Genomic DNA, 72,089 nt, shown 5'->3' on the forward strand with positions numbered 1-72,089 from the left:
AAGCAGTCAGTGTAAAATGATATTAGCATTATAAACTGTGTCCTCCTTTCTCCACTCTCTGTTGGGAGGGCAGAGCAATAAAGGACAGAGACAACATTTCATATACAGTAAGCAGTTAGATGGATATTAATCCTGTTCATTTTATAATGATCTTACTGTTGAGGGGGAGGGCATAACAATAAAGGAAGCAGAGACCAACTGTATATAAGAAGTTTCTGTAGAACTGGGGTCTCCAACCCTGTTCCTGGAGAGTTACAGTCCTGTAGGTTTTAACTCCAACCCTGTTCCTGGAGAGTTACCCTCCTGTAGGTTTTCACTCCAACCCTGTTCCTGGAGAGTTACAGTCCTGTAGGTTTTCACTCCAACCCTGTTCCTGGAGAGTTACCCTCCTGTAGGTTCTCACTCCAACACTGTTCCTGGAGAGCCACCCTCCTGAAGGTTAACTCCAACCCCAGTTGTAACTGACCTGGTTCAGCTTATCAACCAGCTAATTATTAGAATTAGGTGTGCTAGATTAGGGTTGGAGGGAAAACCTACAGGAGGGTATCTCTTCAGGAAAAGGGTTAGAGTTAAAACCTACAGGAGGGTAGCTCTCCAGGAACAGGGTTGGAGTTAAAACCTACAGGAAGGTATCTATTCAGGAAAAGGGTTAGAGTTAAAACCTACAGGAGGGTATCTCTTCAGGAAAAGGGTTAGAGTTAAAACCTACAGGAGGGTATCTCTTCAGGAAAAGGGTTAGAGTTAAAACCTACAGGAGGGTAGCTCTCCAGGAACAGGGTTGGAGTTAAAACCTACAGGAAGGTATCTCTCCAGGAACAGGGTTGGAGTTAAAACCTACAGGAAGGTATCTCTTCAGGAAAAGGGTTAGAGTTAAAACCTACAGGAGGGTAGCTCTCCAGGAGCAGGGTTGGAGTTATAACCTACAAGAGGGTAGCTCTTCAGGAACAGGGTTGGAGTTATAACCTACAGGATGGTAGCTCTCCAGGAACAGGGTTGGAGTTAAAACCTACAGGAGGGTGGCTCTCCAGGAGCAAGGTTGGAGGGAAAACCTACAGGAGGGTGGCTCTCCAGGAGCAAGGTTGGAGGGAAAACCTACAGGAGGGTAGCTCTCCAGGAACAGGGTTGGAGTGAGAACCTACAGGAGGGTAACTCTCCAGGAACAGGGTTGGAGTTAAAACCTACAGGATGGTAGCTCTCCAGGAACAGGGTTGGAGTTAAAACCTACAGGAGGGTAGGTCTCCAGGAACAGGGTTGGAGTTAAAACCTACAGGAGGGTGGCTCTCCAGGAACAGGGTTGGAGTTAAAACCTACAGGAGGGTAGCTCTCCAGGAACAGGGTTGGAGTTAAAACCTACAGGATGGTAGCTCTCCAGGAACAGGGTTGGAGTTAAAACCTACAGGATGGTAGCTCTCCAGGAACAGGGTTGGAGTTAAAACCTACAGGATGGTAGCTCTCCAGGAACAGGGTTGGAGTTAAAACCTACAGGATGGTAGCTCTCCAGGAACAGGGTTGGAGTTAAAACCTACAGGATGGTAGCTCTCCAGGAACAGGGTTGGAGTTAAAACCTACAGGAGGGTAACTCTCCAGGAACAGGGTTGGAGTTAAAACCTACAGGAGGGTAGCTCTCCAGGAACAGGGTTGGAGTTAAAACCTACAGGATGGTAGCTCTCCAGGAACAGGGTTGGAGTTAAAACCTACAGGAGGGTAGCTCTCCAGGAACAGGGTTGGAGTTAAAACCTACAGGAGGGTAGCTCTCCAGGAACAGGGTTGGAGTTAAAACCTACAGGATGGTAGCTCTCCAGGAACAGGGTTGGAGTTAAAACCTACAGGATGGTAGCTCTCCAGGAACAGGGTTGGAGTTAAAACCTACAGGATGGTATCTCTCCAGGAACAGGGTTGGAGAGCCCTGTGGTTGAAGGATATTCCAGTAGTACTGTAACAATTGAGAATGAGAAACTGATCTAGATCACAAAATGAGTACTTACCCGATGTTGATGTCCGTTGGTTTTGGTATACTGAAAATACATTTTTGTCAAATAAGAAGATAATCAATATGAACATTATATTGGTGTAAAACTGATTTCAGCCATGGTCCAGTGATGAACTATAGCAATTCATCCCAAATGGCACCCTCTTCCCTTTATAGTGCACTACTTTTGACCACAACCATATGGGCCCTGGTCAACAATAGTGCACCATATCAGGAATAGGGTGCCATTTGGGACACACATTATAATATGTAAAAGGCAACCTACAGCTGGTCGTTGAGGCGGACGTTACTTTTCTTGGTTGGTGTAAGGTCATAAAACTGTTGAATGGTGATGTTCCTGTGAAGACATTAAAGGAGAAGAACCCTCAGTTGCCTCTCAAATGGCACCCTATTCCCTATAGAGTGCACTACTGGTCAAAAGGAGTGCACAGTGTAGGGAATAGGGTGCCATTTGGAACGCATTCCAACAAATACAGCATACCTTTGGTAGGTGAATGTGGACATTTCAAAGGAGAAAAATGGTTAGTACATTTTCAATCAATCCACAATCTCACAATTACTCAAAATCAAGGACTTTGGCTCACACTTGGAATAGTTTAAAAAAATGTTTATATTATTTTGAGAGGGAATTTTCTGAATGCTACTGAATGCTTGATACTCAGAAGGGTTCAAGTAAATCAGAAGTTTCCGTCATTAAAAAGTCAAGGTCCTAATGATAATCTTACTCCGGTGGGACGGATCCTCCGTAGCTTAAGTGGCGATGGCCCTTGATGATGGCAGGGGTGTGTTTACTCTTCTGGGAGGAGGACGCCATCTTGTGGCTGGAGTGCTGGCTCAGTCTACGCTGGGTACGACCCGACGGTAAAACCCTGCTGCTGCTACTGGGAACTCCGGGAAGTGGTGGGACTCTGCTGCTAGGGCCTCTGGGAAGAGGACTGCAAGAGGACATTTAAACCTGTTGCTGAGGAACAAGTCAAGGTCATCCCTAATGTTACCCTATTCCCTATTTGGACAGGTCAAAAGTAGTGCACTGTAAATGGAATAGGATGGCATTTGGGATGTAGCCTCGGGTTCCCAACAACACTCCTGTTCAGATGTGACCCGCTAACATTCCCATGTGACATCATTCATAACATCTCTGACCATCAAGTCTATGACAGACTAAAGGATTTCTTTCCATCAGCTAAGCTACATGTAGTTCCCATAGTGCACCAAGACATGATGTACAACACAGACAGTACATAGTGCACCAAGACATGATGTACATAGTGCACCAAGACATGATGTACATAGTGCACCAAGACATGATGTACATAGTGCACCAAGACATGATGTACATAGTGCACCAAGACATGATGTACATAGTGCACCAAGACATGATGTACAACACAGACAGTACATAGTGCACCAAGACATGATGTACATAGTGAACCAAGACATGATGTACATAGTGCACCAAGACATGATGTACAACACAGACAGTACATAGTGCACCAAGACATGATGTACATAGTGCACCAAGACATGATGTACATAGTGCACCAAGACATGATTTACAACACAGACAGTACATAGTGCACCAAGACATGATGTACAACACAGACAGTACATAGTGCACCAAGACATGATGTACATAGTGAACCAAGACATTATGTACATAGTGCACCAAGACATGATGTACATAGTACACCAAGACATGATGTACATAGTGCACCAAGACATGATGTACAACACAGACAGTACATAGTGCACCAAGACATGATGTACATAGTGCACCAAGACATGATGTACATAGTGCACCAAGACATGATGTACAACACAGACAGTACATAGTGCACCAAGACATGATGTACATAGTGCACCAAGACATGATGTACATAGTACACCAAGACATGATGTACAACACAGACAGTACATAGTGAACCAAGACATGATGTACATAGTGCACCAAGACATGATGTACAACACAGACAGTACATACTGAACCAAGACATGATGTACAACACAGACAGTACATAGTGCACCAAGACATGATGTACATAGTGAACCAAGACATGATGTACATAGTGCACCAAGACATGATGTACATAGTGCACCAAGACATGATGTACATAGTGCACCACGACATGATGTACATAGTGCACCAATACATGATGTACATAGTGCACCAAGACATGATGTACAACACAGACAGTACATAGTGCACCAAGACATGATGTACATAGTGCACCAAGACATGATGTACATAGTGCACCAAGACATGATGTACATAGTGCACCAAGACATGATGTACATAGTGCACCAAGACATGATGTACATAGTGCACCAAGACATGATTTACAACACAGACAGTACATAGTGAACCAAGACATGATGTACAACACAGACAGTACATAGTGCACCAAGACATGATGTACAACACAGACAGTACATAGTGAACCAAGACATGATGTACATAGTGCACCAATACATGATGTACATAGTGCACCAAGACATGATGTACAACACAGACAGTACATAGTGAACCAAGACATGATGTACATAGTGCACCAAGACATGATGTACATAGTGAACCAAGACATGATGTACATAGTGCACCAAGACATGATGTACATAGTGCACCAAGACATGATGTACAACACAGACAGTACATAGTGCACCAAGACATGATGTACAACACAGACAGTACATAGTGAACCAAGACATGATGTACATAGTGCACCAAGACATGATGTACAACACAGACAGTACATAGTGAACCAAGACATGATGTACAACACAGACAGTACATAGTGAACCAAGACATGATGTACATAGTGCACCAAGACATGATGTACAACACAGACAGTACATAGTGAACCAAGACATGATGTACATAGTGAACCAAGACATGATGTACATAGTGCACCAATACATGATGTACAACACAGACAGTACATAGTGAACCAAGACATGATGTACATAGTGCACCAAGACATGATGTACAACACAGACAGTACATAGTGAACCAAGACATGATGTACAACACAGACAGTACATAGTGCACCAAGACATGATGTACAACACAGACAGTACATAGTGAACCAAGACATGATGTACATAGTGCACCAAGACATGATGTACAACACAGACAGTACATAGTGAACCAAGACATGATGTACATAGTGAACCAAGACATGATGTACATAGTGCACCAATACATGATGTACAACACAGACAGTACATAGTGCACCAAGACATGATGTACAACACAGACGGTACATAGTGCACCAATACATGATGTACAACACAGACAGTACATAGTGCACCAAGACATGATGTACAACACAGACGGTACATAGTGCACCAAGACATGATGTACAACACAGACAGTACATAGTGAACCAAGACATGATGTACATAGTGCACCAAGACATGATGTACAACACAGACGGTACATAGTGCACCAAGACATGATGTACAACACAGACAGTACATAGTGCACCAAGACATGATGTACATAGTGCACCAATACATGATGTACATAGTGCACCAAGACATGATGTACAACACAGACAGTACATAGTGCACCAAGACATGATGTACATAGTGCACCAAGACATGATGTACATAGTGCACCAAGACATGATGTACATAGTGCACCAAGACATGATGTACATAGTGAACCAAGACATGATGTACATAGTGCACCAAGACATGATGTACATAGTGCACCAAGACATGATGTACATAGTGCACCAAGACATGATGTACATAGTGAACCAAGACATGATGTACATAGTGCACCAAGACATGATGTACATAGTGCACCAATACATGATGTACATAGTGCACCAAGACATGATGTACATAGTGCACCAAGACATGATGTACATAGTGCACCAAGACATGATGTACAACACAGACGGTACATAGTGCACCAAGACATGATGTACAACACAGACAGTACATAGTGCACCAAGACATGATGTACATAGTGCACCAAGACATGATGTACATAGTGCACCAAGACATGATGTACATAGTGCACCAAGACATGATGTACATAGTGCACCAAGACATGATGTACAACACAGACAGTACATAGTGCACCAAGACATGATGTACAACACAGACAGTACATAGTGCACCAAGACATGATGTACATAGTGCACCAAGACATGATGTACATAGTGCACCAAGACATGATGTACATAGTGCACCAAGACATGATGTACATAGTGCACCAAGACATGATGTACAACACAGACAGTACATAGTGCACCAAGACATGATGTACATAGTGCACCAAGACATGATGTACAACACAGACAGTACATAGTGAACCAAGACATGATGTACAACACAGACAGTACATAGTGCACCAAGACATGATGTACAACACAGACAGTACATAGTGAACCAAGACATGATGTACAACACAGACAGTACATAGTGCACCAAGACATGATGTACAACACAGACAGTACATAGTGAACCAAGACATGATGTACAACACAGACAGTACATAGTGCACCAAGACATGATGTACAACACAGACAGTACATAGTGAACCAAGACATGATGTACAACACAGACAGTACAATAACCAAATATACTGGCAAAGAAAATGGAGTCATGCAGGAGGATAAGACTGTTCTCTTACCTGGCCAGAGGTGGAGAGTGAGGCTGTTGCTTACACCATGGCGTCCTGCTCTGTACCTGTTTCAGATCCTTGTTCTGTTTGTACATGTAAGTCTCCTCTTTCAGTCGCTGGAGGAGGGAGAAGTAGTCACCCAGCGATGGCGGGTCTGTCTGGGGCTCAGCGACAGCATACGGCCCCCCAGCCTGGTGCAGCCGTTTCAGGAGGGGCAGGGAGGAGGAGGACCTCTGTTTGTGAGACAGGAGTAAAGGAGTCCTCCCTATCTGTCTGTGGTCAGTGGGACGTTGCTGGATCCCTAGGCTGGTCATAGTGACGATGGCGTTGTCAACAGCAGTAGGCTAGCGTCCGCAACAGGATCTGGGTTAGTGACACCCTATCCACTGTCTAGGCTGAGCAGCACACAGGCTTCATCTCTGTGTCTGTGCTCTCAGCAGGACCTGTACCATACAGGAAGATACTACTAATATCACAGTGTCACAGCTCAGTGAAGTGTCATGGAGTCTCCCCAGTGATAATATCAGTGTCACAGCTCAGTGAAGTGTCATGGAGTCTCCCCAGTGATAATATCAGTGTCACAGCTCAGTGAAGTGTCATGGAGTCTCCCCAGTGATAATATCACAGCGTCACAGCTCAGTGAAGTGTCATGGAGTCTCCCCAGTGATAATATCACAGCGTCACAGCTCAGTGAATTGTCATGGAGTCTCCCCAGTGATAATATCACAGCGTCACAGCTCAGTGAAGTGTCATGGAATCTCCCCAGTGATAATATCACAGCGTCACAGCTCAGTGAAGTGTCATGGAGTCTCCCCAGTGATAATATCACAGCGTCACAGCTCAGTGTAGCAGCAGAGAGAAGAATGACCAGCCTCACAAAGCCTGAAACCGAAACAGGTTAGCATGAGGCACTGTCTGATGCCAACAGATGGGTTCAATGACAGAGGTGGGCTCTGGTTACTGCATAGTTACTCATGTTCCTCCACGCGCACACACGTGAACTAATCCAGACCTCAGGTCACAGTGTATAGCCTTCATTATCCATGCTTTTATGTATATAGGCCTGCACTCACCTGCATGCGCACATAACATTAGAATGACAGGATAGATACACCGCTAGAATACTACGCATTGAATTCGCTCTATTTATGTTGTTAAACATTCGCACACGACTGACTGCAGTACTTTCTCATTTTATGTTCGTTTCACATGCTGACCTATGTGTTGTTTTTCTCTACAAGACATCAAAGACTGACCCAGAATAAATTGGGTCAACGGGGTAATGTACTTCAGCGCGAAGAGGTCTACCGACCTTATGTTCCCAACGGCAACGCCATTGTTAGGTTTAGATCGGAAAGAACTGTCAAGAGTTGTATGAAGCGAAGGCCTCGCTGTCGCTGAGATGTTCTTTGCGGTCCGTACAGGTTTGAGGCAGTACAATCATGCGTTGTTGATTACGTCAGAGCAGGTCACCTTCTCCTGTGAAATCACAATGGAATCGGGATCAAAGCCTGGATTTCGCGGCGTTGAATATATCCTCTCCTTTAGCTGTCCATGGTGCTGAGTCTATGCGAGGATCGGGTTGTTCCAGAAAACACAAGAACGGCTTTTGTCCAGGAGCAATTGGCCTAGTTTGTGGATCAATTTCTCACAGTATCAAGAATAGAAGTAGGACTTTCTTAGTTTACTAATGTAATAAATTGGTCAATGCTAAGGGTGTTTTATTGATTTGAACCTTGTCAACCTTGTTAAAAACAGGCGCTCTCCCGCTCCATGTTTCAATCCACACTGCGTCTATCAATAAAAACATTGACCCGCCATGAAAAACAACACACCTCTAGGCTACAATGCCCTGCCCTTATTTTAGAATCTAGGCAACCGTTCCATCCCCCGCATCCCTCATAATCAATACAATTTCGGACGTGACGTGGGGGCGTCCAAAATGGCACCCTATAGCCTACATAATGCACGACGGGCCCAGGTCAAAGTAGTACACTACATCGGAAATAGGGTGCCATTTTGGACGTAAACATTGAGTGTTTGCCAAGAAGCCTTAGACATGCCTGGTTTACCAACTGTTTTAAGGAAATATATTCAGCATTAGCTCCTTAATTGGGATTCTCGTGAGACCTTGTCCAAAGTCTCAGCAAAACACAGAGATGTATCACTTCATGCAGCTGACCCAGAACTAAGCTCTCATCCCGAATAGCACCCTATTCTCTATTTAGTGCACTTATTTTGGGCCAATAGGCTCCCATAGGGCTCTGGTCAAAAGTAATGCACTACAGTATATAGGGAATAGGGTTCACTTGCCTTGCGACACTCTGACAAATGGCACCGTATTCCCAATATAGTGCACTACTATCTATGAACTCTGTTCAAAAGTAGTGCACTATAAAAGGGAATAGGTCCCATTTGGGGCATAGACTAAGTCCAGTGACCAATCAGCCTGTTCAGCCTCAACTGAAGAGCTGCTCTGCTCTCTGGATTCCATTTCCTGCTGCTGCATTATACATGTGGAATAGATGCAGAGATTTCTCCAGGCTCTGTTGACTCTGCTTGGTGTTAACACCCAGGATATTATAGAGGTGGTTTGATTAGCTCACTACACACTGGAGGCCACAGAAAACGTTGCCCGCAGGGCTGAACATATACCAGTGTTGTGTTATACAGTAGATGTATCTGTCTGTCTGTCTGTCTGTCTGTCTGTCTGTCTGTCTGTCTGTCTGTCTGTCTGTCTGTCTGTCTGTCATTCAGGCCTCATTAGGCATAGACTAGACAACATAGTCTCGACATACAACTATGCTGTATGGGAAGACATAATTATGCTGAATGGGAAGACATACAACTATGCTGTATGGGAAGACATACAACTATGCTGTATGGGAAGACATAATTATGCTGAATGGGAAGACATACAACTATGCTGTATGGGAAGACATACAACTATGCTGTATGGGAAGACATACAACTATGCTGTATGGGAAGACATACAACTATGCTGTATGGGAAGACATACAACTATGCTGTATGGGAAGACATACAACTATGCTGTATGGGAAGACATACAACTATGCTGTATGGGAAGACATACAACTATGCTGTATGGGAAGACATACAACTATGCTGTATGGGAAGACATACAACTATGCTGTATGGGAAGACATACAACTATGCTGTATGGGAAGACATACAACTATGCTGTATGGGAAGACATACAACTATGCTGTATGGGAAGATATACAACTATGCTGTATGGGAAGACATACAACTATGCTGTATGGGAAGACATACAACTATGCTGTATGGGAAGACATACAACTATGCTGTATGGGAAGATATACAACTATGCTGTATGGGAAGATATACAACTATGCTGTATGGGAAGACATACAACTATGCTGTATGGGAAGACATACAACTATGCTGTATGGGAAGACATAATTATGCTGAATGGGAAGACATACAACTATGCTGTATGGGAAGACATACAACTATGCTGTATGGGAAGACATAATTATGCCGAATGGGAAGACATACAACTATGCTGTATGGGAAGACATAATTATGCTGAATGGGAAGACATACAACTATGCTGTATGGGAAGACATAATTATGCTGAATGGGAAGACATACAACTATGCTGTATGGGAAGAAATACAACTATGCTGTATGGGAAGACATAATTATGCTGAATGGGAAGACATACAACTATGCTGTATGGGAAGACATAATTATGCTGAATGGGAAGACATACAACTATGCTGTATGGGAAGACATACAACTATGCTGTATGGGAAGACATACAACTATGATGTATGGGAAGACATACAACTATGCTGTATGGGAAGACATACAACTATGCTGTATGGGAAGACATACAACTATGCTGTATGGGAAGACATACAACTATGCTGTATGGGAAGACATACAACTATGCTGTATGGGAAGACATACAACTATGCTGAATGGGAAGACATACAACTATGCTGAATGGGAAGATATACAACTATGCTGTATGGGAAGACATACAACTATGCTGTATGGGAAGACATACAACTATGCTGTATGGGAAGACATACAACTATGCTGTATGGGAAGACATACAACTATGCTGTATGGGAAGACATACAACTATGCTGTATGGGAAGACATACAACTATGCTGTATGGGAAGACATACAACTATGCTGTATGGGAAGACATACAACTATGCTGAATGGGAAGATATACAACTATGCTGTATGGGAAGATATACAACTATGCTGTATGGGAAGACATACAACTATGCTGTATGGGAAGACATACAACTATGCTGTATGGGAATTAATATATGAAATGAAATTTGCAGAACATGTGATTGTATGACATTTAAATGAATGAATCAACCGTCATTGTACACAGACTAATGATGAGCGTTTACAATGTTGCAACATGTTGCAACAGCCACCGACCCCCCTGAGACATCATCACACCACTTCACGTCTCCTCTGCTCTGTACCAGATCTCAAAGACAATGAAGAGGGGCGGACTGGAACCAGAAAGGGAATTTCTAACACACCGGCCCATTTATTCCCAACGAGGCCCTCATAACACACATGTTTTTCCAAGATGCCCTCATGATTAGCCAAATAATGATCATTCTGCCAAAACATCCCATTTAGACAGGCCCGCATTGGATAAAGGAAGACGGTAGAGCCCATCTGCCCTATGGCCAGTCCATTTCTGTCTCATGGATAATGGACTGGCAATACAGTTATATGATGGAGACAACACTCCTGGCTTAGTGCTCTCTCATCTGGCTTAGTGCTCTCTCATCTGGCTTAGTGCTCTCTCATCTGGCTTAGTGCTCTCTCATCTGGCTTAGTGCTCTCTCATCTGGCTTAGTGCTCTCTCATCTGGCTTAGTGCTCTCTCATCTGGCTTAGTGCTCTCTCATCTGGCTTAGTGCTCTCTCATCTGGCTTAGTGCTCTCTCATCTGGCTTAGTGCTCTCTCATCTGTGTTGCTGAGAATGATAGGAGCCTGGTGCTCAAAGCAATCCAGCTGGACTAGTCTCCAGTTTCCAGGAGAATAAAGTGAATATTTCAAAGCACATTTCAAAACAAATCAGAACTAATCTATGGAGACCTAGAGGGGAGAATGTGTGTGTGTGTGTGTGTGTGTGTGTGTGTGTGTGTGTGTGTGTGTGTGTGTGTGTGTGTGTGTGTGTGTGTGTGTGTGTGTGTGAGAGACAGATAGAGAGGGAGAGAAATAGACATGTATAGCACAATAAGTAGCTTTCTGACAGCCCTGTTTATGAAGAATGACTACAGATGGAGAGACAAGACTACTGGACTACAGACCTGTTTATTAAGAAGGACTACAGATGGAAAGACAAGACTACTGGACTACAGCCCTGTTTATTAAGAAGGACTACAGATGGAGAGACAAGACTACTGGACTACAGCCCTGTTTATTAAGAAGGACTAGAGATGGAGAGACAAGACCACTGGACTACAGCCCTGTTTATTAAGAAGGACTACAGATGGAGAGACAAGACTACTGGACTACAGCCCTGTTTATTAAGAAGGACTACAGATGGAGAGACAAGACTACTGGACTACAGCCCTGTTTATTAAGAAGGACTAGAGATGGAGAGACAAGACCACTGGACTACAGCCCTGTTTATTAAGAAGGACTACAGATGGAGAGACAAGACTACTGGACTACAGCCCTGTTTATTAAGAAGGACTACAGATGGAGAGACAAGACCACTGGACTACAGCCCTGTTTATTAAGAAGGACTAGAGATGGAGAGACAAGACTACAGCCCTGTTTATTAAGAAGTCAAGTCATGTACACGTGTAGGGCGGTTAAGACAAGAGCTGAATGTATCCCCCTTTCCCATTGCTGGACTCAATGACAAAAGAGATATTAAACATAGAAGGACGCCTGGACAGAGTCGCTGCTTCTGTTTTTCATGGGAAACGAAAATTAAGTTGAAAATGACTGTATAATGAAAACGAGAAATATCCACTTCCTGTCGACTCTGCAGGGAGTGATGTAATTGTAAAATGAGTTCTAGAAAGAAAGAAAATACCAGTGTGTAGATCCAGCTGCTGGTTTTGGCAGGAACATCTATACAGTGTAAAAACGGCACACTAGAAAATACAGAAAGTTATATAGAAATATAAAATAGTAGGTTTGGAGCAAGATTGTGTCCTAGGCCTTTAGTCATCACCGTCATTACTGTTAGTCCTACCACTCAGCCTTTAGTCATCACCATCATTACTGTTAGTCCTACCACTCAGCCTTTAGTCATCACCATCATTACTGTTAGTCCTACCACTCAGCCTTTAGTCATCACCATCATTACTGTTAGTCCTACCACTCAGCCTTTAGTCATCACCATCATTACTGTTAGTCCTACCACTCAGCCTTTAGTCATCATCATCATTACTGTTAGTCCTACCACTCAGCCTTTAGTCATCACCATCATTACTGTTAGTCCTACCACTCAGCCTTTAGTCATCACCATCATTACTGTTAGTCCTACCACTCAGCCTTTAGTCATCACCATCATTACTGTTAGTCCTACCACTCAGCCTTTAGTCATCACCATCATTACTGTTAGTCCTACCACTCAGCCTTTAGTCATCACCATCATTACTGTTAGTCCTACCACTCAGCCTTTAGTCATCACCATCATTACTGTTAGTCCCACCACTCAGCCTTTAGTCATCACCATCATTACTGTTAGTCCTACCACTCAGCCTTTAGTCATCACCATCATTACTGTTAGTCCTACCACTCAGCCTTTAGTCATCACCATCATTACTGTTAGTCCTACCACTCAGCCTTTAGTCATCACCATCATTACTGTTAGTCCCACCACTCAGCCTTTAGTCATCACCATCATTACTGTTAGTCCTACCACTCAGCCTTTAGTCATCACCATCATTACTGTTAGTCCTACCACTCAGCCTTTAGTCATCACCATCATTACTGTTAGTCCTACCACTCAGCCTTTAGTCATCACCATCATTACTGTTAGTCCTACCACTCAGGCTTTAGTCATCACCATCATTACTGTTAGTCCCACCACTCAGCCTTTAGTCATCACCATCATTACTGTTAGTCCTACCACTCAGCCTTTAGTCATCACCATCATTACTGTTAGTCCTACCACTCAGCCTTTAGTCATCACCATCATTACTGTTAGTCCTACCACTCAGCCTTTAGTCATCACCATCATTACTGTTAGTCCTACCACTCAGCCTTTAGTCATCACCATCATCACTGTTAGTCCTACCACTCAGCCTTTAGTCATCACCATCATTACTGTTAGTCCTATCACTCAGCCTTTAGTCATCACCATCATTACTGTTAGTCCTACCACTCAGCCTTTAGTCATCACCATCATTACTGTTAGTCCTACCACTCAGCCTTTAGTCATCACCATCATTACTGTTAGTCCTACTACTCAGCCTTTAGTCATCACCATCATTACTGTTAGTCCTACCACTCAGCCTTTAGTCATCACCATCATTACTGTTAGTCCTACCACTCAGCCTTTAGTCATCACCATCATTACTGTTAGTCCTACCACTCAGCCTTTAGTCATCACCATCATTACTGTTAGTCCTACCACTCAGCCTTTAGTCATCATCATCATCACTGTTAGTCCTACTACTCAGCCTTTAGTCATCACCATCATTACTGTTAGTCCCACCACTCAGCCTTTAGTCATCACCATCATTACTGTTAGTCCCACCACTCAGCCTTTAGTCATCACCATCATTACTGTTAGTCCTACCACTCAGCCTTTAGTCATCACCATCATTACTGTTAGTCCTACCACTCAGCCTTTAGTCATCATCATCATTACTGTTAGTCCCACCACTCAGCCTTTAGTCATCACCATCATTACTGTTAGTCCTACTACTCAGCCTTTAGTCATCACCGTCATTACTCTTGTGAATTGTGCTCCATAAACTTCAAAGTTGGTGTTTCATATCTGAGAGCAGAGGGAGGATTATTTATGTGCTGTACAAAGTGGTAATTGGCTTCTCAAGGTGTGCCGGGCTGGCTAGTGTGTGTCGACAAAGGAGAACTTGGACATTAATATTAATGTTCTCTCTTCTTTTTCTCCCTCTCTATCTCACTCTGTTCTTTTCCACACACACACACACACACACACACACACACACACACACACACACACACACACACACACACACACACACACACACACACACACACACACACACACACACACACACACACACACACACACACACACACACACATAATATATTTGGCTGCAGTCACTCTAAAATGATTCAAAGGGAATGTAATTTAATATTCTCATTCATTTTAAATTGGAGCCCTGTAAAGAGGAGAGCCCGAGTCTGAAATGATACCCTATTCACTCATCATAGGCCCTGGCAAAAAGCAGTGCACTAAATATGGAATAGTGTGCTATTTCAAGTGTCCCTGGCAAATAAAGAAAGAGATCTTCTACTGCTACAGGCACGCGGACAGTGTTTTCCTCCTGATCTGCAGCAAGCGGACAGTGTTATCCTCCTGATCTGCAGCAAGCGGACAGTGTTTTCCTCCTGATCTGCAGCAAGTGGACAGTGTTTTCCTCCTGATCTGCAGCAAGCGGACAGTGTTTTCCTCCTGATCTGCAGCAAGCGGACAGTGTTTTCCTCCTGATCTGCAGCAAGCGGACAGTGTTTTCCTCCTGATCTGCAGCAAGCGGACAGTGTTTTCCTCCTGATCTGCAGCAAGCGGACAGTGTTTTCCTCCTGATCTGCTGCAAGCGGACAGTGTTTTCCTCCTGATCTGCAGCAAGCGGACAGTGTTTTCCTCCTGATCTGCAGCAAGCGGACAGTGTTTTCCTCCTGATCTGCAGCAAGCGGACAGTGTTTTCCTCCTGATCTGCAGCAAGCGGACAGTGTTTTCCTCCTGATCTGCAGCAAGTGGACAGTGTTTTCCTCCTGATCTGCAGCAAGCGGACAGTGTTTTCCTCCTGATCTGCAGCAAGTGGACAGTGTTTTCCTCCTGATCTGCAGCAAGTGGACAGTGTTTTCCTCCTGATCTGCAGCAAGTGGACAGTGTTTTCCTCCTGATCTGCAGCAAGTGGACAGTGTTTTCCTCCTGATCTGCAGCAAGCGGACAGTGTTTTCCTCCTGATCTGCTGCAAGCGGACAGTGCTCCTGATCTGCAGCAAGCGGACAGTGTTTTCCTCCTGATCTGCAGCAAGCGGACAGTGTTTTCCTCCTGATCTGCAGCAAGCGGACAGTGTTTTCCTCCTGATCTGCAGCAAGCGGACAGTGCTCCTGATCTGCATTGTATAAGCTTCAGAACCACCAGGGAATCTGGAGCTGTAGTCTCAGCTGACTGACACACAGCCCCTCAATCTGCTACACTCGGCGTCCTCAATTTAGTCTCAAGAAGTAAACATAATTCATTAATAATTGATTTAATACTCTAGCTGAACATCTTTGCTTGCAGCATTCCATAGAAGAGGACGGAGACGGATTGTTTTAAATGGGCAGCAGAGAGTAAATGAAGAGCTGGAACGGCATCCTCTCTCTCTCTCTCTCTCTCTCTCTCTCTCTCTCTCTCTCTCTCTCTCTCTCTCTCTCTCTCTCTCTCTCTCTCTCTCTCTCTCTCTCTCTCTCTCTCTCTCTCTCTCTCTCTCTCTCTCTCTCTCTCTCTCTCTCTCTCTACAGAAACTGAACAACCGTCTGCTCCAGAGCACCTCATTAATTGACTCGGTATCTCCTGTTATCCTGATATTATTTTGCTTCTTCTTAGGGTCTTTTATTTTTTCCGATGACTACTTTTGACTTCTCTGATGTGGAAGCGTTTTTGGACTGCCACCCGGACCTCTTTGAGGAGTATGTCGTGCGTAAAGGAAAATGCGATACGGTGAGCAGGTGGTTGAAGGACCAACAGCCGTCCAAAGTCTCCCTCGCGGAGGAAAAGCGTGGCGGAGTGCCCAGGGACCCGCTCTGGCCGACCAACCCTGACGGTCTCCGGCGCCGATCCTCCCACATGGAGCTCCGAAGGAACTTTGCCCGGTCCAAAGCCACCACCGCGCACAGAACCTACGACGAGCACGCCAGTCACAGGGAACACGATGATTCCCAGTCCAGCATGAGACGCCGCGCTTTACTGCGCAAAGCTAGTTCTTTGCCGCCAACCACCGGGCACATTCTGAGCGCCCTTCTCGAATCCAGGGTCAATGTGCCCCAGTATGCTTCCAGTGCCATCGACTACAAGTACAGACTGAAGGAGACCAACGAGAGGGAGTTCTTCCTTGAGTTGGTGAAAGATGTCTCCAATGACCTGGACATGACCAACCTGAGTTATAAGATCCTGATCAATGTGTGTATCCTGGTGGATGCGGATAGGTGCTCGCTGTTCCTAGTTGAGGGACCATCTCACAAGAGAACGCTCGTGTCTAAGTTATTCGATGTGCACCTGGGCACCACGGTGCAACCCTCTTCCAGCACTCTGAACTCTAACGAGGTGCAGGTGCCGTGGGGAAAGGGCATTATTGGATACGTGGCAGAGCATGGGGAGACTGTAAACATACCCAACGCATATGAGGTAAACATAATCCATTTGGAAACACCAGGTTTCCTAAATTAGACCTATCGCTGCAAACCACAAATGCAAAGTTGTAATATTTCATTTAGATTCAATGCTATTATTGGGATAAAGAAACTAAATTATTACAATTACATGAACAAACATACTGCCCATCCACCATCATTTCCTCCATAGACAGGGATATGGAAACCAAGGCTGCATCTCTCACCCTCTCCGGAGTCCCATCCACCATCATTTCCTCCATAGACAGGGATATGGAAACCAAGGCTGCATCTCTCACCCTCTCCGGAGTCCCATTCACCATCATTTCCTCCATAGACAGGGATATGGAAACCATGGCTGCATCTCTCACCCTCTCCGGAGTCCCATCCACCATCATTTCCTCCATAGACAGGGATATGGAAACCAAGGCTGCATCTCTCACCCTCTCCGGAGTCCCATCCACCATCATTTCCTCCATAGACAGGGATATGGAAACCAAGGCTGCATCTCTCACTCTCTCCGGAGTCCCATCCACCATCATTTCCTCCATAGACAGGGATATGGAAACCAAGGCTGCATCTCTCACCCTCTCCGGAGTCCCATCCACCATCATTTCCTCCATAGACAGGGATATGGAAACCAAGGCTGCATCTCTCACCCTCTCCGGAGTCCCATCCACCATCATTTCCTCCATAGACAGGGATATGGAAACCAAGGCTGCATCTCTCACCCTCTCCAGAGTCCCATCCACCATCATTTCCTCCATAGACAGGGATATGGAAACCAAGGCTGCATCTCTCACCCTCTCCAGAGTCCCATCCACCATCATTTCCTCCATAGACAGGGATATGGAAACCAAGGCTGCATCTCTCACCCTCTCCAGAGTCCCATCCACCATCATTTCCTCCATAGACAGGGATATGGAAACCAAGGCTGCATCTCTCACCCTCTCCGGAGTCCCATCCACCATCATTTCCTCCATAGACAGGGATATGGAAACCAAGGCTGCATCTCTCACCCTCTCCGGAGTCCCATCCACCATCATTTCCTCCATAGACAGGGATATGGAAACCAAGGCTGCATCTCTCACCCTCTCCGGAGTCCCATCCACCATCATTTCCTCCATAGACAGGGATATGGAAACCAGGCTGCATCTCTCACCCTCTCCCGGAGTCCCATCCACCATCATTTCCTCCATAGACAGGGATATGGAAACCAAGGCTGCATCTCTCACCCTCTCCGGAGTCCCATCCACCATCATTTCCTCCATAGACAGGGATATGGAAACCAAGGCTGCATCTCTCACCTCTCCGGAGTCCCATCCACCATCATTTCCTCCATAGACAGGGATATGGAAACCAAGGCTGCATCTCTCACCCTCTCCGGAGTCCCATCCACCATCATTTCCTCCATAGACAGGGATATGGAAACCAAGGCTGCATCTCTCACCCTCTCCGGAGTCCCATCCACCATCATTTCCTCCATAGACAGGGATATGGAAACCATGGCTGCATCTCTCACCCTCTCCGGAGTCCCATCCACCATCATTTCCTCCATAGACAGGGATATGGAAACCAAGGCTGCATCTCTCACCCTCTCCGGAGTCCCATCCACCATCATTTCCTCCATAGACAGGGATATGGAAACCATGGCTGCATCTCTCACCCTCTCCGGAGTCCCATCCACCATCATTTCCTCCATAGACAGGGATATGGAAACCATGGCTGCATCTCTCACCCTCTCCGGAGTCCCATCCACCATCATTTCCTCCATAGACAGGGATATGGAAACCAAGGCTGCATCTCTCACCCTCTCCGGAGTCCCATCCACCATCATTTCCTCCATAGACAGGGATATGGAAACCAAGGCTGCATCTCTCACCCTCTCCGGAGTCCCATCCACCATCATTTCCTCCATAGACAGGGATATGGAAACCAAGGCTGCATCTCTCACCCTCTCCGGAGTCCCATCCACCATCATTTCCTCCATAGACAGGGATATGGAAACCAAGGCTGCATCTCTCACCCTCTCCAGAGTCCCATCCACCATCATTTCCTCCATAGACAGGGATATGGAAACCAAGGCTGCATCTCTCACCCTCTCCAGAGTCCCATCCACCATCATTTCCTCCATAGACAGGGATATGGAAACCAAGGCTGCATCTCTCACCCTCTCCAGAGTCCCATCCACCATCATTTCCTCCATAGACAGGGATATGGAAACCAAGGCTGCATCTCTCACCCTCTCCGGAGTCCCATCCACCATCATTTCCTCCATAGACAGGGATATGGAAACCAAGGCTGCATCTCTCACCCTCTCCGGAGTCCCATCCACCATCATTTCCTCCATAGACAGGGATATGGAAACCAAGGCTGCATCTCTCACCCTCTCCGGAGTCCCATCCACCATCATTTCCTCCATAGACAGGGATATGGAAACCAAGGCTGCATCTCTCACCCTCTCCGGAGTCCCATCCACCATCATTTCCTCCATAGACAGGGATATGGAAACCAAGGCTGCAGTCTCTCACCCTGACTTTGGAGTCCCATCCACCATCATTTCCTCCATAGACAGGGATATGGAAAAAGGCTGCATCTCTCACCCTCTCCGGAGTCCCATCCACCATCATTTCCTCCATAGACAGGGATATGGAAACCAAGGCTGCATCTCTCACCCTCTCCAGTCCCATCCACCATCATTTCCTCCATAGACAGGGATATGGAAACTGAAATACCTTTATCTCCGGAGTCCCATCCACCATCATTTCCTCCATAGACAGGGATATGGAAACCAAGGCTGCATCTCTCACCCTCTCCGGAGTCCCATCCACCATCATTTCCTCCATAGACAGGGATATGGAAACCAAGGCTGCATCTCTCACCCTCTCCGGAGTCCCATCCACCATCATTTCCTCCATAGACAGGGATATGGAAACCATGGCTGCATCTCTCACCCTCTCCGGAGTCCCATCCACCATCATTTCCTCCATAGACAGGGATATGGAAACCATGGCTGCATCTTTCACCCTCTCCGGAGTCCCATCCACCATCATTTCCTCTATAGACAGGGATATGGAAACCATGGCTGCATCTCTCACCCTCTCCGGAGTCCCATCCACCATCATTTCCTCCATAGACAGGGATATGGAAACCAAGGCTGCATCTCTCACCCTCTCCGGAGTCCCATCCACCATCATTTCCTCCATAGACAGGGATATGGAAACCATGGCTGCATCTCTCACCCTCTCCGGAGTCCCATCCACCATCATTTCCTCCATAGACAGGGATATGGAAACCAAGGCTGCATCTCTCACCCTCTCCGGTTCCAGGTCCCATCCACCATCATTTCCTCCATAGACAGGGATATGGAAACCATGGCTGCATCTCTCACCCTCTCCGGAGTCCCATCCACCATCATTTCCTCCATAGACAGGGATATGGAAACCAAGGCTGCATCTCTCACCCTCTCCGGAGTCCCATCCACCATCATTTCCTCCATAGACAGGGATATGGAAACCAAGGCTGCATCTCTAGTTCCAGTCCCATTCACCATCATTTCCTCCATAGACAGGGATATGGAAACCATGGCTGCATCTCTCACCCTCTCCGGAGTCCCATCCACCATCATTTCCTCCATAGACAGGGATATGGAAACCAAGGCTGCATCTCTCACCCTTCCAGGTAGTCCCATCCACCATCATTTCCTCCATAGACAGGGATACTGGCTTGAGAAACCAAGGCTGCATCTCTCACCCTCTCCAGGAGTCCCATCCACCATTGTTTCCTCCATAGACAGGGATATGGAAACCATGGCTGCATCTCTCACCCTCTCCGGAGTCCCATCCACCATCATTTCCTCCATAGACAGGGATATGGAAACCAAGGCTGCATCTCTCACCCTCTCCAGAGTCCCATCCACCATCATTTCCTCCATAGACAGGGATATGGAAACCATGGCTGCATCTCTCACCCTCTCCGGAGTCCCATCCACCATCATTTCCTCCATAGACAGGGATATGGAAACCAAGGCTGCATCTCTCACCCTCTCCGGAGTCCCATCCACCATCATTTCCTCCATAGACAGGGATATGGAAACCAAGGCTGCATCTCTCACCCTCTCCGGAGTCCCATCCACCAGTCGCGTGCTACACATCATTATATCATGGCCATGGGCGCCTGGCGAGGCAACATGTTGACGCTGGTCCTGCCTCGTGGGAACTGGGCTACTGGCAATAGACAATAGGCTAGCAGGAATAGAGCAGCCTCGTGGGATTTTGAGAGATGTTAAGCCCAGTCCTGGGACCCAGTGGACCAATTTATTTGACATGTGTCGTCCCAAATGGCACCCTATTCCCTCTATAGTGCAGTACATTTGAAAATATAGTGCAGGCCCTGGTTAAAAGTAGTACACTAGTTGGGTAACAGGGTCACATTTGGGAGACACATTTTTATTAGAGCAATAAGGTGTACATGTAACTGCCAAAATAAAGGAAACACTTGAGTAAATGAGAGATACATGTATATAGACACCAGGTGTGGTTGCTGAGTTAATTAAGCAATTCACATCCCATCATGCTTAGGGTCATGTATAAAATGCCCAGTTGCCCATTATTTTGGCTACTATGGCTAGAAGAAGAGTTCTCAGTGACTTTGAAAGAGGGGTCTCAAATGAGCATAGAGGGTTCAAAGAGATTGTGTGTGTGTGTGTGTGTGTGTGTGTGTGTGTGTGGCCAACGCCCTCCAATAGTTCCAGTGGTGTGTGTGTGTGTGTGTGTGTGTGTGTCCAGGTGTGTGTGTGTGTGTGTGTGTGTGTGTGTGTTGTGTGTGTGTGTGTGTGTGTGTGTGCACTATCAAATTATGGAACTCCGAATTATGGAATTTTTGTGGAAGAATAAAAAAACTGAAATAATGTTGTATTGTCACATACCCCTGGATAGGTGAAGTGAAATGTGTTTTTTTTAACCTTTATTTAACTAGGCAAGTCAGTTAAAGACAAATTCTTATTTTCAATGACAGCCTACAAACAGTGGGTTAACTGCCTTGTTCAGGGGCAGAAAAATACCGATTTTTACCTTGACAGCTCTGGGATTCAATCTTCCAACCACTAGGCTACCTGCCGCCCCAGACATATGGCACCTCGGGAGCAAATTAGGGTAAAGTGCCTTGCTCAAGGGCACATCAAAAGATTTTTCACCTTGTTGGCTCGGGTATTGAAACCAGCCACCTTTCAGTTACTTGCCCCACGCCCTCCAATAGTTCCAGGTACTGGCTCGTGGTGGCCAACGCCCTCCAATAGTTCCAGGTACTGGCTTGTGGTGGCCCCACGCCCTCCAATAGTTCCAGGTACTGGCTTGTGGTGGCCAACACCCTATTAAGACACTTTATGTTGGGGTTTTCATTATTTTGGCAGTTACCTGTAGGTCTCTGGTGCACTGCACATAAGAATACAATTTAGCTCTCGCTGTAGGCTACATGAACACAGTGTACTGTAGTGCTGTAGGCTACATTAACACAGTCCACTGCAGTGATGTAGGCTACATTAACACAGTCCACTGCAGTGATGTAGGCTACATTAACACAGTGTACTGCAGTGCTGTAGGCTACATTAACACAGTCCACTGCAGTGATGTAGGCTACATTAACACAGTCCACTGCAGTGATGTAGGCTACATTAACACAGTGTACTACAGTGATGTAGGCTACATTAACACAGTCCACTGTAGTGCTGTAGGCTACATTAACACAGTGTACTGCAGTGATGTAGGCTACATTAACACAGTCCACTGCAGTGCTGTAGGCTACATTAACACAGTGTACTGCAGTGCTGTAGGCTACATTAACACAGTGTACTACAGTGCTGTAGGCTACATTAATACAGTGTACTGCAGTGCTGTAGGCTACATTAATACAGTGTACTGCAGTGCTGTAGGCTACATTAACACAGTGTACTGCAGTGCTGTAGGCTACATTAACACAGTGTACTGCAGTGCTGTAGGCTACATTAACACAGTGTACTGCAGTGCTGTAGGCTACATTAACACAGTGTACTGCAGTGCTGTAGGCTACATTAACACAGTGTACTGCAGTGCTGTAGGCTACATTAACACAGTGTACTGCAGTGCTGTAGGCTACATTAACACAGTGTACTGCAGTGCTGTAGGCTTCATTAACACAGTGTACTGCAGTGCTGTAGGCTACATTAACACAGTGTACTGCAGTGCTGTAGGCTACATTAACACAGTCCACTGCAGTGCTGTAGGCTACATTAACACAGTGTACTGCAGTGCTGTAGGCTACATTAACACAGTGTACTGCAGTGCTGTAGGCTACATTAACACAGTGTACTGCAGTGCTGTAGGCTTCATTAACACAGTGTACTGCAGTGCTGTAGGCTACATTAACACAGTGTACTGCAGTGCTGTAGGCTACATTAACACAGTCCACTGCAGTGCTGTAGGCTACATTATCACAGTGTACTGCAGTGCTGTAGGCTACATTAACACAGTCCACTGCAGTGCTGTAGGCTACATTAACACAGTGTACTGCAGTGCTGTAGGCTTCATTAACACAGTGTACTGCAGTGCTGTAGGCTACATTAACACAGTCCACTGCAGTGCTGTAGGCTACATTAACACAGTCCACTGCAGTGCTGTAGGCTACATTAGCACAGTGTACTGCAGTGCTGTAGGCTACATTAACACAGTGTACTGCAGTGCTGTAGGCTACATTAACACAGTCCACTGCAGTGCTGTAGGCTACATTAACACAGTGTACTGCTAGTGCTGTAGGCTACATTAACACAGTGTACTGCAGTGCTGTAGGCTACATTAACACAGTGTACTGCAGTGCTGTAGGCTACATTAACACAGTTACACTGCAGTGCTGTAGGCTACATTAACACAGTGTACTGCAGTGCTGTAGGCTACATTAACACAGTGTACTACAGTGCTGTAGGCTTCATTCACACAGTGTTTTGACCCATATTAACTAGGCTACAGTCAAATCTATTCTGTTGGTTCAGATTGATTTTAGGCCGTCTCTGACTTCTGAATAATAAAAAGTGTGTGTGTGTGTGTGTGTGTGTGTGTGTGTGTGTGTGTGTGTGTGTGTGTGTGTGTGTGTGTGTGTGTGTGTGTGTGTGTGTGTGTGTGTGTGTGTGTGTGTGTGTGTGTGTGTGTGTGTGTGTGTGTGTGTATTTCTTCTCCTATATGTCTCCTCCTGTAGGACCATCGGTTCAGTGACGAGATAGACAAGCTGACCGGATATAAGACCCAGTCCATCCTGTGTATGACCATCTGTAACAGTGATGGAGAGGTCATCGGGGTTGTGCAGGCCATCAACAAGAACCCAATCGGAACACCTTTTACGGAGGACGACGAGAAGGTCAGTCCACAGCACACCTGAGTTCAGAATACCATTAGAAATCATTTCAAATCCTTTAGCTGGGCTCGATTGAGCTTGTCTGGCTTCATGGACCAATAGAAGAGTGGTAAAACTAACGTTCCTGTACAATGAGAATTCATTATTGTCATTGACAACATCACCATTATCTCCACCAATGGGAGATCAGTGTTACTGTCTCAGAACCAACCTGGTAGATTATTATTTCACATACAGGAATATCCAATAAGAACTAACCCCAATACAGATGTTGCAGCTATAGGACTTTCACTACTAACCCCAATACAGATGTTGCAGCTATAGGACTTTCACTACTAACCCCAATACAGATGTTGTAGCTATAGGACTTTCACTACTAACCCCAATACAGATGTTGTAGCTATAGGGCTTTCACTACTAACCCCAATACAGATGTTGTAGCTATAGGGCTTTCACTACTAACCCCAATACAGATGTTGTAGCTATAGGGCTTTCACTACTAACCCCAATACAGATGTTGTAGCTATAGGGCTTTCACTACTAACCCCAATACAGATGTTGTAGCTATAGGGCTTTCACTACTAACCCCAATACAGATTATGTAGCTATAGGGCTTTCACTACTAACCCCAATACAGATGTTGTAGCTATAGGGCTTTCACTACTAACCCCAATACAGATGTTGTAGCTATAGGGCTTTCACTACTAACCCCAATACAGATGTTGTAGCTATAGGGCTTTCACTACTAACCCCAATACAGATGTTGTAGCTATAGGGCTTTCACTACTAACCCCAATACAGATGTTGTACCATCTGTAACTATAGGGCTTTCACTACTAACCCCAATACAGATGTTGTAGCTATAGGGCTTTGCAGGCCACAACAAACCCCAATACAGATGTTGTAGCTATAACTACTAACCCCAATACAGATTACGGAGTAGCTAGAGGACTTTCACTACTAACCCCAATACAGATGTTGTAGCTATAGGGCTTTCACTACTAACCCAATACAGATGTTGTAGCTATAGGACTTTCACTACTAACCCCAATACAGATGTTGTAGCTATAGGGCTTTCACTACTAACCCCAATAGAAGAGTAAAACTAAGGTTCCTGTACAATACAGATGTTCATTATAGGGCTTTGACAACACTACTAACCCCAATACAGATGTTGTAGCTATAGGGCTTTCACTACTAACCCCAATACAGATGTTGTAGCTATAGGGCTTTCACTACTAACCCCAATACAGAACTAACCCCAATACAGATGTTGTAGCTATAGGGCTTTCACTACTAACCCCAATACAGATGTTGTAGCTATAGGACTTTCACTACTAACCCCAATACAGATGTTGTAGCTATAGGGCTTTCACTACTAACCCCAATACAGATGTTGTAGCTATAGGGCTTTCACTACTAACCCCAATACAGATGTTGTAGCTATAGGACTTTCACTACTAACCCCAATACAGATGTTGTAGCTATAGGGCTTTCACTACTAACCCCAATACAGATGTTGTAGCTATAGGGCTTTCACTACTAACCCCAATACAGATGTTGTAGCTATAGGACTTTCACTACTAACCCCAATACAGATGTTGTAGCTATAGGGCTTTCACTACTAACCCCAATACAGATGTTGTAGCTATAGGACTTTCACTACTAACCCCAATACAGATGTTGTAGCTATAGGGCTTTCACTACTAACCCCAATACAGATGTTGTAGCTATAGGGCTTTCACTACTAACCCCAATACAGATGTTGTAGCTATAGGACTTTCACTACTAACCCCAATACAGATGTTGTAACTATAGGACTTTCACTAATGTACATATTTTTTCACACATTGGTCCTGTTCAACCATTTCCTGTGAAATAGTTTTTGTCTCTTAGTCGCTAGTTGAATTTTGTTTTGATGTCCTGAATGGACCCCTATTCCCTACATGGTGCACTACTTTAGACCAGGACTCTATGGGGCCTACGTTGGGAATGGTGTGAGTAAGGAACAGGGAGCCATTTGGGATTAGCCGCGGAGTTCTCCTTAATGCCCAGCAGGTGGCAGGATTTAGTTAAACAAGACCGTCAACTCCTTTTCAACACTTTATGCATTAGATCTTCAAAAGAGCGATAGACGCAGACTCATTTATATGAAGACGTGCAATTCTTGGCAACCCCTTGTTAAAACAATTTTCACAGATGCATGCTATCTGTGATGCATGCTATCTGTGATGCATACTATCTGTGATGCCTGCTATCTGTGATGCATACTATCTGTGATGCATGCTATCTGTGATGCATACTAACTGTGATGCATGCTATCTGTGATGCATGCTATCTGTGATGCATACTATCTGTGATGCATGCTATCTGTGATGCATGCTATCTGTGATGCATGCTAACTGTGATGCATGCTAACTGTGATGCATGCTATCTGTGATGCATGCTATCTGTGATGCATGCTATCTGTGATGCATGCTAACTGTGATGCATGTTATCTGTGATGCATGCTATCTGTGATGCATGCTATCTGTGATGCATGCTAACTGTGATGCATGCTATCTGTGATGCATGCTATCTGTGATGCATGCTAACTGTGATGCATGCTAACTGTGATGCATACTATCTGTGATGCATGCTATCTGTGATGCATGCTATCTGTGATGCATGCTATCTGTGATGCATGCTAACTGTGATGCATGCTATCTGTGATGCATACTATCTGTGATGCATGCTAACTGTGATGCATACTATTTGCTAATCTAGGTTTGAACCTAGTCTTTGAGAGAAATGGCAGAACATATCAAAGAGTTGGGTTGAGATGTATGTTCAGTCTGTGTTGGTAAATAGGTCTAGGCAGTAACCCCACAGGCTGCTTAACAGAAAACCAATTTAAAAAGACTCAGTCTTACGTAAGTGACTGTTTGTTGTCCAGCACATTCAGAATACCTACTTAATACCTGAGTAATTAATTCACAAAATCAATACTCCATTAAGAGGAAAGCAGCCAGGTGTGTTATTAGACGTTGAAGAAAAGAAGAACGTTATTAATGGTAAACTAGCCACCAACACACACACACACACACACACACACGCGTTTACACAGAGATTGACGGCCCAAAAAAGTTGGTTATATCCCACTGATGGATTTTGTGATTTGGCTGTTTAGAAGGAACACAGTAAAGTTGAGATCAGACTCCAACCACTGAATTATAGATGTTGTTTTTTCTGTTTATCATTTAGCCTCAGAACTAGAACTATTTCTGTCTTCTCCTCTGCTTTCCCTCCATCAGGTGCTGCAGATGTATCTACCGTTCTGCGGAATATCCATCTCCAATGCCAAGTTGTTTTCAGAGTCTCGGAAGGAGTACGAGAGGAGCAGGGTGAGTTGGCTCACACACTCTTCCAAAAAAGGGTTCCAAAGGGTTCTTTGGCTGCCCCCATAGGATAACCCTTTTGGTTCCAGGTAGAACCCTTTTGAGTTCCATGTAGAACTCTCTGTGGAAATGGTTCTACGTGGAACCCAAAAGGATTCTTCAAAGGACTCTCCTATGGGGACAGCCAAAGAACCCTTTTAGGTTCTACATAGCACCTTTTTTTTTCTAAGAGTGCATAGCCTGTCTGTCTCTCACATAGCCTGTCTGTCTCTCACATAGCCTGTCTGTCTCTCACATAGCCTGTCTGTCTCTCACATAGCCTGTCTGTCTCTCACATAGCCTGTCTGTCTCTCACATAGCCTGTCTGTCTCTCACATAGCCTGTCTCTCTCTCACATAGCCTGTCTGTCTCTCACATAGCTTGTCTGTCTCTCACATAGCCTGTCTCTCTCACATAGCCTGTCTGTCTGTCACATAGCCTGTCTGTCTCTCACATAGCCCGTGTGTCTCTCACATAGCCCGTGTGTCTCTCACATAGCCTGTCTGTCTGTCACATAGCCTGTCTGTCTCTCACATAGCCTGTCTCTCTCACATAGCCTGTCTGTCTCTCACATAGCCTGTCTGTCTCTCACATAGCCTGTCTCTCTCACATAGCCTGTCTGTCTCTCACATAGCCTGTCTCTCTCACATAGCCTGTCTGTCTCTCAATTGATGTTGAATTAGACTTCCAACCATAAACAAGATGATTAGTCCTGATTATGTAAGCCATCATTTAGATGTCTATTGCATGTAAAGGGACAAACAGTTTACAGTATACATTGAATCTACTGTTCACAACAACAAATGGGAAAACATGTCTTCCACCAATCACAAGCTAAACTTTATACCCTCTGAGGAGTTGTACACTACACCGTTCTGCAGACTCTCTCTCTCTCCATTTCCTAGACAAGTAGAGAGAGTGGTCAGTGTTGTTGTTGTGCTCCTCCAGGCTCTGCTAGAGGTGGTGAATGACCTGTTTGAGGAACAGACAGACCTGGAGAAGATAGTGAGGAAGATCATGCAGAGAGCTGTGACCCTGCTGCAGTGTGAACGCTGCTCTGTGTTGCTGCTGGAGGATATACACTCACCTGTGAGACTGACCTCTCCTCTCTTCTCCTCTGCTTCCTTCTCCCCGGCTCCTCCCCCTCTTCTGCTCTAATTTCTTCTCCCGGCTCCTCTCCTCCTCCTTCTCTCATTTCTCTCCTCTCCTCTGCTATGAATGTGGCATAAAAATAAACTCACCTGTGAGACCTCAGCTCTTCTCTCCTCCTTTATTTTCTTAATTTCTCTTTCCTTCTGTTTTCCCTCTCCAATACTTCCCTCTCTAATTCTCCCCTCTCTAATTCTCCCCTCTCCAATAATTCACTCTCCAATTCTCCCCTCTCCAATTCTCCCCTCTCCAATTCTCCCCTCTCTAATTCTCCCCTCTCTAATTCTCCCCTCTCTAATTCTCCCCTCTCTAATTCTCCCCTCTCCAATTCTCCCCTCTCCAATTCTCCCTCTCTAATTCTCCCTCTCCAATTCTCCCCTCTCCAATTCTCCCCTCTCTAATTCTCCCCTCTCCAATTCTCCCCTCTCCAATTCTCCCCTCTCCAATTCTCCCCTCTCTAATTCTCCCCTCTCTAATTCTCCCCTCTCCAATTCTCCCCTCTCTAATTCTTCCCTCTCCAATTCTCCCCTCTCCAATACTTTGCTCTCCAAGTCTCCCCTCTCTCCTCTCCCCCTCTCCAATTCTCCCCTCTCCAATTCTCCCCTCTCCAATTCTTCCCTCTCCAATTCTCCCCTCTCCAATTCTCCCCTCTCCAATTCTCCCCTCTCTAATTCTCCCCTCTCTAATTCTCCCCTCTCTAATTCTCCCCTCTCTAATTCTCCCCTCTCCAATTCTCCCCTCTCCAATTCTCCCCTCTCTAATTCTTCCCTCTCTAATTCTCCCTCTCCAATTCTCCCCTCTCCAATACTTTGCTCTCCAAGTCTCCCCTCTCCAATTCTCCCCTCTCCAATTCTCCCCTCTCCAATTCTCCCCTCTCTAATTCTCCCCTCTCCAATTCTCCCCTCTCTAATTCTTCCCTCTCCAATTCTCCCCTCTCCAATACTTTGCTCTCCAAGTCTCCCCTCTCCAATTCTCCCCTCTCCAATACTTTGCTCTCCAAGTCTCCCCTCTCCAATTCTCCCCTCTCCAATACTTTGCTCTCCAAGTCTCCCCTCTCTAATTCTTCCCTCTCCAATTCCTCCCCTCTCCAATACTTTGCTCTCCAAGTCTCCCCTCTCCAATTCTCCCCTCTCCAATACTTTGCTCTCCAAGTCTCCCCTCTCCAATACTTTGCTCTCCAAGTCTCCCCTCTCTAATTCTTCCCTCTCCAATTCTCCCCTCTCCAATATTTTGCTCTCCAAGTCTCCCCTCTCCAAGTCTCCCCTCTCTAATTCTTCCCTCTCCAAATCTCCCCTCTCCAATACTTTGCTCTCCAAGTCTCCCCTCTCCAAGTCTCCCCTCTCCAATTCTCCCTCTCTAATTCTCCCTCTCTAATTCTCCCCTCTCTAATTCTCCCCTCTCTAATTCTCCCTCTCTAATTCTCCCCTCTCCAACTCTCCCTCTCCAACTCTCCCCTCTCCAACTCTCCCTCTCTAATTAGTTCCCTCTCCAATTCTCCCCTCTCCAATACTTTGCTCTCAAGTCTCCCTCTCCCTCTCCAATTCTCCCCTCTCCAATTCTCCCCTCTCCAATTCTCCCCTCTCCAATTCTCCCCTCTCTAATTCTTCCCTCTCCAATTCTCCCCTCTCCAATACTTTGCTCTCCAAGTCTCCCCTCTCCAATTCTCCCCTCTCCAATACTTTGCTCTCCAAGTCTCCCCTCTCCAATTCTCCCCTCTCCAATACTTTGCTCTCCAAGTCTCCCCTCTCTAATTCTTCCCTCTCCAATTCCTCCCCTCTCCAATACTTTGCTCTCCAAGTCTCCCCTCTCCAATTCTCCCCTCTCCAATACTTTGCTCTCCAAGTCTCCCCTCTCCAATACTTTGCTCTCCAAGTCTCCCCTCTCTAATTCTTCCCTCTCCAATTCTCCCCTCTCCAATATTTTGCTCTCCAAATCTCCCCTCTCCAAGTCTCCCCTCTCTAATTCTTCCCTCTCCAATTCTCCCCTCTCCAATACTTTGCTCTCCAAGTCTCCCCTCTCCAATTCTCCCCTCTCTAATTCTCCCCTCTCTAATTCTCCCCTCTCCAACTCTCCCCTCTCCAACTCTCCCCTCTCTAATTATTCCCTCTCCAATTCTCCCCTCTCCAATACTTTGCTCTCCAAGTCTCCCCTCTCCAATTCTCCCCTCTCCAATTCTCCCTCTCTAATTCTCCCCTCTCCAATTCTCCCCTCTCCAATTCTTCCCTCTCCAATTCTCCCCTCTCCAATACTTTGCTCTCCAAGTCTCCCCTCTCCAATTCTCCCCTCTCCAATACTTTGCTCTCCAAGTCTCCCCTCTCCAATTCTCCCCTCTCCAATTCTCCCCTCTCCAATTCTCCCCTCTCCAATTCTCCCCTCTCCAATTCTCCCCTCTCTAATTCTTCCCTCTCCAATTGTGTGTATTTTCTGCAGGTGGTAAAGTTCTCAAAGACCTTTGAGCTCATGTCTCCCCTGTGCAACATGGACCGTGACATCAGGTGAAGTCTCCACTGCTTGGGAGAAGATATTTTAACAGTTATACATAATCATTTATAGGAAGGACTGACATCCTCCTGTATCCCCAATCCATGTATTTTGCATTTCTTGAGAGTGTGTGTCTCTTTGACAAAGTCAGCATGGAGAAGCTGTCCTGCTCTGATTGGCTGATCAATAACAGCATTGCTGAGCTGGTGGCGTCCACAGGACTGCCTGTCAACATCAGCGACGTCTGTCAGGACCCCCGCTTTGATGCTGAGGTGGGGCACCAATCACTCACCATCAACACACGCACGCACGCACGCACGGACGGACGGACGGACGGACGCACGCACACACACACACACACACACACACACACACACACACACACACACACACACACACACACACACACACACACACACACACACACACACACACACACACACACACACACACACACACACACACACACATGCACGTACAGATGTACGATCTTAATTTGAGCCAGTTTGCTACAGCGGGAAAATAATCCTGCAGAAACAGGAAATGTGAATATTATGTGGATTATGATTAATGCAAATGTTTTGTAGGGGGTTGATAAATTTTTTGATCCTGACTATCCTGACATTTCAAAGTGGAAATTACAAACTTTGAAAAGCTTTTTTTAAACCTTGAATTCACTGCAGGTTTGCATTTCCTCCTGTGCAGGAACATTCTCAGCAACAAAAGAGTGATTGAATTAAGATCCTACATCTGTATGCACACACACACACACACACACACACACACACACACACACACACACACACACACACACAGAGTAACATTCCACTCGGTACTCCCCAGGCAGATCAAGCCTCAGGATTCCACATCAGATCAGTACTGTGCGTCCCCATCTGGAATCGGACTCATCAGATAATAGGTGGGTTCACCAGTCTGTTCAGACATCCACTGTCACTTGAAAACCACTCTGTCTTTTTACCTTTCTGCTATTCCACCCGTTCAATAATGACAGATATTGATGTATTTTCTGTACTGTTTTAAGGGGTTGCCCAGATTCTAAATCGCCTGGACAGGAGGACGTTCAATGATGCAGATCAAAGACTGTTTGAGGCGAGCTCCCTCTCCACTGAGGTTCTATCTATATATCTATAATGAGACAGTGGGTTGAGCAGGTTCTATCTATCTATATCTATAATGAGACAGTGGGTTGAGCAGGTTCTATCTATCTATATCTATATATGTATGATGAGACAGTGATTTGAGCAGGTTCTATCAATCTATATCTATATATGTATGATGAGAGTGGATTGAGCAGGTTCTATCAATCTATATCTATGTATGTATGATGAAACAGTGGATTGAGCAGGTTCTATCAATATATCTATAATGAGAAAGTGGGTTGAGCAGGTTCTATCTATCTATATGTATGATGAGACAGTGGGTTGAGCAGGTTCTATCTATCTATATGTATGATGAAACAGTGGATTGAGCAGGTTCTATCAATATATCTATAATGAGAAAGTGGGTTGAGCAGGTTCTATCTATCTATATCTATATATGTATGATGAGACAGTGGATTGAGCAGGTTCTATCAATATATATATAATGAGAAAGTGGGTTGAGCAGGTTCTATCTATCTATATCTATATATGTATGATGAAACAGTGGATTGAGCAGGTTCTATCAATATATCTATAATGAGAAAGTGGGTTGAGCAGGTTCTATCTATCTATATCTATAATGAGACAGTGGGTTGAGCAGGTTCTATCTATCTATATCTATATATGTATGATGAGACAGTGGATTGAGCAGGTTCTATCAATATATCTATAATGAGAAAGTGGGTTGAGCAGGTTCTATCTATCTATATGTATGATGAGACAGTGGGTTGAGCAGGTTCTATCTATCTATATATCTATAATGAGAAAGTGGGTTGAGCAGGTTCTATCAATATATCTATAATGAGAAAGTGGGTTGAGCAGGTTCTATCTATCTATATGTATGATGAGACAGTGGGTTGAGCAGGTTCTATCTATCTATATGTATAATGAGAAAGTGGGTTGAGCAGGTTCTATCTATCTATATCTATAATGAGACAGTGGGTTGAGCAGGTTCTATCTATCTATATGTATGATGAGACAGTGGATTGAGCAGGTTCTATCTATCTATATGTATGATGAGACAGTGGGTTGAGCAGGTTCTATCTATCTATATGTATGATGAGACAGTGGGTTGAGCAGGTTCTATCTATCTATATGTATGATGAGACAGTGGGTTGAGCAGGTTCTATCTATCTATATCTATATATGTATGATGAGACAGTGGGTTGAGCAGGTTCTATCTATCTATATGTATGATGAGACAGTGGGTTGAGCAGGTTCTATCTATCTATATCTATATATGTATAATGAGAAAGTGGGTTGAGCAGGTTCTATCTATCTATATGTATGATGAAACAGTGGATTGAGCAGGTTCTATCAATATATCTATAATGAGAAAGTGGGTTGAGCAGGTTCTATCTATCTATATCTATAATGAGACAGTGGGTTGAGCAGGTTCTATCTATCTATATCTATATATGTATGATGAGACAGTGGGTTGAGCAGGTTCTATCTATCTATATCTATATATGTATAATGAGAAAGTGGGTTGAGCAGGTTCTATCTATCTATATCTATATATGTATAATGAGAAAGTGGGTTGAGCAGGTTCTATCTATCTATATGTATGATGAAACAGTGGATTGAGCAGGTTCTATCAATATATCTATAATGAGAAAGTGGGTTGAGCAGGTTCTATCTATCTATATCTATATATGTATAATGAGAAAGTGGGTTGAGCAGGTTCTATCTATCTATATGTATGATGAAACAGTGGATTGAGCAGGTTCTATCAATATATCTATAATGAGAAAGTGGGTTGAGCAGGTTCTATCTATCTATATCTATAATGAGACAGTGGGTTGAGCAGGTTCTATCTATCTATATCTATATATGTATGATGAGACAGTGGATTGAGCAGGTTCTATCAATATATCTATAATGAGAAAGTGGGTTGAGCAGGTTCTATCTATCTATATGTATGATGAGACAGTGGGTTGAGCAGGTTCTATCTATCTATATATCTATAATGAGAAAGTGGGTTGAGCAGGTTCTATCAATATATCTATAATGAGAAAGTGGGTTGAGCAGGTTCTATCTATCTATATGTATGATGAGACAGTGGGTTGAGCAGGTTCTATCTATCAATATATCTATAATGAGACAGTGGGTTGAGCAGGTTCTATCTATCTATATCTATAATGAGACAGTGGGTTGAGCAGGTTCTATCTATCTATATGTATGATGAGACAGTGGGTTGAGCAGGTTCTATCTATCTATATGTATGATGAGACAGTGGGTTGAGCAGGTTCTATCTATCTATATCTATAATGAGACAGTGGGTTGAGCAGGTTCTATCTATCTATATGTATGATGAGACAGTGGGTTGAGCAGGTTCTATCTATCTATATGTATGATGAGACAGTGGGTTGAGCAGGTTCTATCTATCTATATGTATGATGAGACAGTGGGTTGAGCAGGTTCTATCTATCTATATCTATAATGAGACAGTGGGTTGAGCAGGTTCTATCTATCTATATGTATGATGAGACAGTGGGTTGAGCAGGTTCTATCTATCTATATGTATGATGAGACAGTGGGTTGAGCAGGTTCTATCTATCTATATGTATGATGAGACAGTGGGTTGAGCAGGTTCTATCTATCTATATGTATGATGAGACAGTGGGTTGAGCAGGTTCTATCTATCTATATGTATGATGAGACAGTGGGTTGAGCAGGTTCTATCTATCTATATCTATATATGTATGATGAGACAGTGGATTGAGCAGGTTCTATCTATCTATATCTATATATGTATGATGAGACAGTGGGTTGAGCAGGTTCTATCTATCTATATCTATATATGTATGATGAGACAGTGGGTTGAGCAGGTTCTATCTATCTATATGTATGATGAAACAGTGGATTGAGCAGGTTCTATCAATATATCTATAATGAGACAGTGGGTTGAGCAGGTTCTATCTATCTATATCTATATATGTATGATGAGACAGTGGGTTGAGCAGGTTCTATCTATCTATATCTATATATGTATGATGAGACAGTGGGTTGAGCAGGTTCTATCTATCTATATCTATATATGTATGATGAGACAGTGGGTTGAGCAGGTTCTATCTATCTATATCTATATATGTATGATGAGACAGTGGGTTGAGCAGGTTCTATCTATCTATACGTATGATGAGACAGTGGATTGAGCAGGTTCTATCAATATATCTATAATGAGAAAGTGGGTTGAGCAGGTTCTATCTATCTATATCTATATATGTATAATGAGAAAGTGGGTTGAGCAGGTTCTATCTATCTATATGTATGATGAAACAGTGGATTGAGCAGGTTCTATCAATATATCTATAATGAGAAAGTGGGTTGAGCAGGTTCTATCTATCTATATCTATAATGAGACAGTGGGTTGAGCAGGTTCTATCTATCTATATCTATATATGTATGATGAGACAGTGGATTGAGCAGGTTCTATCAATATATCTATAATGAGAAAGTGGGTTGAGCAGGTTCTATCTATCTATATGTATGATGAGACAGTGGGTTGAGCAGGTTCTATCTATCTATATATCTATAATGAGAAAGTGGGTTGAGCAGGTTCTATCAATATATCTATAATGAGAAAGTGGGTTGAGCAGGTTCTATCTATCTATATGTATGATGAGACAGTGGGTTGAGCAGGTTCTATCTATCTATATCTATAATGAGAAAGTGGGTTGAGCAGGTTCTATCTATCTATATGTATGATGAGACAGTGGGTTGAGCAGGTTCTATCTATCTATATCTATAATGAGACAGTGGGTTGAGCAGGTTCTATCTATCTATATGTATGATGAGACAGTGGGTTGAGCAGGTTCTATCAATATATCTATAATGAGACAGTGGGTTGAGCAGGTTCTATCTATCTATATGTATGATGAGACAGTGGGTTGAGCAGGTTCTATCTATCTATATCTATAATGAGACAGTGGATTGAGCAGGTTCTATCTATCTATATCTATAATGAGACAGTGGGTTGAGCAGGTTCTATCAATATATCTATAATGAGACAGTGGGTTGAGCAGGTTCTATCAATCTATATGTATGATGAGACAGTGGGTTGAGCAGGTTCTATCTATCTATATGTATGATGAGACAGTGGGTTGAGCAGGTTCTATCAATCTATATCTATAATGAGACAGTGGGTTGAGCAGGTTCTATCTATCTATATGTATGATGAGACAGTGGGTTGAGCAGGTTCTATCAATCTATATCTATAATGAGACAGTGGGTTGAGCAGGTTCTATCAATCTATATGTATGATGAGACAGTGGGTTGAGCAGGTTCTATCTATCTATATGTATGATGAAACAGTGGATTGAGCAGGTTCTATCAATATATCTATAATGAGAAAGTGGGTTGAGCAGGTTCTATCTATCTATATGTATGATGAGACAGTGGGTTGAGCAGGTTCTATCTATCTATATCTATATATGTATGATGAGACAGTGGATTGAGCAGGTTCTATCAATATATCTATAATGAGAAAGTGGGTTGAGCAGGTTCTATCTATCTATATGTATGATGAGACAGTGGGTTGAGCAGGTTCTATCTATCTATATGTATGATGAGACAGTGGGTTGAGCAGGTTCTATCTATCTATATCTATATATGTATGATGAGACAGTGGATTGAGCAGGTTCTATCAATATATCTATAATGAGAAAGTGGGTTGAGCAGGTTCTATCTATCTATACGTATGATGAGACAGTGGGTTGAGCAGGTTCTATCTATCTATATCTATATATGTATGATGAGACAGTGGATTGAGCAGGTTCTATCAATATATCTATAATGAGAAAGTGGGTTGAGCAGGTTCTATCTATCTATATGTATGATGAGACAGTGGGTTGAGCAGGTTCTATCTATCTATATCTATATATGTATGATGAGACAGTGGATTGAGCAGGTTCTATCAATATATCTATAATGAGAAAGTGGGTTGAGCAGGTTCTATCTATCTATACGTATGATGAGACAGTGGGTTGAGCAGGTTCTATCTATCTATATCTATATATGTATGATGAGACAGTGGATTGAGCAGGTTCTATCAATATATCTATAATGAGAAAGTGGGTTGAGCAGGTTCTATCTATCTATACGTATGATGAGACAGTGGATTGAGCAGGTTCTATCTATCTATATCTATATATGTATGATGAGACAGTGGATTGAGCAGGTTCTATCAATATATCTATAATGAGAAAGTGGGTTGAGCAGGTTCTATCTATCTATATGTATGATGAGACAGTGGGTTGAGCAGGTTCTATCTATATATGTATGATGAGACAGTGGATTGAGCAGGTTCTATCAATATATCTATAATGATGAAAGTGGATTGAGCAGGTTCTATCTATCTATATGTATGATGAGACAGTGGTTTGAGCAGGTTCTATCTATCTATATCTATATATGTATGATGAGACAGTGGATTGAGCAGGTTCTATCTATCTATATCTATATATGTATGATGAGACAGTGGATTGAGCAGGTTCTATCTATCTATATCTATATATGTATGATGAGACAGTGGGTTGAGCAGGTTCTATCTATCTATATCTATATATGTATGTTGAGACAGTGGATTGAGTAGGTTTTATCTATCTATATCTACAGTGAGGGAGAAAAGTATTTGATCCCCTGCTGATTTTGTACGTTTGCCCACTGACAAAGGAGTGATCAGTCTATCATTTTAACGGTAGGTTTATTTGAACAGTGAGAGACAGAATAACAACAAACAAAATGTCAAAAATGTTATAAATTGATTTGCATTTCAATGAGGGAAATAAGTATTTGACCCCTTTGCAAAACATGACTTAGTACTTGGTGGCAAAACCCTTGTTGGCAATCACAGAGGTCAGACGTTTCTTGTAATTGGCCAAGAGGTTTGCACACATCTCAGGAGGGATTTTGTCCCACTCCTCTTTGTAGATCTTCTCCAAGTCATTAAGGTTTCGAGGCTGACGTTTGGCAACTCAAACCTTCAGCTCCCTCCACATATGTTCTATGGGATTAAGGTCTGGAGACTGGCTAGGCCACTCCAGGACCTTAATGTGCTTCTTCTTGAGCCACTCCTTTGTTGCCTTGGCCGTGTGTTTTGGGTCATTGTCATGCTGGAATACCCATCCACGACCCATTTTCAATGCCCTGGCTGAGGGAAGGAGGTTCTCACCCATGGCCCCGTCCATCTTCCCTTTGATGCGGTGAAGTTGTAGCAGAAAAACACCTCCAAAGCATAATGTTTCCACCTCCATGTTTGACAGTGGGGATGGTGTTCTTGGGATCATAGGCATCATGCCTCCTCCTCCAAACATGGCGAGTTGAGTTGATGCCAAAGAGCTCCATTTTAGTCTCATCTGACCACAACACTTTCACCCAGTTGTCCTCTGAATCATTCAGATGTTCATTGGCAAACTTCAGACGGGCATGTATATGTACTTTCTTGAGCAGGGGGACCTTGCGGGCGCTGCAGGATTTCAGTCCTTCACAGCATAGTGTGTTACCAATTGTTTTCTTGGTGACTATGGTCCCAGCTGCCTTGAGATCATTGACAAGATCCTCCTGTGTAGTTCTGGGCTGATTCCTCACCGTTCTCATGATCATTGCAACTCCACGAGGTGAGATCTTGCATGGAGCCCCAGGCCGAGGGAGATTGACAGTTCTTTTGTGTTTCTTCCATTTGCGAATAATCGCACCAACTGTTGTCACCTTCTCACCAAGCTGCTTGGCGATGGTCTTGTAGCCCATTCCAGCCTTGTGTAGGTCTACAATCTTGTCCCTGACATCCTTGGAGAGCTATTTGGTCTTGGCCATGGTGGAGAGTTTGTATTCTGATTGATTGATTGCTTCTGTGGACAGGTGTCTGTCATACAGGTAACAAACTGAGATTAGGAGCACTCCCTTTAAGAGTGTGCTCCTAATCTCAGCTCGTTACTTGTATAAAAGACACCTGGGAGCCAGAAATCTTTCTGATTGAGAGGGTGTCAAATACTTATTTCCCTCGTTAAAATGCAAATCAAGTTATAACATTTTTGACATGCGTTTTTCTGGATTTTTGTTGTTATTCTGTCTCTCACTGTTCAAATAAACCGACCATTAAAATGATTGACTGATCATGTCTTTGTCAGTGGGCAAACATACAAAATTAGCAGGGGATCAAATACTTTTCCCCCTCACTGTAGATATGTATGATGAGACAGTGGATTCAGTCAGATGGAAAGAGTAAATAGACATTTCAATGTCATAGATTTAGCCGCTGGTAACTTGTGGAATAGACACTGGCTAGAATGCGGTTTTAACCAATCAGCATTCAGGATTAGACCCACCTGTTGTATAATAGTTATTATAAACTGGGTGGTTCGAGCCCTGAATGCTGATTGGCTGACAGCCATGCTATGACAAAATATTTATTTTTACTGCTCTAATTACATTCGCAACCAGTTTATAATAGCAATAAGGCGCCTCTGTGGTTTGTGATATATGGCCAATGTACCACGTCTAAGGGCTGTATCCAGGCACTCCGCGATGTGTCGTGCTTAAGAACAGCCCTTAGCCGCGGTATATCGGCCATATACCACACCCCCTCATGCCTTATTGCCTAACTTGAAAGCTGTTTTATTGGTGGAAACGTTTTTCTCCATACAGGCCTTTGTGATATTCTGTGGGCTGGGGATCAACAACACCATGATGTACAATCAAGTGAAGAAGACCTGGGCCAAGCAGTCTGTGGCCCTGGATGTGAGCATTGATAGGCTGCGTTCCAAATGGTCAAAAGTAGTGCACTATAAAGGGCTTAGGGTGCAATTTGGGACTGAGACATGTACTTTTCTCCCTTCACTCACTAGGCATTTAGGATTTTTTTTTATTTTTTAGATATGCCTTTCGTGCACTAACACTCGCACTTTCCCCCCCTACGAGCTCTGACTTTACTGATAGCTGTTTTACTGAGAAAACATGTACTTACTATGACTGAGATAGATGGTTGTCCCATTAAGATGAATGCACTAACTGTAAGTCGCTCTGGATAAGAGTGTCTGGTAAATGACTGAAATGTAAATGTAAAATGAACGTGTTAGCTAGCCAGTCTAGTTGCTGGGCTTTGGGCTCCTCTCTCTCTCTGTCTCTCTGTCTCTCTGTTTCTCAGTTTCTCTGTCTGTCTGTCTGTCTGTCTGTCTGTCTGTCTGTCTGTCTGTCTGTCTGTCTGTCTGTCTGTCTGTCTGTCTGTCTGTCTGTCTGTCTGTCTCTCTGTCTCTCTGTCTCTCTGTTTCTCTGTCTGTCTGTCTGTCTGTCTGTCTGTCTGTCTGTCTGTCTGTCTGTCTGTCTGTCTGTCTGTCTGTCTGTCTGTCTGTCTGTCTGTCTGTCTGTCTGTCTATCTGTCTGTCTGTCTGTCTGTCCTCAGAATGCTTTATGAAACAACGGAGGTAATGTGGTTAAAACACATATCAGACTTGATGAGAGACTTGATGAGAGGCGATATACTGGTATATATTATATAGACTATATACTAGTATATTATATTATGTTATGTATACACTATATACTACATTTACATTTACATTTAAGTCATTTAGCAGACGCTCTTATCCAGAGCGACTTACAAATTGGTGCATACAACTTATGACATCCAGTGGAACAGCCATGCATCTAAATCTTATTGGGGGGGAGAAGGATTACTTACCCTTACTTACCCTATCCTAGGTATTCCTTGAAGAGGTGGGGTTTCAGGTGTCTCCGGAAGGTGGTGATTGACTCCGCTGTCCTGGCGTCGTGAGGGGGTTTGTTCCACCATTGGGGAGCCAGAGCAGCGAACAGTTTTGACTGGGCTGAGCGGGAACTGTACTTCCTCAGTGGTAGGGAGGCGAGCAGGCCAGAGGTGGATGAACGCAGTGCCCTTGTTTGGGTGTAGGGCCTGATCAGAGCCTGGAGGTACTGAGGTGCCGTTCCCCTAGGCTAGCACCATGGTCTTAGCGGATAGCTTCAACTGGAAGCCAGTGGAGAGAGCGGATGGGGTACGTGAGAGAACTTGGGAATGAACACCAGACGGGCTGCGGCGTTCTGGATGAGTTGTAGGGTTTAATGGCACAGGCAGGGAGCCCAGCCAACAGCGAGTTGCAGTAATCAAGACGGGAGATGACAAGTGCCTGGATTAGGACCTGCGCCGCTTCCTGTGTGAGGCAGGGTATTACTCTGCGGATGTTGTAGAGCATGAACCTCAGGAACGGGACACCGCCTTGATGTTAGTTGAGAACGTCAGGGTGTTGTCCAGGATCACGCCAAGGTTCTTAGCGCTCTGGGAGGAGGACACAATGGAGTTGTCAACCGTGATGGCGAGATCATGGAACGGGCAGTCCTTCCCCGGGAGGAAGAGGAGCTCCGTCTTGCTGAGGTTCAGCTTGAGGTGGTGATCCGTCATCCACACTGATATGTCTGCCAGACATGCAGAGATGCGATTCGCCACCTGGTCTCAGAAGGGGAAAGGAGAATATTAATTGTATGTCGTCTGCATAGCAATGATAGGAGAGACCATGTGAGGTTATGACAGAGCCAATGACTTGGTGTATAGCGAGAATAGAGGGCCTAGAACAGAGCCCTAGTGGTGAGCGCGTGGTGAGGAGACAGATTCTCCTATATTATGTATACACTATATATTAGTATATTATATTATATATACTATATACTAATATATTGCATTATATATACTATATATATATATATATATATATACTATATATTGGTATATTAAATTATATACTACATATCTTAGTATATTCAATTATTTATATACTATATACTAATATATTATACTAAATATTGATATATTACATTATATATATATATATACACTAGTATGTTTTTACTCCTGACACTTTTTGCAGTGTGCAATCTTTTATTGACAGCATCCCCTCTTTGGAAACAGTGAAAATACCTGAAATATTTATGGTGGGAGAGAAGAACCCTGCTGAATATTAATGTATGTCGGATCGGCTCAGGCAGTAGAGGATCATACTGTAAAAATGCAGTCATGAGTAGTGTGAAGAAGACAATATTGCGTCTATGTATGCATCCCAAATGGCACCCTATTCCCTATATAGTGCACTACTTTCCGCTAGATCCCATATCATCATGCATGTCCCACACCCACCTGCAGGGGGCCAGAGAGAGAGAGAAAGAGAAAGAGAGAAAGAGAGAGAGAGAGAGAGAGAGAGAGAGAGAGAGAGAGAGAGAGAGAGAGAGAGAGAGCGATAAAGAGAAAGAGAGAGAGAGAAAGAGAAAGAGAGAGAGCGAGAAAGAGAAAGAGAGAGAGAGCGAGAAAGAGAAAGAGAAAGAGAGAGAGCGAGAAAGAGAAAGAGAAAGAGAAAGAGAGAGAGAAAGAGAGAGAAAGAGAAAGAGCGAGAAAGAGAGCGAGAAAAAGAGCGAGAAAGAGAGCGAGAAAGAGAAAGAGAGCGAGAAAGAGAGCGAGAAAGAGAAAGAGAGCGAGAGAGAGAGAGAAAGAGAAAAAGAAAGAGAGAGAGAAAGAGAAAGAGAAAGAGAGAGAGGGATATAAGAGGGAGAGAGAGTCCATGATGGATGTTTTCTCCTGCCTCAGATGCTGTCCTACCACGCCACATGCTCCAAGGTAGAGGTGGACAGACTCAAGGTATGTCTGATAATTACATTACATGTAGAAGGAATAGAAAAAAACAAACAAACTAAATCTACAAGATAATAATCAAAGCAGGTGTCCATGTAGAAGTCACCTGGTTACTTTCCCAGGGGTGTATTCACTAGGAACCAAACAGAAGAAAATGGAATGAAACAGGGAGGAATCTACCTGAATTGGTCCAATAGAAACGTCCATTTCCATTGCAAAACGTTTTGTTACGTAAGATTAACGAGTACACCCCAGGACTATCATGAAGAGGGACTGGTGAGGTGTGGAGGTGGGGGTCGGAGGACCTATCATAAAGAGGGACTGGTGAGGGTGGAGGTGGGGGTCGGAGGACCTATCATAAAGAGGGACTGGTGAGGGTGGAGGTGGGGGTCGGAGGACCTATCATAAAGAGGGACTGGTGAGGGTGGAGGTGGGTGTGGGGGTCAGAGGACCTATCATAAAGAGGGACTGGAGGGACTGATGAGGGTGGAGGTGGGGGTCAGAGGACCTATCATAAAGAGGGACTGGTGAGGGTGGAGGTGGAGGTGGGGGTCAGAGGACCTATCATAAAGAGGGACTGGTGAGGGGGGGTGGAGTGGGGGTCAGAGGACCTATCATAAAGAGGGACTGGAGGGACTGGTGAGGGTGGAGGTGGGGGTCAGAGGACCTATCATAAAGAGGGACTGGAGGGACTGGTGAGGAGGAGAGGTGGAGGTGAGGCTTTGAGTTTGTTATTTCCTGTTCACCTACTAGGACGCTCAATATTCACCCCCACATTCTACTCCCTCAGGCTGCTAAGATCCCTTTGAGCAGTGAGCTGGGCATCGAAGAGTTCCACTTCAACGATTTCTCATTGGACAACGACGCCATGATCACTGCCTCCCTCCGGATGTTTCTGGAACTCGGAGCCGTCCAGAAGTTTAAGATTGACTACGACGTGAGTGAGGTCAACAATGAGGGAGAATGGAGAGGCTTTCTTATTTCTCTCCAGCAACTTTTCCAAAATCACTACATTTTCCAGAAATCCTGGTTGGATTGTAACAGATTTCCTGGTTATTCTGTCCTGATTCCGGGAATCTTCCAACTGGGGTTTCTGTAAAACCTGGGAATTTTGGGAGTACCAGAATATTGCAACCCTATTGGGAGTACCAGAATATTGCAACCCTATTGGGAGTACCAGAATATTGCAACCCTATTGGGAGTACCAGAATATTGCAACCCTATTGGGAGTACCAGAATATTGCAACCCTATTGGGAGTACCAGAATATTACAACCCTGTTGGGAGTACCAGAATATTGCAACCCTATTGGGAGTACCAGAATATTGCAACCCTATTGGGAGTACCAGAATATTGCAACCCTATTGGGAGTACCAGAATATTACAACCCTATTGGGAGTACCAGAATATTGCAACCCTATTGGGAGTACCAGAATATTACAACCCTATTGGGAGTACCAGAATATTACAACCCTATTGGGAGTACCAGAATATTGCAACCCTATTGGGAGTACCAGAATATTGCAACCCTATTGGGAGTACCAGAATATTACAACCCTATTGGGAGTACCAGAATATTACAACCCTATTGGGAGTACCAGAATATTAAAACCCTATTGGGAGTACCAGAATATTACAACCCTATTGGGAGTACCAGAATATTACAACCCTATTGGGAGTACCAGAATATTACAACCCAATTGGGAGTACCAGAATATTACAACCCAATAGGGAGTACCAGAATATTACAACCCAATAGGGAGTACCAGAATATTACAACCCAATAGGGAGTACCAGAATATTACAACCCAATAGGGAGTACCAGAATATTACAACCCAATAGGGAGTACCAGAATATTACAACCCTATTGGGAGTACCAGAATATTACAACCCTATTGATCTTGTTTTTGATGAACTCTCTTGGTGTCATGTTACAGTAACACCCGATATGAGAACGACAGCAAAGCAAACATGTATTCCTTATGACTGTTATCCCTCCTCCCTCTCAGGTCCTGTGCCGCTGGCTGTTGACGGTGAGGAAGAACTATCGCACGGTGGCATACCATAACTGGAGGCATGCCTTCAACGTGTGCCAGTGCATGTTCCTCATGATCACAGTGAGTCAACGCAACAAAATATGCTCTATGTACACATTTAGAAAAGGGTTCTTTGGTAAGGCGGATGGTTCAATGTGGAACCGAACCATAATGAGTCAAAGTTCCCTTTGAGCCCTTAAATGGTTCTTTGCAGTTCAGAAAAGGGTTCTTTGATCTTTTGGTGATAATGCAAATTTAAGGGCGGGGTTTGCTCAAAAATCTTTTTGTGCAGCCGTGAGTGAGAGTGTCATTCCAGTTGATCTAATCTGTTGTGTTATTCCATGTCAGATTTGAATATGACCAGGACAGTGTCTTGTAAAAGACTCTGTGTAAGACCTTGTGTCAGTTCTGTTTGCTGAGTCAGACGATCCCAATCCTCTCCTCAGGGACCCCAGCCCTTCCACAGCTACCAGTTAACACAATAATGACAACTATGGAGTTTTAACAATATAATACGACTAACCAGAATAAAACACAGTGTAATGTTCTTCAAACGGTTATTTGTAGAATCTTTGAGATTGACAAAGATTCTTTAAAGAACCATTCTCCATAAAGGTTCTATAAAGAACCATTAAAAGGCATTCTCAATAACAACGAAAAGGGTTGTAAGCATAGCGGAACCTTTTTGGTGCTATTGTATGTAGAACCATATTTGAATGGTTCTTTGTAGAACCTTAGGAAAGGGTTCTCTACAGCACTGTAAAAGTTCAATTTAAAACCCTTATAGAACCTTCAAAAAAGGGTTCTACTGTGCCTTCATCAAGAATCCACACCCCTTGACTTTTTCCACATTTTGTTGTGTTACAGCCAGAATTAAAACATTTCTTAAATTGAGATTTTGTGTCACTTGCCCACACACAATACCCCGTAATGTCAACATGGAATTATGTTTTTGAAACTTTTTTTAATTATTTAACATTTAAGGCTGAAATGCCTTGAGTCAATAAGTATTCAACCCCTTTGTCATGGCAAACTGTTTTGTTCACATTGTTCCTCAATTTGTTTCCCCACCAAGGCAATTAAAGTAAAGATTAACCAATTACAATAGTTCTGTCCCAAATTACCTATTTTGTTCTCCACTTTTGACCAGGGACGGGACAAGGGTAGTGCACTATATAGTGAATAGAGTGCCGTTTGGGACACTAGTAATGTCTTGGATAGTTTCGGTACTTCAGTTACCTCTGTGTCCACAGACGGCTGGTTTCCAGGATGTTCTGTCGGATGCAGAGACCCTGGCGTTGATGGTGGGTTGTCTCTGCCATGACTTAGACCACCGTGGCACCAACAACGCCTTCCAGGCCAAGTGAGTCACCTCGGCTGAGCACCGAAGAGAAATAAGGAAAATGAAGGAAAATAAAGAAAAATGAGGACGATATTAGTCTGATCAGTCAGTCTGCACGTCCGTCCGTCCGCCCGTCTGCCTGTCCGTCCATCTTCCCTGTTAAATCAATCAGTTGAATGTCCCTCCTCTGCTGCTTCCTACAGGACTGGCTCTGCTCTGGCCCTGCTCTACGGGACATCAGCTACTCTGGAGCACCATCACTTCAACCATGCAGTCATGATCCTACAGAGTGAGGTGACCTTGGCTCCCATCACCTTTACTTAAGAGCTTCCATTTATTCCCCAACCCTGACATTCCCCCTTCCATGTATTACCTGATAATATATCATTTTTCAACAGGGTCATAAAATCTTAATATATATTTTGCTCATGTCTTCCATCAGGGTAATAATATCTTAATATATATTTTGCTCATGTCTTCCAACAGGGTCATAATATCTTAATATATATTTTGCTCATGTCTTCCAACAGGGTCATAATATCTTAATATATATTTTGCTCATGTCTTCCATCAGGGTCATAATATCTTAATATATATTTTGCTCATGTCTTCCAACAGGGTCATAATATCTTAATATATATTTTGCTCATGTCTTCCAACAGGGTCATAATATCTTAATATATATTTTGCTCATGTCTTCCATCAGGGTCATAATATCTTAATATATATTTTGTTCATGTCTTCCAACAGGGTCATAATATCTTAATATATATTTTGTTCATGTCTTCCATCAGGGTCATAATATCTTAATTTTAATATATATTTTGTTCATGTCTTCCAACAGGGTCATAATATCTTAATATATATTTTGTTCATGTCTTCCAACAGGGTCATAATATCTTAATATATATTTTGTTCATGTCTTCCAACAGGGTCATAATATCTTAATATATATTTTGCTCATGTCTTCCAACAGGGTCATAATATCTTTGCCAACCTGTGTTCCAAAGAGTACAGTAGTATGATGCAGCTACTGAAACAGGCCATCCTCTCCACTGACCTCACCCTGCACTTCCAGTAAGACTTCCACATGCAGTTGTAGAACACAAACAGACCGGCACTCAGGCTCCTCCCGTCTGCTTTGCCATTGAACCTCCCTCCTTTTCCTTGTATCCATTCTGTGACTCTGTATGTGCTCCTAAACAGGAGGAGGAGCCAGTTCTGTGACTCTGTCTGTGCTCCTAAACAGGAGGAGGAGCCAGTTCTGTGACTCTGTCTGTGCTCCTAAACAGGAGGAGGAGTCGGTTCTGTGACTCTGTCTGTGCTCCTAAACAGGAGGAGGAGCCAGTTCTTTGACTCTGTCTGTGCTCCTAAACAGGAGGAGGAGCCAGTTCTGTGACTCTGTCTGCCAGTTCTTTGACTCTGTCTGTGCTCCTAAACAGGAGGAGGAGCCAGTTCTTTGACTCTGTCTGTGCTCCTAAACAGGAGGAGGAGCCAGTTCTTTGATTCTGTCTGTGCTCCTAAACAGGAGGAACTAAACAGGAGGAAGAGCCAGTTCTTTGACTCTGTCTGTGCTCCTAAACAGGAGGAGGAGCCAGTTCTTTGACTCTGTCTGTGCTCCTAAACAGGAGGAGGAGCCAGTTCTTTGACTCTGTCTGTGCTCCTAAACAGGAGGAGGAGCCAGTTCTGTGACTCTGTCTGTGCTCCTAAACAGGAGGAGGAGCCAGTTCTGTGACTCTGTCTGTGCTCCTAAACAGGAGGAGGAGCCAGTTCTTTGACTCTGTCTGTGCTCCTAAACAGGAGGAGGAGCCAGTTCTTTGATTCTGTCTGTGCTCCTAAACAGGAGGAGGAGCCAGTTCTTTGATTCTGTCTGTGCTCCTAAACAGGAGGAGGAGCCAGTTCTGTGACTCTGTATGTGCTCCTAAACAGGAGGAGGAGCCAGTTCTTTGATTCTGTCTGTGCTCCTAAACAGGAGGAGGAGCCAGTTCTTTGATTCTGTCTGTGCTCCTAAACAGGAGGAGGAGCCAGTTCTTTGACCGTGTTCTCTCTGGAGAGTTCAGCTGGACAGACGAGACTCACAGAGAACTTCTCAGGTCCTTCCATCTTTCTTACTTGTCTATTGAACCATGATCAACAATCTCCTTATGTGGCGACTTGGTTTGGTTCTAAACAACCTCTGACCTCTGTCATCACCAGGTCTATGCTAATGACAGCATGTGACTTGGGTGCAGTGACCCGCCCCTGGGAGATCTCCAAACAGGTGAAATGTTACAAAACTTCTTACTGTCACAAATGACACCGTAATCATTGTATAATGTACTAGTTTTGACTAGAGTCCATAGGATCATCATTGACATGATTGACATAACTTTGAAATATCACTACAGGTTGCGGAGTTGGTGACCAGTGAGTTTTTCGAGCAAGGTGACAGGGAGAGGTCAGAGCTCAAGTTAACTCCAGCGGTAAGCAGAATACAGTACTACTGTAACACCTCCTTTCAAACTACACTTCCCTTCAAACTACACTTCCTGTTAAACTACACTTCCCGTTAAACTACACTTCCCTTCAAACTACACTTCCTGTTAAACTAAACTTCCCGTTAAACTACACTTCCCATTAAACTACACTTCCTGTTAAACTACACTTCCCATTAAACTACACTTCCTGTTAAACTACACTTTCCATTAAACTATACTTCCCTTCAAACTACACTTACCTTCAAACTACACTTCCTGTTAAACTACACTTCCTGTTAAACTTAACTTCCCGTTAAACTACACTTCCCATTAAACTACACTTCCCATTAAACTACACTTACCTTCAAACTACACTTCCTGTTAAACTACACTTCCCTTCAAACTACACTTCCCATTAAACTACACTTCCTGATAAACTACACTTCCTGTTAAACTACACTTCCCGTTAAACTACACTTCCTGTTAAACTACACTTCCTGTTAAACTACACTTCATTGTACAACTTCAGCTTCCAACTACCCCTCCCTTCAAAATAAACTTCTCTTCAATGTCAGATCATCAACTTTGATATTAACTCTCCATCCACTACGACCTTGATTCCCTTGAGGCCAAACTCCATTAATGCACCTTTAGTCTGCACAGCATTTAGGAAGTCGACTTTTATCTTTCCTTCCGCTGAGCTTCAGTATCTTTCTAACGCCCTCTGGGTTCCCAAACGTGAGCCTTGATGTAGGGAGTTCTTTCTTTAGATATTCAACTGTTGGGATGAAATGACTAAAGTTTTTTAGTTTTAGTTAGTTTTTTAGTTTTTTAGTTAGTTAAGTGATTGGGAGTGCCAGGATGATACTGTAACCCCCCCCCCCCGTCTCTCGGCTCAGGCCATCTTTGACCGTAATCGTAAAGACGAGCTGCCCGCCCTGCAGCTGGAGTGGATAGATGGGATCTGTAAGCCCCTCTACCAGGTAACGGACTCGCCTGTTCTAAACCCATCTAGTCTGTTTGTTACTGACACACCAAGTTCAAGGGGAAATCCTACGCAATAAAATCTATGTCCAGTACTTTCATTTAGTCCAGACCTGTATGTTTTCACAGTATGATGTCTTCTGAAATGTCTTTATTTCCTCCCTTTTCTCAGTCATCCTGCATGAAATGAGCCGGTGTCTGTCTGCGATACAGCCCCTTCTAAGTCAGTCTCCCACACTGTCTCCCCTCTAGGCTCTGATGAAGCTTAACGTGAAGCTAAAGCCTATGGTTGATGGGATAGCAGCCAACCGCATGAAGTGGAAGGAGCTGGGCTCGTCCTATCAGCAGCACACACACAGAACTGCAGAGACCAATCAGAGTCCTGGCTCTGAGTCAGGACCCAACCCAGAGACCAATCAAAATCCTGACTCCAGTCAGAACTCGCAACTAGAGTTTGGGTCAAATTCAGTACTTGATCAGACATCAGTTCTCACTACAGAGTCTAGTGGTCATCCAGAGTTTGGGTCAAATTCAGTACTTGATCAGACTTCAGTTCTCACTACAGAGTCTAGTGGTCATCTGGGGTCAGATGGAAGTATAGGGTCTGGTCAGCTGTCTCAGGGGCAGGAGGCTGAGGTTTGAAGAGAGAGGGAATCGGAGAGCGAAGGAAGGAGGAGAGAGGGAGGGGGAATTAGGAGATAGGGAGGGAGAGAGAGAAGGAGGGAGGGGAGAGGGAGGGAGGGGGAATTAGGAGATAGGGAGGGGAGAGAGAAGGAGGGAGGGGAGAGGGAGGGAGGGGGAATTAGGAGAGAGGGAGGGGTGAGAGAAGGAGGGAGGAGAGAGGGAGGGGGAATTAGGAGAGAGGGAGGGGTGAGAGAAGGAGGGAGGAGAGAGGGAGGGGGAATTAGGAGAGAGGGAGGGGTGAGAGAAGGAGGGAAGGAGGGAGGAGAGAGGGAGGGGGAATTAGGAGATAGGGAGGGGAGAGAGGAGGAGGGGAGGCTGTGTGGTACTGTAGTGTCTGTAGTGTCTGTACCTCAACCTGATCTAGTTGGGGTATTAAAAAGGTCTGTTTTTTACACTTTGTTTCCACCTTGTAGGACACGTCAGTGGACGACGTGTTGATCTTTATGACATTGTAATTACAAGAACATTGAGTGTGAAACATCCATTCATATTAGATTCCTGCTCACACCTTGGTTGCACTGCTCTTGTGAAATGTAGTAATGCTGCCCACGTGATAAACCTCCTGTTTGTTAAAGCTTGTGCATCCATGGACCGGCTTTGAAACCAAAGATGTCCAGTAACCAATGTGTTATGCCTTCATGTACAAGAAATCACTGTGATCTCTCTCTTTCTCGCTCTCTTTCCCTCTCTGTACCTCTCTGTATCTACCCCCTTCCTCTCTCTCTGTATCTACCCCCCGTCCTCTCTCTCTGTATCTACCCCCCGTGTCCTCTCTCTCTTTCCCTCTCTGTATCTACCCCCCCTGTCCTCTCTCTCTTTCCCTCTCTGTATCTACCCCCTTCCTCTCTCTCTGTATCTACCCCCTTCCTCCCTCTCTCTCTGTATCTACCCCCCCCGCCCTCTCTCTCTGTATCTACCCCCGTCCTCTCTCTCTTTCCCTCTCTGTATCTACCCCCCCGCCCTCTCTCTTTGTATATACCCCCCGCCCTCTCTCTCTGTATCTACCCCCCGCCCTCTCTCTCTTTCCCTCTCTGTATCTACCCCCCCCGCCCTCTCTCTCTGTATCTACCCCCTTCCTCCCTCTCTCTCTGTATCTACCCCCCCGCCCTCTCTCTCTCTGTATCTACCCCCGTCCTCTCTCTCTTTCCCTCTCTCTATCTACACCCCCCGCCCTCTCTCTCTGTATCTACCCCCCCCCGCCCTCTCTCTCTGTATCTCTCTGTATCTCACTGTATCTACCCCCCGCCCTCTCTCTCTGTATCTCACTGTATCTACCCCCCGCCCCTCTCTCTATCTACCCCCCTCTCTCTGTATCTCTCTGTATCTCACTGTATCTACCCCCCCGCCCCCTCTCTCTCTATCTACCCCCCTCTCTGTATCTCTCTGTATCTCTCTCTGTATCTACCCCCCCGCCCTCTCTCTCTGTATCTCACTGTATCTACCCCCCCGCCCTCTCTCTCTATCTACCCCCCTCTCTCTGTATCTCACTGTATCTACCCCCCCCCTCTCTCTCTATCTACCCCCTCTCTCTCTGTATCTCTCTGTATCTCTCTGTATCTACCCCCCCCGCCCTGTATCTCTCTCTCTATCTACCCCCCCTCTCTCTGTATCTCTCTGTATCTCTCTCTGTATCTACCCCTGCCCTCTCTATTTCTGTCTCCCTCTATCTATCCTGTCGTTTTCCTTACTGAATGTAGACCGGAGCATGATCTTGTTCCTGAATGTTTATGTCAGCTACTTGAGTAGCTGACATGTCTATGTCTGTGTCACAAATGGCACCCTATACAGAGTATAGTGTGGGACTTTTGAGCTGGTCTAAACTAGTGCACTATATAGGGAATAGGGTGTAATTTGTGACGTAGCCTATGACCAACCTTTTGGTTGCATGCGTTTATTGTACATGTTAGTGTACTCAGCCTGTGGCTGAACATTTGCTCTGTTCAATGTGTACATGCATGATATCAATACTGGATGTGTACACTATATGTGTATGCATTTATTTGTCAAAAGTATCTGTAGAGTTGAAGTATGCTGAGGTTTCTACAATCCAAATGTATCTGTAGAGTTGAAGTATGCTGAGGTTTCTACAGTCCAAATGTATCTGTAGAGTTGAAGTATGCTGAGGTTTCTACAATCCAAATGTATCTGTAGAGTTGAAGTATGTTGAGGTTTCTACAATCCAAATGTATCTGTAGAGTTGAAGTATGCTGAGGTTTCTACAGTCCAAATGTATCTGTAGAGTTGAAGTATGCTGAGGTTTCTACAATCCAAATGTATCTGTAGAGTTGAAGTATGCTGAGGTTTCTACAGTCCAAATGTATCTGTAGAGTTGAAGTATGCTGAGGTTTCTACAATCCAAATGTATCTGTAGAGTTGAAGTATGCTGAGGTTTCTACAGTCCAAATGTATCTGTAGAGTTGAAGTATGCTGAGGTTTCTACAATCCAAATGTATCTGTAGAGTTGAAGTATGCTGAGGTTTCTACAATCCAAATGTATCTGTAGAGTTGAAGTATGCTGAGGTTTCTACAGTCCAAACAGCATGCTGATATGTGTTGACATGGTCGTTCTGTTGTTGACACTGAATATTGTGTTGATCATTTATTTTTGATGTTCCTGTAAACTCTCTTTACTCCACAGTAGTTTGTCTTCACTGATGAGAGTAGGGAGATGTGTACTGGTGATGAGAGTAGGGAGATGTGTACTGGTGATGAGAGTAGGGAGATGTGTACTGGTGATGAGAGTAGGGAGATGTGTACTGGTGATGAGAGTAGGGAGATGTGTACCGACGATGAGAGTAGGGAGATGTGTACTGGTGATGAGAGTAGGGAGATGTGTACCGGTGATGAGAGTAGGGAGATGTGTACTGGTGATGAGAGTAGGGAGATGTGTACTGGTGATGAGAGTAGGGAGATGTGTACTGGTGATGAGAGTAGGGAGATGTGTACTGGTGATGAGAGTAGGGAGATGTGTACTGGTGATGAGAGTAGGGAGATGTGTACTGGTGATGAGAGTAGGGAGATGTGTACTGGTGATGAGAGTAGGGAGATGTGTACCGGTGATGAGAGTAGGGAGATGTGTACTGGTGATGAGAGTAGGGAGATGTGTACCGGTGATGAGAGTAGGGAGATGTGTACTGGTGATGAGAGTAGGGAGATGTGTACCGGTGATGAGAGTAGGGAGATGTGTACTGGTGATGAGAGTAGGGAGATGTGTACTGGTGATGAGAGTAGGGAGATGTGTACTGGTGATGAGAGTAGGGAGATGTGTACTGGTGATGAGAGTAGGGAGATGTGTACTGGTGATGAGAGTAGGGAGATGTGTACTGGTGATGAGAGTAGGGAGATGTGTACTGGTGATGAGAGTAGGGAGATGTGTACTGGTGATGAGAGTAGGGAGATGTGTACTGGTGATGAGAGTAGGGAGATGTGTACCGGTGATGAGAGTACTGGGGAGATGTGTACTGGTGATGAGAGTAGGGAGATGTGTACTGGTGATGAGAGTAGGGAGATGTGTACTGGTGATGAGAGTAGGGAGATGTGTACTGGTGATGAGAGTAGGGAGATGTGTACTGGTGATGAGAGTAGGGAGATGTGTACTAGGGGTGATGAGAGTAGGGAGATGTGTACTGGATGATGAGAGTAGGGAGATGTGTACTGGTGATGAGAGTAGGGAGATGTGTACTGGTGATGATGTAGGGAGATGTGTACTGGTGATGAGAGTAGGGAGATGTGTACGGTGTTTGAGTAGGGAGATGTGTACTGGTGATGAGAGTAGGGAGATGTGTACTGGTGATGAGAGTAGGGAGATGTGTACTGGTGATGAGAGTAGGGAGATGTGTACTGGTGATGAGAGTAGGGAGATGTGTACTGGTGATGAGAGTAGGGAGATGTGTACTGGTGATGAGAGTAGGGAGATGTGTACTGGTGATGAGAGTAGGGAGATGTGTACTGGTGATGAGAGTAGGGAGATGTGTACTGGTGATGAGAGTAGGGAGATGTGTACTGGTGATGAGAGTAGGGAGATGTGTACTGGTGATGAGAGTAGGGAGATGTGTACTGGTGATGGTGATGACTGGTGATGATTTAGAGTAGGATGTGTACTGGTGATGAGAGTAGGGAGATGTGTACTGGTGATGAGAGTAGGGAGATGTGTACTGGTGATGAGAGTAGGGAGATGTGTACTGGTGATGAGAGTAGGGAGATGTGTACTGGTGATGAGAGTAGGGAGATGTGTACTGGTGATGAGAGTAGGGAGATGTGTACTGGTGATGAGAGTAGGGAGATGTGTACTGGTGATGAGAGTAGGGAGATGTGTACTGGTGATGAGTAGGGAGTAGGGAGATGTGTACTGGTGATGAGAGTAGGGAGATGTGTACTGGTGATGAGAGTAGGGAGATGTGTACTGGTGATGAGAGTAGGGAGATGTGTACTGGTGATGAGAGTAGGGAGATGTGTACTGGTGATGTGAGTAGGGAGATGGTACTAATGATGAGAGTAGGGAGATGTGTACTGGTGATGAGATTAGGGAGATGTCCAATATTTTGATGATATTAGGGAGATTAAACAGTTAAGGTTAAATGAAATAGGGAGATATGTATGGTGATGAGAGTAGGGAGATGTGTATGGGTAGGGATGACAATTAGGAGATTTGTACCGTTGATGAGGTAGGGAGATGTGTACTAATACTTAAATGAATGTGTATTGATGAGAGAGATGTGTAATGGATGAGGTTAGGGAGATGTGTACTGGTGATTTAAGAGTAGGGGAGTTTTGTACTGGTGATAATGCTTTAGGGAGATGTGTACTGGTGATTAGGGAGATGTGTGGTTTGTGATGAGATATTGGGTTAGGGTTATTTAATGGAGTTATATGTTAGGGTTTTTTAATGCTTTAGGGTTATATTTATGCTTTAGGGTGATTAGGGTTATTTAATGCTTTTATGCTTTAGGGTTAGGGTTATTTAATGCTTTAGGGTTAGGAGTTAGGGTTATGCGTTAGGGGAGATGCTTTATGGGTTAGGGATGAGGGTTAGGGTTATTTATTTAGATGCTGTAGGGTAGGGTTATTTAATTTGATGCTTTAGGGTTATATTTATTTAATGCTTTAGGGTTAGGGTTTTTATGCTTTAGGGTTATTTTATGCTTTGAGGGTTGAGGGTTAGGTTATTTTAGGGGGAGGGTTAGGGATAGGGTTAGGGTTATTTAATGCTTTAGGGTTATTTAATGCTTTAGGGTTATTTAATGCGTTAGGGAGTTAGGGTTATTTAATGCTTTAGGGAGTTATTTAATGTTTAGGGTTATTTAATGCGTTAGGGCTTTAGGGTTAGGGTTATTTAATGCTTTAGGGTTAGGGATTGATGCTTTAGGGTTAGGGTTATTGCTTTAGGGTTATGCTTTGGTGATGCTTTAGGGTTAGGGGTTAGGGTTATTTTAGTAGGCTTTAGGTTGGAATGTGGTTAGGGTTATTTATGCGGTTAGGGATGCTTTAGGGTTAGGGTTATTTTCCTAGGTTTTTAGGGTAATCAGTTAGGGTTATTTAATGCAATATTTTCTTTAGGGTTAGGGTTATTTATATTATAGGGTTAAACAAAGGTTAAATAAATAAATTATAATGCAGTAGGGTTAGGGGCTCTATATGTATTAGGGTATAGGGGGGATACACAATTTATGCATTTTGCTTTAGGGTTAGGGTTATTCACTTTAGGGTTAGGGTTATTTTCTACATTTAGGGTTATTTAACTAATATTTAATGAAATATTTTGAGGGTTAGGGAATGCTTTAGGGTTAGGTGCAATGGTTATTTAAAGGTTATAAGAAGGGTTGTTATTTAATGTAGGGTTGTTATTTAATGCTTTAGGTGGTTATTTTTTGTTATTTTATGCTTTAGGGTTAGGGTTATTTAATGCTTTAGGGTTATTTTATGCTTTGGTTATTTAATGCAAAAAGTATAGGGTTATTTAATGCTTTAGGGTAGGGGCTTTAGGTTGTTATTTAATGAATTTTATTAGGGTTAGGGTTATTTAATGCTTTAGGGTTAGGGTTAGGGTTTTTAATGCTTTAGGGTTATTTATTTTATGTTATTTAATGTTAGGGTTTTTTAATGCTTTAGGGTTAGGGTTAGGGTTATTTAATGCTTTAGGGTTAGGGTTATTTAATGCTTTAGGGTTAGGGTTATTTAATGCTTTAGGGTTATTTAATGCTTTAGGGTTAGGGTTATTTAATGCTTTAGGGTTATTTTATGCTTTAGGGTTATTTAATGGGTTAGGGTTATTTAATGCTTTAGGGTTAGGGTTATTTAATGCTTTAGGGTTATATTTAATGAAAGAGTTAGGGTTATTTAATGCTTTAGGGTTAGGGTTATTTAATGCTTTAGGGGGTTAGGGTTATTTTTTATGCTTGCTTTAGGGTTAGGGTTATTTAATGCTTTAGGGTTAGGGTTATTTTATTTTTAGGGTTAGTTTTTAATGCTTTAGGTTATTTAATGCTTTAGGGTTAGGGTTATTTTAATGCAGTAGGGTTAGGGTTATTTAATGCTTTAGGGTTAGGGTTATTTAATGCTTTAGGGTTAGGTTATTTAATGCAGTTAGGGTTAGGGTTATTTAATGCTCTAGGGTTAGGGTTATTTATGCTTTAGGGTTAGGGTTATTTCATGCTTTAAGGGTTAGGGTTATTTAATGCTTTAGGGTTAGGGTTATTTAATGCTTTAGGGTTAGGGTTATTTAATGCTTAGGGTTAGGGTTATTTAATGCTTTAGAGGTTAGGGTTATTTTATGCTCTAGGGTTAGGTTATTTAATGCTTTAGGGTTAGGGTTATTTAATGCAGTAGGGTTAGGGTTATTTAATGCTTTAGGGTTATTTTATGCTTTAGGGTTAGGGTTTTTAATGCTAACATTAGGGTTATTTTATGCATTAGGGTTAGGGTTATTTAATGCAGTAGGGTTAGGGTTATTTACATATAACTAGGGTTAGGGTTATTTAATGCTAAACTAGGGTTAGGGTTATTTAATGAGTTAGGGTTCAGGGTAACATTTAATGCAGTCACTAAAGTAAAAGTACCAGGGTTAGGTAACATTTAACCTGCATACCAGGGTTCAGCTTATTTAACCTGCATACCAGTCTCTTCAAACAATGTAACCCAATGATACCAGTCTTTTTCAGCTACACATGTAACCTGGAATAGCCACTGTGCCTGAGTACCAGTATTATTAACCTGAGTACAAAATCTCTTCAGCTAAATCTTACATATCAGTTACTGAAGGCAGTCTCTTCAGAAAGAGTGGGACACCTGATAAAGTCTCTTGGGACAATTTGTTAATCCAGTACCAGAGTTTGTTAATCCAACAGGTAAGATAAGTCTCTTCAGCTAACATGTAACCTGAGTTTCTTCAGCCAGACAGGTTGTAACCTGAGTACAGTCTCTTCAGCTAACATGTAATCCAGTACAGGTCTCTTCAGCTAACATGTAACCTGGTACAGTCTCTTCAGCTAACATGTAACCTGATGTAACCTGAGTACCAGTCTCTTCAGCTAACATGTAACCTGATGGGTACATGTAACCTGAGTACCAGAGTCTCTTCAGCTAACATGTAACCTGAGTACCAGTCTCTTCAGCTAACATGTAACCTGAGTACCAGTCTCTTCAGCTAACATGTAACCTGAGTACCAGAGTCTCTTCAGCTAACATGTAACCTGAGTACCAGTCTCTTCAGCTAACATGTAACCTGAGTACCAGTCTCTTCAGCTAACATGTAACCTGAGTACCAGTCTCTTCAGCTAACATGTAACCTGAGTACCAGTCTCTTCAGCTAACATGTAACCTGAGTAAGTCTCTTCAGCTAACATGTAACCTGAGTACCAGTCTCTTCAGCTAACATGTAACCTGAGTACCAGTCTCTTCAGCTAACATGTAACCAGTCTCTTCAGCTAACATGTAACCTGAGTACCAGTCTCTTCAGCTAACATGTAACCTGAGTACCAGTCTCTTCAGCTAACATGTAACCTGAGTACCAGTCTCTTCAGCTAACATGTAACCTGAGTACCAGTCTCTTCAGCTAACATGTAACCTGAGTACCAGTCTCTTCAGCTAACATGTAACCTGAGTACCAGTCTCTTCAGCTAACATGTAACCTGAGTACCAGTCTCTTCAGCTAACATGTAACCTGAGTACCAGTCTCTTCAGCTAACATGTAACCTGAGTACCAGTCTCTTCAGCTAACATGTAACCTGAGTACCAGAGTCTCTTCAGCTAACATGTAACCTGAGTACCAGTCTCTTCAGCTAACATGTAACCTGAGTACCAGTCTCTTCAGCTAGCATTCCATTCCTTCACCATGTTGGATGAGGAGTTGCTCATTGGTTGTTGGAAATAACATTAATATTTTCCATAACAAGATGTGGAGCCTCGAAAATATAATTAAAATTATAACAAAATCAAAAACAAACATTTAGCTGTTAGCTAGGCAAGTTGTTGTATTTTGAGGCTTAATCAAAGCTAAGAGGTTTTGTGGCTGAAACTGCAGTATTTATTTAGTTTGGGAATTTAGATGTGAGCTAGCAACTTTTGACGGACTGGTTTCATCTGGACAAACAAAAAATGGTTGATTAGCAACCGGATTAGCAAACTCATTCTGTAAAGGAAAAAAGTGAGTTCCAATATTTTTATAATCGTTGTGATTGGAGGATAGCTGTGAGGGGGATCCTCTTTTCTCCTCCAGCTCATTCATGATAGAATGTTCATATTTGAGTCTCTGGCAATGACAAGGAGTGAAATTTTAGATAGAGTCTTGTACACCAGACTAGTTAACATGGCGTCCATTCTAAATCTGGTCGAACTCTCTATAGACCCAGTCGGTATTAGAAAAGGGGAAATCAACCTGTGGTTACCTAGGTTACCGCATTGGCTCACAGCAAAAAATATCACCTTTTTCAAATGCAATTTTCTATTATTGTCTGCTTGTTTTAGTTCATTACAAAACTACATTTAAGAAAAGTATAACATGTCTAAGGATGACTTTTCAACATTGCCTTGCTCCCTAGAGTTCTCACTACTTAGAAACACTTCATAGTGTGCTTCCTTCATGTCCCTTCTCATGACTATGCTAGCAGCAACCTGAACGAGTGAGTACTAGCTAGCTACCTACCGGAACATTAACCTGTAGTGACACCCCATCCCGTGAACGGGACCGTTGTCATCATCTGACACTAATTAGCATAACGCAACCGACATAACTCTTCCTAGAAAATATTCCTATTCATGAAAATCACAAGTGAAATATATTGGAACACAGCTTAGCCTTTTGTTAATCACCCTGTCATCTCAGATTTTCAAAATATGCTTTACAGCCAACGCTAGACAAGCATTTGTGTAAGTTTATCATAGCCTAGCATAGCATTATGCCTTGCTAGCAGCAGGCAACCTTGTCACGGAAATCAGAAAAGCAATCAAATTAAATCGTTTACCTTTGATGAACTTCGGATGTTTTCACTCACGAGACTCCCAGGTAGACGGCCAAAGTTCATTTTTTCCCAAAAGATTATTTTTGTAGGCGAAATAGCTCCATTTGTTCTTCATGTTTGGCTGAGAAATCGCCCGGAAATTGCGGTCACCACAACTCAGAAAAATATTCCAAATTAGCTCCATAATACCGACAGAAACATGGCAAATGTTGTTTAGAATCCATCCTCAAGGTGTTTTTCTAATATCTATTCGATAATATATCCGTTGGGACAATTTGTTTTTCACTAGGACCGATTGGAGTAATGGCTACCTCTGTATTTTACACGAGAATCTCTCTCGGAGCCACCATGTGACCACTTACGCAATGTGGCCTCCTACGGCTATTCTTCAACAGAAATGCGTAAAACTACTTCACAATGCTGTAGACACCTTGGGGAATACTTAGTAAGCTCGTTTATGGTACATTCACAGCTGAATAGGGAGTCATTGGAACACAGCAGCGTTTTCAAAACCTGGTGCACTTCCGGATTTGGATTTTTCTCAGGCTTTCGCCGGCAACATCAGTTCTGTTATACTCACAGACAATATCTTTACAGTTTTGGAAACGTTAGAGTGTTTTCTATCTAGCTGTCAATTATATGCATATTCTAGCATCTTTTCCTGACGAAATATCTAGTTTAAAACGGGAACGTTTTTTTCCCAAAAATGAAAATACTGCCCGCTAACACCAATAAGCTAGCCAAGACCAGCAACACAAACAAACTGACTACAGTATACAGCTACAAATAGGGAGTTACAAACGGACAGTACTAAACAAGTTAAACGTCTGACCTGTGATGAAATGTTTTCCACACACATGGCTATGTGTTGCCTACTTGGACACCGGGTCCCCACACTTCCCACTCTCCCACACCTAATAGCCTGAAGCCACAGGGCTCTTCTTGCAGGCTCCTTTTCCCTACAGACAGAGCATTGCGAACCGTAGGTTGAGATTTTTGATCTGGCTACATGTACATTGAACAACACAGCAGCTTTTCGGCATGTTTCTTTAATTTCTGTATTACCAAAATATCAACAACAGAGTTGCCTCTTTTATAATGGAGGTCAATAGGAAAGAACATTGGACTATGGCTCTGCACAGAACTAAGAACACACAAGAGACAAGTCATTGAATTAACATTGACAGGACATTTCCATGGTAATTTGGAATGTTCTATCAGCTGATGCTGGTTTCCATGGTAATATAGAATGTTCATTCAAATGATGCAAAGTAACTGATGTGGCTCATAGAATGTATTTTTTTGAAATATCAGTTGAGTTGACACAACAAATCCCTGCATAGATTGAGTGGAACACCTGCTATTGCTTCTTGCTGTGCTCCTGATAATACTCACAATGGCTGCCAGTCCACCGATAATGGCGTATTCATTTGAATGGGGAGGGCTGTTCTACTCTTTCTAATTCTGTTACTTCACATTTGACCATGGAAGGAGGACCACGCAAAGGATCCGCCAAGTGGTGGTTCTGCTATTGTTTTCTGTGCTGTGCCTCCCTTGATGTGTACGACGGCCCAGTCATCTTTAATGGAAGACTGCGATCAGACAATGAAAATCCAGAGTTTATTGAGGATCTGCACAACATTGTTGACAAGAGAGACTCTGAAACAGATGGCCATAGTTGGTCTGATATAAGAGGATCAACCACACAAGTAGTGGACCAAGACATGACTGCAAACAGTGACTGCACAGGTTCAATATCTGTTCAGTCATGGAACATGGTGCAGGCCATCCTGTCCTCGGACAAGGAGGAGCCAGACACAGACCAGGAAGAGAAAGAGAGAGACTCCTCCCCCTGCTTGATAGTCCTGCCCACTGCCCCTCTGAGCATCACCTACATTCCTGTAATGCTTTACGACCTGGAACAAGAGCAACAGGAGGAGGGAGAGGAGGAGGAGAAGGAGGAGGAGAGCCAGGGAGAGAGGGAGCAGGTAGAGGAGAGTGGTGAGGAGACCAACTTCCCTGCTGCTGGTCAGGAGTGAGCTGCTAGAGGAAGACAGCGGTGGGCCTCAGTGCTCTCTGCTGGTCAGTGGATGTACTGTAGAATAGGGCTCTGGTCAAAGGTAGTGCACTATGTGGGGAATAGGCAGCCATTTGGGACATGGTCGTGTCCTGTTCTGTAGTGTCAGAGGATATAATTATGTGTTGCTTGTGTTGATAATCATTGGCCATTGGATGCAATCTCATAAGTAAAACATGTCTTCCTCTTTGCAGATGAGACACCTCAAGGTGGAGCTTCATTTTATGGAAGCCGCTTCCTTTATGGATTAAATGATCTATTCTGCAGTAGACATCATCTGTTTTGTTGACTGGTGTGTGTTTGTATTCTAGGTTGCCTATGAGAGCTACCTGAAGAGTTCTAACACAAGCTGAAGACCACAAACATGGTCATCCAATGTTCTAAAAGCTGGAAATATAAAGGAAAGGAAGACATTTTCCACTCCTACAGCCACACAGCACAGTATGAACAGAACAGTGTTGCATAGACAGCCTGGTAACATGGAACAGGACTAAATAAACAACGTTCTCCATATCACACCACAGTGTTCTCCATATCACACCACAGAGTACTCCATATCACACCACAGTGTTCTCCATATCACACCACAGTGTTCTCCATATCACACCACAGTGTACTCCATATCACACCACAGTGTTCTCCATATCACACCACAGTGTTCTCCATATCACACCACAGTGTACTCCATATCACACCACAGTGTACTCCATATCACACCACAGTGTTCTCCATATCACACCACAGTGTACTCCATATCACACCACAGTGTCACACCACAGCTCATACCACACACCAGCAGTGGCACTCCATATCACACCACAGTGTACTCCATATCACAGCACAGAGTTCTCCATATCACACCACAGTGTTCTCCATATCACACCACAGTGTTCTCCCACACCATACAGATATCACACCAATCCATATGCACCACAGTGACTCCATATCACGCTTCAGAGTACTCCATATCACAGCACAGTGTACTCCATATACAGTATTCTTATCACACCACAGTTACTCCATATCACACCACAGTGTATTCATATCACACCACAGTGTTCTCCATTACACCACAGTGTTCTCCATATCACACCACAGTGTTCTCCATATCACACCACAGTGTACTCCATATCACACCACATTGTTTCCATATCACATTAGTATCCATATCACACCACAGTGTACTCCATTCACACCACAGTGTTTATTCACACCACAGTTATCCATATATATCACATTATTAGTTATTATATATTATTATCACACCACAGTGTATTATTCACACCACCACAGTTTCTATATCACACCACATTACTCCATATCACACCACATTATTCCATATTATATCACATTATTCCATATCATACACCACAGTGTATTATACCACCACATTATCCATATCACACCACAGTGTATCCATATCACACCACATGTATTATACCACAGTGTATTATCACACCACAGTGTTCTCCATATCACACCACAGTGTACTCCATTCACACCACAGTTACTCCATATCACATTAGTGTATCCATATCACACCACAGTTATCCATATCACACCACAGTGTTCTCCATATCACACCACATTACTCCATATCACACCACAGTGTACTCCATATCACACCATCACATATCACACCACATTACTATATCACACCATCTCCATATCACACCACAGTGTATCTCACACCCATATCACACCACAGTGTTCTCCATATCACACCACAGTATCTCCATATCACACCACAGTTACTCCATATCACACCACAGTGTTCTCCATATCACACCACAGTGTACTCCATATCACACCACAGTGTTCTCCATATCACACCACAGTGTTCTCCATATCACACCACAGAGTACTCCATATCACACCACAGTGTTCTCCATATCACACCACAGTGTTCTCCATATCACACCACAGTGTTCTCCATATCACACCACAGTGTTCTCCATATCACACCACAGTGTTCTCCATATCACACCACAGTGTTCTCCATATCACACCACAGTGTACTCCATATCACACCACAGTGTACTCCATATCACACCACAGTGTACTCCATATCACACCACAGTGTTCTCCATATCACACCACAGTGTTCTCCATATCACACCACAGTGTACTCCATATCACACCACAGTGTTCTCCATATCACACCACAGTGTTCTCCATATCACACCACAGTGTTCTCCATATCACACCACAGTGTTCTCCATATCACACCACAGTGTTCTCCATATCACACCACAGTGTACTCCATATCACACCACAGTGTACTCCATATCACACCACAGTGTTCTCCATATCACACCACAGTGTTCTCCATATCACACCACAGTGTACTCCATATCACACCACAGAGTCACACCACAGTGTACTCCATATCACACCACAGTGTTCTCCATATCACACCACAGTGTTCTCCACATCACACCACAGTGTTCTCCATATCACACCACAGTGTACTCCATATCACACCACAGTGTTCTCCATATCACACCACAGTGTACTCCATATCACACCACAGTGTACTCCATATCACACCACAGTGTACTCCATATCACACCACAGTGTACTCCATATCACACCACAGTGTTCTCTACACCACATTATCAGACCACAGTGTTCTCCATATCACACCACAGTGTTCTCCATATCACACCACAGTGTACTCCATATCACACCACAGTGTACTCCATATCACACCACAGTGTACTCCATATCACACCACAGTGTACTCCATATCACACCACAGTGTACTCCATATCACACCACAGTGTACTCCATATCACACCACAGTGTACTCCATATCACACCACAGTACTCCATATCACACCACAGTGTACTCCATATCACACCACAGTTCTCCATATCACACCACAGTGTACTCCATATCACACCACAGTGTTCTCCATATCACACCACAGTGTTCTCCATATCACACCACAGTGTACTCCATATCATAGCACAGGTACTGTATAGGCTACACCAGATGATGTGTACAGTTTCAGAGAGCCATGCACCGTAAATAATATTGCACAAGGTAAGACTACAAACGGCAACAGCACCAACAGAAACCATATAGTACTGAATGTGAGAGAAGAGATGTTTCCATATTCATATAGTCTCTTTAACTATATCCCCTGCTCCAGCTCTGTGAAGGGTTGTCGAGAGTGTTTGATGTTGCTTTTAATTAATGAGGTCGAGAGGTGAAACAGCTGTGTGAGGCTCAGAACTGGTTCCACACACACACACACACACACACACACACACACACACACACACACACACACACACACACACACACACACACACACACACACACACACACACACACACACACACACACACACACACACACACACACACACACACACACACACACACACACACAGAGCTAGGCAGGCAGTCAATCAGCACAGCCATACTGTGACTATAGCCAGAGCCGGGCTGTAATCTATAATTTAACAGGGATTGAGTTTATTCTCAAATCCACTGAACAGAGGAGAACAGGAAGGAGAGGAAGGGGGAGCCGAGGGGACCAACCTCAGTGTGGTTAGTCTTTCTCTCTCTCTCTCTCTCTCTCTCTCTCTCTCTCTCTCTCTCTCTCTCTCTCTCTCTCTCTCTCTCTCTCTGTGTCTCTTTCACTTGCTTACTCTCTCCTTATTCCTTCTCCCTCCCTCTCCTCCTCTCTCTCTCCTTTCTCTCTCTCTTTCACTCACTATCTCTCTCTCTCTCTCTCTCTCTCTCTCTCTCTCTCTCTCTCTGTTTATCATTCTGTCATGCTCTCGTTCTCTATTCTATTCTCTCTCTCTCTCTCTCTCTCTCTCTCTCTCTCTCTCTCTCTCTCTCTCTCTCTCTCTCTTTCTCCCTCCCTCCCTCCCTCTCATCCTCTCTCTCTCCTTTCTCTCTCTTTCACTCACTGTCTCTCTCTTTATTCCTTCTTTCTCTCTCCAACTGTGATGACAGAATCCTAGTTACAAGACCACAACAAGCTTCCATTACGAAACGCTGATTGAGTATTATAAACAGCTTTGTATGCAGAATCTGAAAGGGAAACTGAAACTTGAAGCTCACTACCCAATGCTAATATGTGTGAATCAGTCAGTCATATGTAATAAAAGCTATTTGTATGATAATAATGATCATAACACCAGAGAGTGTAATTTCTGGGGAAATAGAACCCCAGCACGACATCTAGGAACAGGAAACAATCTAAATTTATTTTTGGAAACTACACTCTGCCAGTAAACCCATGCAAATGCAATGCCCAGTAAGTAGCCTATTTACATGAATGTATGCATACCCTCATTACAACATACTGTACCAGCCCAGGGGACAGCTTCATTCACTTCATGATTATTACTCATTTATGTTGTACTGCACTTTGAAATCAGAATGATGTTATCGTTTCATAAGGATAGCAAGGTAAATAGCAGCACAAGGGAACACTATACTTCTATACTACTCTATACTACTCTATATTACACTATACTACTCTATACTACACTATACCACACGATACTACTCTATACTACTCTATACTACCTAGGATATAGTAATCCTTCTGTAGCCCCCTTTAAGATTTAGATGCACTATTGTAAAGTGACTGTTCTACTGGATGTCATAAGGTGAATGCACCAATTTGTAAGTCGCTCTGGATAAGAGCGTCTGCTAAATGACTTAAATGTAAATGTAAATGTCTATACTACACTATACCACACTATACTACTCTATACTAATCTATACTACACTATACCACTCTATACTACTCTATACTACACTATACTAGTCTCTACTACACTATAATAGTCTCTACTACACTATACTACTCTATACTACTCTATACTACACTATACCACTCAGTACTACTTTATACTACACTATACTACTCTATACTACTCTATACTACACTATACTGCACCAATTTGTAAGTCGCTCTGGATAAGAGCGTCTGCTAAATGACTTAAATGTAAATGTAAATGTATACCACACTATACTACTCTATACTACACTATACTACTCTATACTACACTATACCACACGATACTACTCTATACTACACTATACTACACTATACCACACTATACAGGTACAAAAGTATCTATATCCACAGTAAAACGAGTCCTATATCGACATAACATGAAAGGCCGCTCAGCAAGGAAGAAGCCACTGCTCCAAAACCACCATAAAAAAGCCAGACTACGGTTTGCAACTGCACATGGGGACAAAGATCGTACTTTTTGGAGAAATGTCCTCCGGTCTGATGAAACAAAAATATAACTGTTTGGCCATAATGACCATCGTTATGTTTGGAGGAAAAAGGGGGAGGTCTGCAAGCCGAAGAACACCATCCCAACCGTGAAACACGGGGTGGCAGCATCATGTTGTGGGAGTGCTTTGCTGCAGGAGGGACTGGTGCACTTCACAAAATAGATGGCATCATGAGGCAGGAAAATTATGTAGATATATTGAAGCAACATCTCAAGACATCAGTCAGGAAGTTAAAGCTTGGTCGCAAATGGGTTTTCCAAATGGACAATTACTCCAAGCATTCCAAAGTTGTGGCAAAATGGCTTAAGGACAACAAAGTCAAGGTATTGAAGTGACCATCACAAAGCCCTGACCTCAATCCTATAGAAAATGTGTAGAACTGAAAAAGCGTGTGCGAGCAAGGAGGCCTACAAACCTGACTCAGTTACACCAGCTCTGTCAGGAGGAATGGGCCAAAATCCATCCAACTTATTGTGGGAAGCTTGTGGAAGGCTACCCGAAACGTTTGACCCAAGTTAAACAATTGAAAGGCAATGCAACCAAATACTAATTGAGTGTGTAAACTTCTAACCCACTGGGAATGTGATGAAAGAAATAAAAGCTGAAATAAATAATTCTCTCTACTATTATTCTGACATTTCACATTCTTAAAATAAAGTGGTCATCATACCTGACCTAGGACAGGGCATTTTTTACTAGGATTAACTGTCAAGAATTGTGAAAAACTGAGTTTAAATATCTTTGGCTAAAGTGTACGTAAACTTCCGACTTTAACTGTAGGTGGCTAACGCTAACGTTAGTCACCTAGATAACATTAACATTAGCCACCTACAGTTGAAGTTGGACGTTTACGTAGGCTAGGAATTAGGAGTTAAGGTTACGGTTAAGGTTAGGGTTAGCTAAAATGCAAAGTTGTTGCAAAGTAGCTAAAAAGTAGTAAGTGAATTAGCTAAAGTTGTCCATGATGAGATTCTAACACGCAACCTTTGGGTTGTTGGACGTTCTTGTTATACACCCACCCATCTACCCATCCACCCACCTCCAGTCAACATCCACAGATCTGAGCCAGCTGGTCTGAACTGTTCAGTCAACATCCACAGATCTGAGCCAGCTGGTCTGAACTGTTCAGTCAACATCCACAGATCTGAGCCAGCTAGTCTGAACTGTTCAGTCAACATCCACACATCTGAGATTGCTAGTGTGAACTGTTCAGTCAGTACCCACAGATCTGAGCCAGCCAGTGTTTAGAGGTGATGGAGGTTGACCCCTGACCACAAGGCATTGGATATAGTTGTAATTTTAAAAATGCACAGTTTTTCAAGAAATCCTGGTTGGAGGATTGCCAGATTGCATGCGTATTCCCCACTGAAATGTCTACAGTGAAGAGGCGACTTCGGGATGCTGGCCTTCTAGGCAGCGTTGCATAGAAAAAAACATGTCTCAGACTGATCAATAAGAAGACAAGATTAAGATGGGCAAAAGAACACAGACACTGGACTGAGGCACTCTACCTAGAAGGCCAGCATCCCGGAGTCGCCTCTTCACTGTTGACGTTGAGACTGGTGTTTTGCGGGTACTATTTAGTGAAGCTGCCAGTTGAGGACTTGTGAGGTGTCTGTTTCTCAAACTAGACACTCTAATGTACTTGTCCTCTTGCTCAGTTGTGCACCGGGGTCACCCACTCCTCTATCTATTCTGGTTAGAGACAGTTTGCACTGTTCTGTGAAGGGAGTAGTACACAGCATTGTATGAGTTTCTTGCCAATTTCTCACATGGAATAGCATTAATTTCTCAGAACAAGTATAGACCGACGAGTTTCAGAAGAAAGTTCTTTGTTTCTGGACATTTTGAGCCAATAATCAAACCCACATGCTGATGCTCCAGATACTCAACTAGTCTAAAGAAGGCCAGTTTTATTGCTTCTTTAATCAGAACAACAGTTTTCAGCTGTACTAACATAATTGCAAATGGGTTTTATAATGATCAATTAGCCGTTTAAAATTATAAACTTGGATTAGCTAACACAACGTGCCATTGGAACACAGGAGTGATGGTTGATGATAATGGGCCTCTGTACGCCTATGTAGATATTCCATAAAAAAATCGCCCATTTCCAGCTACAACAGACATTTACAACATTAACAATGCCTACACTGTGTTCCTGGAGTTTTGGACCACTAGATCAGTTTTGACTGTAGAGGTGATGGGGATTGCCCCCTGGCCAGCAGGCATGTATCTAGTCTAAGGAGTAGTTGAAATACCTCTGTCTCTTTGAGCTATACTGGGTATTAACCTCATGCATTAGCCTTTAGATGAGACAGACCAGGAGGCACACATCAGGGCTGAGTTGAGTTCAGTAGAGAGAGGAGGGCTGCGTCCCAAACGGCTGACCCTTTCCCCTATATAGGACACTATACCCTATGGGCCCTGGTCAAAAGTAGTGCACTATAAAGGGACGAGGGTGCCGTTTGTATTGTAACCCAGGTCTATATCTGTCTGTTCTGCCTTCCTAAATTGAGGAGGGAGAGCATTGGCATGTCAAATGAATACATTCTTCTTCAGTATCCTTTGACCCAAAGACATGTACTATCAGATCCATGTATATTATATGGCTCTGTGTATGACTTTATGACACCATAGTGACATCTTTGCAGGGCTGTGTAGCAGGTCACCAGAACATTCATATTCAGGATAACAGCCATGCTTACTCTGAGTGGATGATACATCTGATCGAGGGATGCCTCCTAAATGACATCATATTCCCTATATTTTTCACTACTTTTACGCATCCCAGACTTCATTAGATTGACATGAATTAGCCAGGCTATCCATTGTTGGACAGGACTAGACAGGAAGACAGGACTAGATAGGAACACAGGAATAGAAGACAGGACCAGACAGGAAGACAGGACTAGACAGGACTAGATAGGAAGACAGGACTAATATGCAGGACTAGATAGGAAGACAGGACTAATATACAGGACTAGATAGGAAGACAGGACTGGAAAGGAAGACTGGACTAGATAGGAAGACAGGACTAATATACAGGACTAGATAGGAAGACAGGACTAGATAGGAACACAGGAATAGAAGACAGGACCAGACAGGAAGACAGGACTGGAAAGGAAGACTGGACTAGATAGGAAGACAGGACTAATATACAGGACTAGATAGGAAGACAGGACTAGATAGGAACACAGGAATAGAAGACAGGACCAGACAGGAAGACAGGACTAGATAGGAACACAGGAATAGAAGACAGGACCAGACAGGAAGACAGGACTAGATAGGAACACAGGAATATAAGAAAGGACTAGACAGGAAGACAGGACTAGATAGGAACACAGGAATAGAAGACAGGACTAGATGGGAAGACAGGACTAGATAGGAACACAGGAATAGAAGACAGGACTAGATGGGAAGACAGGACTAGATAGGAACACAGGAATAGAAGACAGGGCTAGACAGGAAGACAGGACTAGATAGGAACACAGGAATAGAAGACAGGACTAGACAGGAACACAGGAATAGATAGGAAGGCTGGACTTAATAGGAAGGCAAGACTAGAAAGGAAGACTGGACTAGATAGGAAGACAGGACTAATATACAGGACTAGATAGGAAGACAGGAATAGACAGGAAGACAGGACTAATATACAGGACTAGATAGGAAGACAGGAATAGATATGAAGACAGGACAAGACAGGAAGACAGGACTAGATATGAAGACAGGACTTTATAGGAAGGCAGGACTAGACAGGAAGACAGGACTAATATACAGGACTAGATAGGAAGACAGGAATAGACAGGAAGACAGGACTAATATACAGGACTAGATAGGAAGACAGGAATAGATATGAAGACAGGACAAGACAGGAAGACAGGACTAGATATGAAGACAGGACTAGATAGGAAGACAGGACTAGATAGGAAGACAGGACTAATATACAGAACTAGATAGGAAGACAGGACTAGATATGAAGATAGGACTAGATAGGAAGACAGGACTAGACAGGACTGGATAGGAAGACAGGAATAATATACAGGACTAGATAGGAAGACAGGACTAGATATGAAGACAGGACTAGACAGGACTAGATAGGAAGACAGGACTAGACAGGACTAGATAGGAAGACAGGACTAATATACAGGACTAGATAGGAAGACAGGACTAATATACAGGACTAGATAGGAAGACAGGACTGGAAAGGAAGACTGGACTAGATAGGAAGACAGGACTAATATACAGGACTAGATAGGAAGACAGGACTAGATAGGAAGACAGGACTAGACAGGACTAGATAGGAAGACAGGACTAGATAGGAAGGCAGGACTAGATAGGAAG

At 43.6% G+C, this 72,089-nt stretch overlaps 2 protein-coding genes across 4 annotated transcripts in view; one reads left to right on the top strand and one right to left on the bottom strand.

Moving 5' to 3' along the window:
- LOC118382078 (uncharacterized) overlaps positions 1–8,784 on the bottom strand; it is a 12,745-nt gene extending 3,961 nt beyond the window's left edge. The window contains exons 1-5 of one of the 3 annotated variants that reach the window (XM_052511825.1): positions 7,939–8,784; positions 6,636–7,508; positions 2,716–2,925; positions 2,256–2,327; positions 1,986–2,015 (exon numbers count right to left, since the gene is read on the bottom strand). In XM_052511825.1, the coding sequence (XP_052367785.1) occupies positions 1,986–2,015; positions 2,256–2,327; positions 2,716–2,925; positions 6,636–6,940 (617 nt within the window). In that variant the 5' untranslated portion in view covers positions 6,941–7,508; positions 7,939–8,784. Of the gene's footprint in view, positions 1–1,985; positions 2,016–2,255; positions 2,328–2,715; positions 2,926–6,635; positions 7,509–7,699 lie in introns of all 3 variants that reach the window. The other 2 variants (XM_052511824.1, XM_052511823.1) reach the window with 2 other exon arrangements.
- A 7,535-nt stretch (positions 8,785–16,319) lies between these two features.
- pde11al (phosphodiesterase 11a, like) lies at positions 16,320–50,911 on the top strand. Its single transcript, XM_052511828.1, has 20 exons — positions 16,320–17,228; positions 24,437–24,595; positions 27,886–27,975; positions 28,957–29,097; positions 31,588–31,652; positions 31,790–31,910; positions 32,482–32,557; positions 32,681–32,748; positions 40,446–40,538; positions 43,387–43,437; positions 44,222–44,368; positions 45,441–45,548; positions 46,721–46,830; positions 47,013–47,103; positions 47,786–47,886; positions 48,825–48,902; positions 49,006–49,069; positions 49,197–49,271; positions 50,165–50,248; positions 50,502–50,911. The coding sequence occupies exons 1-20, from the start codon at positions 16,449–16,451 to the stop codon at positions 50,889–50,891; spliced, it is 2,892 nt and encodes a 963-aa protein (XP_052367788.1). The 5' UTR covers positions 16,320–16,448; the 3' UTR covers positions 50,892–50,911.
- Positions 50,912–72,089: the final 21,178 nt, after the last annotated feature.

The sequence above is a fragment of the Oncorhynchus keta genome, unplaced genomic scaffold (assembly GCF_023373465.1).
Source record: "Oncorhynchus keta strain PuntledgeMale-10-30-2019 unplaced genomic scaffold, Oket_V2 Un_contig_7541_pilon_pilon, whole genome shotgun sequence".
In the NCBI taxonomy this organism is placed as follows: domain Eukaryota; kingdom Metazoa; phylum Chordata; class Actinopteri; order Salmoniformes; family Salmonidae; genus Oncorhynchus; species Oncorhynchus keta.

Bases quoted from the DNA above. Each gene is read 5' to 3' on its own strand.
- pde11al (XM_052511828.1), top strand. From the start codon at position 16,449: ATGACTACTTTTGACTTCTCTGATGTGGAAGCGTTTTTGGACTGCCAC. The intron at 17,229-24,436 runs GTAAACATAATC...CTCCTCCTGTAG, and splicing joins ACATACCCAACGCATATGAG to GACCATCGGTTCAGTGACGA. The intron at 32,558-32,680 runs GTGGGTTCACCA...TACTGTTTTAAG, and splicing joins TCGGACTCATCAGATAATAG to GGGTTGCCCAGATTCTAAAT.